The following is a 68528-nucleotide window of genomic DNA, read 5'->3' on the forward strand; positions in this document are numbered from 1 at the left end:
CGTTCAGAAGGCCAGTTCCACTTGTAGCACAGCCCCCAGGGGAGCTGGTCCAGGATCAGTACCGACCCTTGGGAAGGGACCACACGCGGGGAGCTCTTCCACAAAACTTAACCACATGAAACGTTTCACAAAACTTGGAGTTTCCCATTCAAAGCAGGACAATAGCTTTTCCCTTGGGGCAGCAGAAAGGAGATGAGGCCACCTGAGAAACATTCGGGGTCCTGATTAGAGAGAGGTTTGGGGTTTGCAGGTTCTAAGGTGATGACAGGTCAGACCTGGTACCCAAAAAAATACCGTCACGGCAGGAAGTGAGTTCTCCTAAGTCAGGACACTTGACACCTGGAATTTCTGAGAAAAGTTAGAACTGTATTATACAAAAAGAAGAAGTGACCTCTGGACACCTGGATTTGTGGCCCCTGCGGCCGGGAGGGAGCTCGTCCTCGGCAGAGCGCTCCTCGCACCTGCACACGGAAGGCCTCCCGCGTTGTGTGAGCGCAGAGAGGCCCCTCTAAGGAACCGCATGCAGGAATGTCTTTTTTCTAGGATCCCAGTGAGCGCCCAGCATCCAGTCCAATCCCAAGGTGACAGTGGGGACCTGGATGTCAGCCCCCTGGGAAGGGAAGTGGGCAGATTGGGACTTCCCTTGTTTGTTTCTCATTTGGACACGTGCTGAACCGGAGCCCCCTGGACTCAGGGTGTCTGGCGCTCGGTCACAGCCGCCCGCCGAGGGGAGGGGTGCGAGGGGAGGGGGCAGGTGGGGACAGGTTGGGGACAGGGTGCGGCTGTTTGAAGCGGAGCACCCCCCCCCCCCCCCGCCCCACGAGGGTACAGGCAGGGCGCTGGGAAGCACAGAGCAGCTGGAACCGGCGATGACAGACGGGAGGCAGGAGCGCCCAGACCTGTGATCACAGCCCCCGCCTGGGGCAGCACCCAGGTGCCGTGGCGCACGGAGGCAGGGCGTGCAAAGGCAGCCTCCAGAGACAGCCCTGGAAAATCCCCAGAAACGCCGCGATCTGACGCCACAGCGGGCTTGTTTGGCTGAGCACGAACAAAAGGCCCAGGGCCTGCCAGCGTTCCATCAGCCGCCCTGGCGCTGGCCGCAGAGAGCCGGTCCCGCCTCAGCCTTCGGGCCGAGACGGGGCTCTTCCCCGACTTGAAAGAGAACCGTACGAATCGGGGACGTCACACACGATTGTGGCAGGATTTGCCTGACAAAGGTGCACACATCGTGCTCTGAGCCTGGCTTTTCAAAGAATCCACCAGTCATTAGCTGTGGATCTCTGTCCTCACGCCTTCAGCCTCACGTTGTTGATAGTACACCAGGTAGGTGACTGTTCACTCGTCCCCGAGGGATTCATGTTGTACAAGTGCAAACACCACTGGTGTCCCAGGGCCCACCCATCCCCTGCATCTCTGCGGTGCTGTCCCAGGGCCCACCCGTCCCCCGTGTCCCTGTGGTGCTATCCTAGGGTCCACCCATCCTCTGTACCCCTGAGGTGCTGTCCCAGGGCCTGCCCATCCCCCCGCGTCCCTGCAGTGATGTCCCAGGGCCCACCCATCCCCTGTGTCCCTGCAATGATGTCCCAGGGCCCATCTGTCCCTCGCATCCCTGCAGTGATGTCCCGGGGCCCACCCATCCCCTGCGTCCCTGCAATGTTGTCCCAGGGCCCATCTGTCCCTCGCATCCCTGCAGTGATGTCCCAGGGCCCACCCATCCCCTTCGTCCCTGCAGTGATGTCCCAGGGCCCACCTGTCCCCCGCGTCCCTGCAGTGATGTCCCAGAGCCCGCCCATCCCCTGTGTCCCTGCAGTGATGTCCCAGGGCCTGCCCATCCCTCGCGTCCCCCACACCCCTTCAGTGACACCCCTCAGCTCCACGCCTGCCGTGGGGGGAGGCTATTCTGTTCATCATGACCTCTCATGCCGGCCGAGCTCAGTGGACGCTGGCCGGTCCTCCCCCAACTAAGGGGATCATGAGGAGGCCCAGTGAGGAAGACTGTCCCCGTGCCTGGAGAAGCGCCCTGGCCCAGACATCCCCCTCACATTACCAGCTGCCTCTGCATCATCAAACCCACATAGAAAGAGGGACACAGCGCCCGCAGTATGGGGTCTGAGCCCCTGACAGCAGAAGGGGCCTCTCTCTTCTTGCGAGACCCTGGCTGCATCAGCTCTACTTCCCATCCATGCTGCTCAGGGCTCAACCCTGAGACACGTGGAGTCACAGTTGGCTGGGCCCAGGGCAAGGCAGAGGCTTAGAAGATCAGGGTCTGGCTAGGCAAGTGTGACGTCACTGGGCGGGCCATCGGGAAGAGCACCCATGCACGCTGCCCTTCCCAGGCAGGACTTCTGCTTCCCTGGAGCCCTGGCTCTATGCTGAAGGCACTTCACGTGATTAGGCCAGGCTCACCCCAATGACTCAGGATACTCTCCTTTATTCAGCAACTTAACTGTGGAGTTTAGTCCTGTCTACACAGTACCTGGATGAGTGTTTGAGCCAATAACCAGGACATGGGCTCCAGGCAGACACAGGCCGCTCCACCCCACTGTCTGGAACTGAACGTGAATGGCCAGAAGCTCCAGGGAGGAAAGCATGCCACATGCTTCACTAAATTAACAACAAAACCGAGGCTCCATCTGCTTCCTTCACCTCAGAGGCATGGTCAACCGGGCTCTACCTGCCAGCCGTGGGGACAGGTCAGTGCAGGGGCCATAGGTTCATGACCACAGGACAGACCACAGGATGACAGCCCATACCGCCGTGGAGAAGCAGGTCTCCTTCTTGCCCAGCGTGCACACGGCCTACAGACCAGGCCAACGCAGCATCACGTGAGCTTTGTGCCTTGGAAACAAAATACAGACGCGGAGCTTTTGCTGTGAGTGAGAAGCTCTCCCGTTTCTCCAGCGCACACGGCAGCCCCTTGGTCCCCAGCAGTTGGCGTCATGCGCCTGAGGAACCCAGGATGTGGTTTCTCCAGAGCCGTGAGGGCCACGAGCCCAGGGGCCTGTTTGCACCCTCACAGGCTGCACACTGAACCAGCAACCAGTTCACCTCCCAGCTGCCGGAGCCGTCCCTGTAGCCGCCTGCTCCCTGCTGTTTGTTCCAGCCCTGGGTCTAGGAGGATGGATTTCCCACCGTGGGCCCTCGCCCGGCAAGGAGGGAAGGGACACATTCCAGAGAAGGGACACAAGGGCAAGACTCACAGCAATGACCAAGGGAAGGTACAGCCCCTGAGCTATGATGAGCAACATGCATGGGGTGGCTTGGAGCTGGGGAACAGGCCTGGCCCTCAGGTCCTGGGGGCTCAGGAATGGAGCGACCCGAGTGACCTGCACACCCATTCCCCGGGTGGAGGGGTCAGGGGCTGACCCCTCGGAGGTGCGGAGAGCACCCCCACCCCACCGCCAGAAGTACCGAGGGTCCCGGCGCACCCTGGGGCTCAGTGGGAACAGCAGCCACTGCCCCCACAGAATCCTAAACTTGGCCCCATGTGACTGACTGTAGGGTCTGAACAGAAGCCACCTGCCTCGTTTACAATGCTTAATAGGAAATGAAACTAAGAAGTGATCTTAAACCAGTAAAACTCTCACCTGCTGAGAAGACCTGACCGTCTGCGTGGGGGCCAGTGAGCCCCAGACAGGACGGGTGACAGCCGGGCTCTGGGAGGCTCACGGGCACACCTGGCAAAGGAGCTGCCTCGGCAGGAAAGATGAAACTGGAAGTAGGACGAAGGGGTGAGGAGAGCTGTAAGCAAGGAAGCCGTCAGGTGAACGATAGTGGCCTGCAGGGAAACCGCGGCCCTGGACGGACCCAGCTCAGTGGGCAGCGCGATGAGGGCGCCAGACCAGAGCCACAGCTCCGAGGACGCTGGCCAGCTTCAGCCAACTCCCAGCGAAGTCTGGCATTAACCCAAAACCAGGAAGAGAAGGGGAAAAAGGGGGACGTGTATTCACGTAAGAGAGACAGGAAAACGCAGGAGCAGAGCAGGAAGGCCACGCAAACAGGCAGTGAGGTACAGCACGGTCTGTGAGGCGGCCAAGCCTGCGCTCCTTGGGACACGTCCCGCGACAGCAGCAAAGCAAGCGCACCACATCGGACGTGATTGAGACGCAAAGCTTGAGGTCACCTAGATGCAGCTGAAGAACAGGGACACGTAGCCACAGAAGGACAGAGGGAAAGTACCCCAGAAGCACGGGCCCCACAAGGGTTTGCAGGGCGCGCGGAGAATCCCAGGACCGCAGAGCGGGAAGACAGCCTGATCCAACGGTGACAGGAGACGCACTCAGTAAAACGTGTTCGGCATCATCAGTCATCAGGAAAATGCAAATGAGTCCACTGGGCAATCTTACAAATTGTTGTAGAAATGAGAGACGGTGCCACCACATCGGGCCGTACCGTCTAGAAGCCTCTTAAAATTAGGCGCGCTCACCATCTCCCCCAGCCAACCTGCTCCCAGCTACTCGTGTGGAGTGGACGCAGGCATCCCAGGGAGTCCTGGCCACAAATGCTCATAGCATTTTACTCACCCAAAGCCAAGGTCTGGCAATGCCCTGGGAGCCCCTCGGTGGCAGAATGGAGACACCAGGCAGCGAGCTCATGCGGCAGTGACTGGGGCTTGTGCCTGCGGCCGGCGGGGACACGGACCAGCCTCATAGAAGCCCCCCCGGGCACCTGCACCAGGAACCACCACATGTCATGCTCTGGATGAGGCTTTTTGTCCAGTCAACAGAAAAAAAGTGCTGATGGCAAACAGAGAGGCTGTGTCTGGGGTCCCAGGGACTTGCCGGCCGGGGAGCCCTCCAACCTCTCAGGGGTTTGTGTCTCCCCATTTCCTGGGGATCCACGTTTGTCAAAAGTGAGAGGGGGTTAGCTGAGTTTTGGATGTTTTACCTACACTTGTAAATGTTCATAACACGGACCTCTATATAAAAGAAGCTGTCACAGCACAGAGCTCTAGGTGAGGGAGCCTCGGACTCGTGGGGAGGACATGTCCTCGCGTCTCTGCCCACCCAGATGTGCGTCAGAGACCAGCCAGATGCGAGAACGTGTCGTAAAGCAGGTGCAGGAAGGAGCAGGGAGGGACCCCAGGAAGCAGACCTACATGCATTTAGGATGAAATCATAAAACTCTCTCAATGTCTCATATTTTTAACTTTCATAAACATGTTGATAAAGTAAATGTGAAAAAATAATTAATTAAACGGTGGCTTGTGGACCGAACGTATCAGCCAACCAGACAGAGGGGAGCGGGCGCCTCTGCCGGCTGACAGGTCACAGCCGTCACCTCCTGCGGAGGCTCCTTGCAGACAGCCTGCCCCTGGGGTACAAGGGGAAAGGGCTGCCAGGGGCGCGGGGAGCGTTTCGGGAGATGGCCTGGCGGGGTGGCCTCCGTTGGGGTTCAGATCCTCCCAGGTCCCCTTGAGGTCCTGCTTCAACCATGTGCCAGTGCAAGACCGCCCAAGCCCAGAGGCACACCCCAGGCCACACCCCCACCCCAGGGCAGTGTCACAGACTCCAGGAGACCAGCCTCTCTGTGAGTCTGTGCACGAGGATCCGTGCACACATGGCTCAGCCTTCACGAGGCCGTGAGGCCTCAGCTTTCCACACCACGAGCCTATCAGGCCCACCATTTGTTCTCCAGGCCAGTTAGACCCAGGGGCTGGTGCCAAGCTCCCACCATCGGGCCATATGGACGTCTGCCAACGGGCTCTGGGCCCTTCCAGCCCCGGGTGTGAGTGCATGCTGTGGGGACCCCACCCCTGGGCCCCATCCTGCTCCTGCTATGGAACGCCATGCAAACAGTCCTTCCAGACGCCGCACTTTGAGAAGGGACAGCACACCTTCGGGGGAGAGGCCGCCCCGTGTGTCAGAGGTGGAAACACTCGCTGCGGTGCTCCTGTGGCAGCACGAGGAGCAGGACGTGTCTTTTCCGGCTGCCGCTCGTGGTCAGGGCTCCTCCTGGCACAGAGCTGACGGCAGCAGCCAGGTTCCTGGACACGTGATGAGACCAGAGGGAGAGAGGACGATGCCACAAATAAACGAATAACAATGCTCCATTCTCGAGCTGAACTCAGAGGCAGTCTAAGCCGGCACCTTCTGGGCTCACGACTCAAACCATCCCCCTTGTGTGTCCCCTGGCTGCACAGAACCCTATGAGCACTGACCCCAGAGAAGTGTCAGCCCACAGTGCCAGCCGTTAGGGACAGGCCTGGGGGTGAAAGTCTGCGGGGCATGCTGTCGGGCCCTTTGCTGAGGCCCTAGGAACATTTCCAGACATGCGTGTGAAGACCGCAGGGCCTCCTACGACTCTGCCCCCCACCCCGGGCCCTTCCAGCCTGAGGGAAGGGCTGCTGAGGATCTCTGAGCCTTGTCCACAGCCTGGGAGTGGTCCTAGGGGGTCCTAGGGGGCCTGTCCTGTGCAAACACAATAGATCATAGTCCCGTAGTCCGATACACGGGAAGCCCACAGGGTTTAAGGAGCAGGTGGCCGAGATGGTACAAACAGTCTCTGACACCCGCCAGCCTTTCACAGGCCTGTAAAGCACACAGAGAAGCCTTCTGTTCTGGAAACATTTGCCGTTGCACATGGAGCAGGAGGGATGCCCCAGAGGGCAGAGCCAGGAGCCCCGGGAGCAGGGGCCCCGAACAGAGTCACCGACAGCATGTGCTTCGCTGCACGGCGCAGCTGCTGGGGGCCGGCGGCTTCGGCTGTCATCCTTCATCCCCTTGCAAGCAGGCCCATCCTCTGTAGTTCTGCGTGTCTGGTCCCCTCGCTGAGGACGGGGTGGGCGAGCAGGATGTGAGCCACACCCAGGATCGGGGGGCCGCCACCCCACGCAAAGACGGAGGCTTTCGCTTGCTCGCTGCTCCTCAGAACCATGAATCGTCACAGAACTTGGCATCTCCAGAGCCTACTTTTATTATCATTTACCTTGAAAGCAAGTGTCCTTTTTCTGGTCAGAATATGTGCGGCAGCAGGAGGTAGGCTGGCAGCCGCTCCCTGACTCGGGGCTGCGCCCGCTCCTCCAAAAAAAGTCGCTTCCCAACTGGGGTCAGGATTCCTTGTGCCTGTGGCGGTGCCGCCCAGTGGGCAGTGGGCTCGCCATCCTTAAACACCGAGTTCTGACGTCCACCCGGCGTCCGTGTCCTCACCCTCCCTGGCCCAGCAACCTCAGTGTCCGGGACTGAGGAGCGAGGAGCGAGGGGTCTGGAAGCCCGCCCGCCACGGCAGCCCCTGCTAAGTCCCGTAACAGAGGGTCTGCAGCACCTCAACAGGTGGGCACGTGAGCACCGGGACGTTCTTGGCCGAGCTCAGCGTCCACGTGATCAACATCCCCCTTCCTGTCCCCGCAGCCGCGGCTCCGGAACCCACCTCAACAGCAGAAAGTTCATGTTTGGCACCTGCAACACCTGCCACGGTCCACGCGGCAAGGACACGGACCTGCGGCGCGTCCGGGCTGCCACGCTGTGAGACATGCGCGTCCTCGAGGCAACGCCTGCAACTCAGACACGCTGAGAGGCGCCTCTTCAAACATCAGCTGATGTAAATTCTGAAAGACGGCATTCTGCTCAGTAAATTACCACTTAATATGTCGGAAAAGCATGCCGGATGAGAGAGAGATGTATTTATTGAATGGCACAGACATTCGGGGATAAAGCAAAGATATTCCCCATGTGGCTTAGGCCATAAATGTGGAACCCACAAACATACAATCACTCGGAAAATAATATTGCAGATTTCAAATTTCTCTGACTTGGACTCGTAGGACTTAAAAATTCAAAAAAATACCTTCAGCCTTCATTCCTTTAAACGGCCGAAGTTCTAAAATCCCAGTTGATTAGAGCTGTATTCTCCGTAAACAACAGTTCTGAGAAATTGAAAGATATATTTTCTGTGAGGCTCGTGTATTCATTTCACTGTACAACATAACCCAGGAGATTTGAGGCATTTAAAAGAAATTTTCTGCTTTCTCTCCTTGCCATTGATCTGTCACAGCACGGAAACGCTGCTGTCCCTTCCGACTGCTGACACTGGGGCCTCCTGGCCTCCCTGGGCTGCAGGCCAAGAGGTCAGTCTGTGGGTGGGGGGTCGGTGGGGCGAGCGGCCCCCGTCCTCCCCGCAGGGCAGGTGCACGGCAGGGATGGGAATCCAACAGGCAGGCATCCCTTCTGCTGTCCCCACAGCTAGTCCCCTGTGTCCACCTCGAGGCCTCTAGACAGGACAGGTGGGCACGAGGCTCCCGGCAAACCATCAGGAGACCCGGTGTTGCCATGGAGACCTCAGCTCCCGTATCTACAGCAGAACCCCAGGGTGGCACAAGCCCCTTGGCGGGTCTGACAGTGGTCTAGGACCCTTGGCGCCATCCCGAAACACCCCGCACCTGCACCCAGTGCTCGGGATGGAGGGGACGACCTTCCGGGCCACGGGGCATTGAGGCCAGGCAGGAGGGATGGAGACACCAACCACAAACCAGAAGCAAGCACCCCCCGGGCAAGGGGAGAGTGGAATGCAGGTATGGATGAGGGACAGGGCGGCCAGCCCGGCAGTGAAGGTGGCGCCACGCATGTGGTGGGCAGTGGGAGAAGCTCAGATCCCGCGGCAAGGAGACGCAGCCTATGAGGACCCGGCGGAGACGCCCAGGCGCATAGACAAAGCCATGTGGCAGCAGCACCCGATGGCTGCGAGGCCCAGTCCCAGGCACTGGGAGACAGGGAATTCTCTGCAGGCCGATGTGACACCTGGGCGTCCTCAGGTGGGAGTGGCATGTTGGCGTCACAGGCTTCAGCGGTCACGCCAACTACAGCCAGGCCCGGGGCACACAGAGCGGACGCAGGGAACGGGACACAGGGCAGGAGGTGACCCCCGGGGGACTGGGGCCGCAGGGGTGTGGCTGGGGGCTTGTTGGCTGGCTGGGGACAGTGGGGAGAGAGCCCCCGAGTTCCTGCCCTTCGGTTGGCTTTGAGCGGGAAGCGGAGGCCCATCTCTGAAAGGACACTCGGCAAGCATCTGAGCAGGTGAGTGTCTGAGCAGCGGGCAGACGGGGACGAACCCCAAGCACCAGCCCCTGGGAAGGGCTCGACGATCCCGTGGGGAGACAGACATAAGCAGTGCTCCCATAAAGATCCCTGGCTTTGTGGGCCTCTGTGTGCTGAGTGTGGGCTCCGGGATTTGAGAACCACCCCCAGGTCCAAGACCAAGGTTTCGGGAATGACAGGGGAGGAGCCCCCCGGGCTAGCGGCATTCTGTGGACAGGGCCCCTGGTTTCTCTGTGGGATGTTTGTCCAACCGGGAGCCCTGCAGGAATCCCAGGACAGGCTAAACCTGGGAAGCTCTCGCTTTTCCCAAAAGGTGGTGACACTTAAGGGTGATGGAATGAGGGCTGAACCTTCTGGAAGTTTCCACCCCCCCCTTGTGGTATAACCCATTCCCCTGCAACCCCTGAATGCTGCCCTTCGAGGCTTCTGGAAGGGGCTCAGTGAGCCCTTGCCACCTAATTGCATGGCGCCAGCAAGGCCTCTTGAAGCGCAGGGTCCATGCTCCCAACCAGGCCACGTGGGAGGCCACGGAGGCCACTGGTACTCAAGAGCTGGTCAGCACAAGAAGCTCCTCCCGAAGCAGCCTGGTCATCGTGCACCCCACGGCACAGTGCTCCCCAGTCTTCCCTCATGGAGGACAGCAAGCAGAGAAGCAGGGATGGCCCTGCTCATCTCGTGGGGCACACATCCACCAACGTGGGGCACCGTCACGGGCGGATAAGAACTTAAGGGATTGTTTCCAGGTTGCGAGGAGGACCCTTTCTCTCCTTCTTGGTCTAAGTATCCAGCACTCCCAACCACAGAGGCCTGTAAATCCCACACAGGGACATTATTCGTTGGACAGGTCTCAGCAGTAACCGGGCCCTGGGACAGTTCCCCAGCTCCAGAACCCGATGCCACAGTGCTGGCTCTTCAATTATGCATCAACCTCAGCAGGAAAAAAACCAGTGCAGCCTGCTTGGAAGAGACCATCTCTCCCCCGAGCTCCTCCCCAAACATCCCTCTAGGTGGACGGGAAAAAAAAAAAAAAGATACTCGAATGCTGGGAATTACAATCTTTTTATATTAAATGAGTTTATGTTGAGGGAAATTAATGCCATTAAAACCCGAATCAAAGGGTGGTGGCTGGCTGGTTCCTCACCATGGTTCAGGCGCACCGTTGTTTCCAGAAGCTTATCAGGCCCAGGCTTTGGGAGCCAGGGACCACATGCCCGACGCTCAGCCCTTCCCTTGATGCTCAAAGGACCTCAAAAGCAGAAAACTTGTTTCTCTGATTCCACAAATTACACCATAAACCCTCAAGCCTGCGGAGCCTCAACAAGCCTGGTCTCCACTGACGGTGCCCATGTCCACACCCACAGCACAGCGTCAGACGCTTCGGGGGTGGAGGCCACACTGAGTGGCCAAGAAAAGCAGAGGGTAGGTGGAGAGACTCAGAAAGCAAGGGGCCGCACGTGCATGCTGTTGACTCGGCCTGAGACCTGGGGTTCGGTGTCGGTCTGCCCCACACTCGTTCCTGCTTCCACAAAGGTCTGGGTGCGCCATGCCGTCCAGCCCCCATCTGATGCCTTTGCTTTGAAGCATGGACAGATTCAGGCTGAGTGGAGATGGGGTGGAGACATGGCCTCCTTCCGCCTGGACCTCCACCTCCCCTGCACAGGCAACAGCTCTCCATGGGGACGCAGGAGGAAATGGGGATTTTGGAAGAGCAACCGTCAGTCTTCAGGGACAGGACCCTCCCTCAGGATGTCTTGGGAGGGAAGGGGAGAGACTAAGACACTAAGTAAATCATCAAGTTTAAGGGACATATCACCACATATGCATTCCTTGTGGAAATAACTTGGTGGTAAGGATGGAGAAGACGTGCAGGCCGACCTGCTCCACGCAGGCTCCAGCAGTGACTTCACTAAGACTGTTTTGCTTCTCCACAGACTTAACACCTTGTTTGCAAAGATAAGAAGGACGTTAAGAACTTTTTGGGCCCAGAGTCTACAGCCACGCTCGTGCTAGAAACCAGTGCAGACCTGTGCGTCTTACCCTTGGTGCTTTAGCAAGACTTTAATGCCAAAGACCCCCAAACATGTGGCTTGGCCATCTCTAGTATGTGCATAAGGGAGGGGACATCTCCCAAAGCCCCACGGCCACTGTCGGCTTCCTCCACAAGCTGGATGCCCCACATGGCCCGGCTGTGCCAGGACGGCAGGGGCCCCATGACTGGACCCTGAACGTCTTGTCCTCAGTGAGACAGAGGCTGCAGTGGCCCGTCCTCCACCAGCCCTTCCTGACGCGGTCTTCGGTGCCCCTGGGTGCAAAGGACAGTGCCCCCGACACCTCTTAAGAACAGGGTGTTACCCAAGTGACAAAAGGGTGACAACAGGGAGAGCTGGGGACCTCACTCCAGACCCCTGGGCAGGCAGGGACGCCTGGGGGCCGACAGTTGCTAAAGGTAGTATGTGGGTGTCTGGGAGGAGGGCAGCCTGACCGAGGACCGGGTGGACAGGACCTCAGTCACCAGCTCAGCAGGACTCCTGCTGCAAGTGGGCTGGTGGCCCAAGAACAGGCTGAGCTCAAGGAAGGCTTCGGGGAGCTGGGCCCTGGATAGGGTGCACTCCGAGCCAGCGTGTGTCCTGCCAAGACCTACACTCTGTTGAGTTATTCGGATATCCCATCTGCCTGGTCACATGACACCTACGGACACTTTTGGAGGGCTTAGTTGAGACTCTTGGCTGCAATAATCTGTATTTCATGATCTAAATCTCTGCCTTCATTCCAAGCTTTCTCAACATCATGGGCTATTTGATGGCACCACAGGCTGGCGTGCTCCAGGCCATCTGCTCTCCAGAGGTCCAGAGGCAGAACCAGGCTGGGGTTGTGCACAGTCTCAGTTACCCACAGCTTGTCAGGGCACATTCTGACTTAAGAGAAAGAGACAGCCAGGTTACAAAGCAAAGCCAGGATGGCCCTTCTCCATGTCCAAAATCACTCAAAAAATCCCAGTCAAATCTCTAACATTCTCACTAAAAGAACAATGGCAAAAATGTCAGAACATGGTCACATTAACATCAGCCAGTGCCTGCCCTTACGCTTCTTATTCATGAATTTATCCAATCAGTCAGAAATATCTATGGCATGCCTACCATGTGCCAGGCCCCGAGCAAGGCCATGGGCAGGGGGTCAGTCCTGCCCTGTGGGATCCTGTGTGACAGGCATCAGGACAGCTGGCACAGAGCTCGGTGCCATGGAGCAGGCGCCACACAGACTCCTCTCTTGATTTTTAGAGCAAGGTAAAGCCATCTAGTAATTAGGATGAGTCAAGAAGAGGTAGGAGCAAATCAAAGTGGTACAGCTCTTCTATTTCCACACACACTCAGCTCAGGTGGCTTCCCTCAGTCACGCTGGGAAACACCTTCATATCAGCAAACACGCAGAAAGTAATGCTCCAGGGGGTGGAAATGAACCAGAAGCCCTTGCCCTAAATTCCCAGGCAGAAAAAAAAACCTTCAAACTCACTTAAGTTCTTTACAAAGAAGACCTAATTCATGCTGCATCTCCACATGGGCCAGAGGGAAAGGCGTCACTCACTGGCCTCTGCACACAGGAGGCAGGAGGCCCCCGAGGAAGGGGAGGTGAGCATGTCTCAGAGGCCCTGGCAGCCGGCCTGGGACCCACACCCCGAGGGAGCAAACCCGGCATAGGCAGTAGACAGGGAGCCCCTGTTCCCCCGAGTGGAAGGAGGAGCGTTCTGATGCCTGGATGGTCAAGCCACCTCCGTGCCACCTACTGAACTCCCAGCGGCTCCAGAGAGGAAACCTGGAAGTGCAGTGGCTGGAAACGAGCCCACAGTAATTGCCGTGGGTCTGCTGAGATTCTGCTAACTGCTTCCAGGAAGGGAAGAGCATCCCCGAGTAGCAGCGGCAGGTCCTCCAGAGGGCCACAGCCCAGCCAGAGCCCATTCGGACAGAAGTAACACGATTTTATCACCTTGAGTTACAGATCCAGGTGCGCTAATGGAAGACCATGTGGATCCCAAGTGCCCCTAGGTGGGGACTTTCCTGGCTGCTTTTGTCTGCTCTTCTCAGGGAAAGGTCTTTCTTTGGATACAACTTTGGTCTTTTCTCTTTAAAAAAAAAAAAATAAATAACCATATGTTCCAGCTGATTGTTGCTTCATTTTCTAGACACCATGCATTGCCACCTGTGCTGGCTTGTCACCTAAGTGGAGTAATGGGTACAGATACAGCAACCCACTGAACTCCCATAAAATAAATACTTAAGAATGCTAGCAGACAATCAAAGAGGCTCTGAAGGCCCTCCTGTAAGATTCATCTTTTCTTTATGAATTTTGAGGTTTCTTATCGTGATATACATACAAAATTTTTGAACCCATGAGGATAGTGTGAAAACACATCAATAGAGACTCCAGGGCCCCCTCAGTCGTAATAGACAAAAATTGGAAACAAACCATATATCCATCTTCCAGTGAATCTGTACACAAAATGTAGCATAGGCATCATGGAATCCTACTGGTAATAATAAGGAACAAACCACTGTTTCGTGCCACATGTAGACAAACCTCAAAAACATGCTAAAAAAAAAAACTAAAACAGTATGCTGAAAATGCCAGGCCTATAAGAGCATATACTGAATTATTTCATTTATGTAAAAGTTCTAGAAAAGGGAAAAAATAACTACAAGAAGAAAATTATAGAAGCAGACCAGTAGTTACCTGACATGGGGCTGGCGTTGAGGTTGGGGGGCTGTTACACTACTTGATGTGTTTGGACATCTGGAAACATTATTACTAGGTATTTGACAGAGGATGAGAATGTGTGGAAAATGTAGTACTAGCTTCATAGAAGATCATGTCATGAAAACAATCATGCAAATATTAACTCCAGGAAAAATGCAAAGTCACATGGCAAAGGAAAAATAATCACAGGACATAACTTGACTTAGCAGTAAATAAAAATGATTTATCCCAAACTAGTGGGTAAGTGTGTTAGGAAGTCAGGGAGAGAACGTCTGGGTGGCTCAGTCCATGAAGCATCTGCCTTCAGCTCAGGTCATGATCCTGGGGTTCAGAGGATGAGCCCCCTGTCAGGCTCCCTGCTCAGTGAGGAAGCTGCTTCTCCATCTCTCTCTGCTGTTCCCCCTGCTTGTGCTCTCTCGTACTCTGCCAAATAAATAGGTAAAATCTTTTTTTTTATTTTTATTTATTTATTTATGATAGTCACACAGAGAGAGAGAGAGAGAGAGAGAGAGGCAGAGACACAGGCAGAGGGAGAAGCAGGCTCCATGCACCGGGAGCCCAACGTGGGACTCGATCCCGGGTCTCCAGGATCGCGCCCTGGGCCAAAGGCAGGCGCCAAACCTCTGCGCCACCCAGGGATCCCAAAATCTTTTTTTTTAAATGAAAGGACATGAGCAAAATACATCATTACAATCTACTTCCTCCACCATTTTGAAAGTAACACTTTAATGCCAAAAAAGTCAGAAGAACAAAAATTAAATACTCATTTAATTTTTTCAAGGAAAGGGATGCCTGGGTGGCTCAGTGGGTTAGATGGCTGACCCTTGATTCCAGCTCAGGTCACAATCTCAGGATCCCAGAGGATTCTCTCTCTTGAGGATTCTCTCTCTCTCTCTCCCTCTGCCCCTCCCTCCACTCACACCTTCACTCTTTTTCTTTCTGTGTCTCTCAAATAAATGAATCTTTTAAAAAATTAGTTCAGGGATCCCTGGGTGGCGCAGCGGCTTGGCGCCTGCCTTTGGCCCAGGGCGCGATCCTGGAGACCCGGGATTGAATCCCACATCGGGCTCCCAGTGCATGGAGCCTGCTTCTCCCTCTGCCTGTGTCTCTGCCTCTCTCTCTCTGTGTGACTATCATAAATAAATAAAAACTTTTAAAAAAATAAATAAATAAATAAAAATAAAAATTAGTCCAAAGAAATACTTTCTTTCTTAATTGTATCATTTTATTGCAGATGAATGAAAATTTCCTCGTGGCCTAGTCGTCATCTAGGATCAGCACCATCATCAAAGAAAGTGGACAAGCAGATGGAAGAGGACATTGCTAAGTTAGGCTTTCAGCAAAGGCCCTTTCTACCTTTCTCTCTCTTTCCCTGCCTCTCACCTGGAATGCAGATGTGATGGTTGAAGCATCAGCCGCCACAGTAAGACTATGAAGCAAACTTAGGATGGCAGTCAATGAGGTAGAGCAGAGGGTTAGAAGGAGCCCTGGTCCCTGAGGAGGTTGAAGCTTCCGTGACTGCACAGGCTGCTCTCCTCCAGCCCCTTTGAGAAGAGGGAAAGTTCTGTTCTACTGTATTCAAGCTGCTGTCATTCCCAGTGTCTGTTATTAGCAACCAAGCTCAATTCTTAGAGGATACAGCTTTGCCGACCCCTCTTTCTATTCTTGCTTAGAGGCCACCTACCTTTCCCTGGGTGTATTCCAAAAATGAATCTATGCCTTCAGCAAAGACTATGTCCACAGCGAGGAGCTGGGCCAGGAGCTAAAAGCTAGGCCTCACTAGTCTCTCCTCCTCAGATCGTCTCACTCGGGACTTTTCCTGAATATCAATCCACAAACCTCTTCTCAGCAGTTCCCAGGCTCCATCCCAACAGGCCAGGGCTGCCCAATTCAACTCACATTCAGAACAGCAGGAGACTGGGCTACAGTGTAGCTACAGCGGCCTCCACCTGGACCCAGGAGATGGGAGTATCTGAGGGCACTTTCTGGATGGCTCTCAGAAGCAACAATGCACCGAAATATCTTCTGGCTGTGACTCTGGTGAGCCCAACATTCCCATCTCTGCGGACGTGACAGCTCCCCTGGCTGGCCCGAGCTCTCGGGCACAAGGGTGATGCTCACAGTGGGCCCAATAGTAGCCCCCAAAGGACGCATCCATGTCTTCATCCCCAGGCCTTACCTGGGAAAACAGAGCTTGCATATGTAAGCTAGTTAGGGACTTGAGGCAAGAGCTGCTCAGGACCACCTGGGTGAGCCCTAAATAATGACACGTGTCTGTACAAGAGACACAGAGGAGACGTGCAGACAAGCACTGGCGAGAAGCCATGTGAAGGTATAGGCAGAGACCGGAGGACAGGGCCACTAGCCCAGAGGCCCTGGAGCCTCCAGCAGTAGAAGAGGCAGGAAGGACTGTCCCCCAGAACATGTGTGGCTCCAGGAACATGAGTACCGATTCCTGTTGTCACAAGCCCCCAGTCTGTGACATTTCTTATGGCCACAGAAGGCTAATGCACCCTTTCCCTCATGCTCATCCCTGTACTGCCAGGGCCCAGGGACCCCACATGCTGCCTGAGGCTCCCTCCTTGCCTCGGACCCTGTTAGTTACAGGTTTGCTCCTGTGTCTGCAGCCCCAGAGGTGAAGCCGGGGCTGGCGGCCTCAGCTGGGGGCTCAGCCCCTCCAAGAGAACAAGGACAGACCATCCACCACCAGGCACCGCCGTTAGGGGAACCCCAGCCCAGGGCCTTGCTCCCCATGTGACGCCCCCTCCCCTGAGCCCCCTGCCCTGGGCGTCCTGGGGGGCAGCCCTCGCTGAGCCGGTCTCCCTAAGTAGTCCTGTTTGATGCCCTTTCCCCAAACAGAGATGCCCGCCAGGCTAACGTTTCTATGGTTCATTATTTTTCTCATGAAAAGTAATGAGTTTTAAAAGAGTTCACCTTCTGGAGATGAAGATCTGGCTGGAGGACCATTAACGCTGCCGACCCCAAGCCCCAGGTGCACGGAGATCTTTAGAAAGGTCGCGTCTCCCTCACTGGGAACAGGTCCTGGGGGAAGCAAGGGGCGCTCTGATATTTTCCCGAAACACATGCTCAGATAAGATGTGGGAACAATAGAAAAAGTCCTTTAAAATAGTGTTTTTTTAATTGAACACATGAGATCTCAGGGATTTTATTTAGAGACTTTTCAAACATGTGGTGGGTAACAGGCCACCACCTGTTTTTGTGGATGAGGTTTTGGGAGCGCACGACCCGCCCAGGCACTTGGTGTTGCAGGGCTGCTTGGCTGTGATGTGGAGCTGGATGAGTGAGACGGTGGCGGCCGTCGCGGGCAGGAGGGTGTCCCTTTGGGTGGCCGCTCGCGGGGAAAGGCTGCTGATCCTGCAGCAGGGTGGGAAGGGCCAGGTAGTGCGCTCGGGGCACCGCCTGCCGGAGGGGATGGTGGCAGCTGGGGATGGTGGCAGCCGGCGCTAATGCGTCGTAACAGACACCTTGTTAACCTCATCTCTGAGTGCCCTGACTACAGTCGTTTTTAGCTGCCTCTTTCATCTTTTCTGTGTTTTCCAAACTTTCTACAAGGAGCATTATAACTTATCAAAAGACACTATTTTATGAGAGCTGTCGTGTTGTTGAGCCAGCCCAGCCAGCACCATCTCTTCCCTCAGAGAGAGCAGGTAACAGAGGGAGAGGTGGACGCAGGATAATAGAGATGGATGTGCTCCCGCCAGCCCAGGACCCCAGTGAGAAAGGGTCGGGAGTGTAAGGCATGGCCCTGACATGTGTGCAAGGCCCTCTGAATGTCTTGTGTTCCCACCCCTCACGGGGCACGAAGCCACCCACCTGCCCCTCTCTGCACATGTGGGGACTGAGGCCTGCAGGGCTGGAGTTTTCTGACTTGCTCCAGGGCTGATCCTGCAGGGATGAGGGAGCCCGGGCGCATGGCCTCCATTGGGGAACAGGTCATAGGAGGGCTGGCCAGTGCGGTAACACTGCAGGGAGACACACAGGTGAGGAGGCTCTGTCCCAGGCTGCCAGTCACCCTTGTCTGGCCGTGGGTGTGCATACACACGTGGAAGGACATCCTTCCCTCCTCAGAGCAGTGACGGGCCCATTGCAGAGGAGTGACCCAGAGCGTGCACCCAAGGAGAACCTGCAGGGGACACAGGGCAGGATCTGTTCCCTGGCGGCCCAGAGGTCACCGTGTCGGTCCTGTGTGGCCTCCCGGGAGTCCGTTACTTCTCGCTCCTGCCAGCCTCCCCTTCTCAGGAAAAGGACACCTTTTTCTCAAAGTCAGCCAAGGTTCCTCGAGGATGAAATGAAAATATTTGCATTTATTTCAGAAAAATACAAGAGAATGTTGGTGAGGCAGTTAGGCTGGTTAAAATCTAGAGTTCAGCGGAGTGGCTCCTCTCTGGCCATGGGCCCGTCTGTCCACTGAGTGTGGAGCCAGATCGCTGTGGAGCATCCCCTGTCCAGCCACCGAGGAGCCTCCGGCTCTTCCTTTCCATCCAGACATGAAGCGCACAGAATGCAAACTGTGCTGCGGTCAGAGAGCCATGTCAGCCCCAGCCCCTCATAGGTGGGCGTGCAGGCCCCTCAGCATCCTGCATGGTGGGGAGCTGGCCATGCTGTCACTACCACCTTCGGGAGACATCTGAACCAGAATGTGTTACCTGTCCTCACTGTGTGTGGCCAAGTTTGCCATAGACCCCAGACGTGTCAGGACTGCAGACAGCAGCTCACAGCTTCACAGCTAGGCCCCCAGGCAACAGTGACCCCCCTCCCTCTGGGTGGTGCAGGACAGGGACTGCCTTCCCTCCAGGTGGTGCAGGACAGGGAGCTCCTTCTCTCCGGGTGGTGCAGGACAGGGAGCTCCTTCCCTCCAGGTGGTGCAGGACAGGGAGCTCTGTCTAGTCTTCCTCAGCCCTAGGACATCTAGCGTCAAGTGGGCAGTGGCCCATCCTCGAAGAGGCTGTCCCCAGACAAGGGACAGGCCCACGTTGTGCACAGAGTAAGTGCTCCCTTGGGCTCCTCCCCCCTCTCACTCCTGCATGACCACAGCCCTTCCTGGACGGCGGGCCAATGGTGGAGACATCCCAACCACCCACACCCTTGGGGCCCAGGAGCTTCATTCAGCACGAGGGAGCCGCATACAGTCAGCGTGGTGACAGCTCACAACTGAGCTCGGGAAGTGGACAGACTTCTGGAAGGATCCAGGACTCAGGGCCTGGGGGTGTGGGGCTCCCTTCAGGGTGCAGCCTGTGATGGCTACATGTGTAGGAGGCTGAGAGCAGACTTCCCTCTCTGGGAAAGGTGACACTGCCCACTTGGGCTGGGCTCCCTTGGACACCCCAACCAGCCACCCTCCTCATGGATGCTGAATGTCTCCACCCCCACCTTCCAATTTCTTCCCCTCTGAACCCTCAGTCACCTCCAGCTCCCTGCTCTGCTCCAGGACGCACCAGCCACAGAGCAGGACTTGCATCGACAGCTCCAGTTCCAGCCGCATGGTCCTGTTGTCCAACCCATGCCCACAAGGCCTTGCTCTCACTCACACACTCCAGTCCAGTCCCTATGGAGCAGCCCTGGCATGTGGGACCCCTCGGTGCCCTGAACCTCTGGGCCATCAGGGGCATGCAGGATGAGCTGCCTCCCTCAGGAGACGCACTGCAAAGGGGAGTGCTGGAGGCCCACCCAGAATCTGCCTCCAGCAGCGGTCCCCACACCCAGCAAACTCTCCCGAGAGTGGCCAGTGAGCACCTGCAGTGCTGGGTGAGCTCACATGATGGGTAGGGTCCCCTGGGACGCCAGGGCAGGTGTCAGCGGGGGTGGGAGGCCACTCCCAATATTCCCAGCAGGAAGGGAGTCCTGGAATTCCCAGGGCGGAGCAGGGCCCAGCTGAGGCCACACTGGCATCAGGGACCCCACACGCCACCCCAAGTCTCCTCACCCTCTGGGCTGAGCAGGGGGCTGAGCTCCAAGTGTCTGGGTGTCAGGTGGGGTACTACCCACTCAGCTGTGGAGGTCACTCCCCTGACACCCCGACCCGACCAGGGACCAGAAGTGGCCAAAGTTTCAGGAAGGGCTGACTCGCTGGGACGCTGTTCCCTTCTGAAGCTGTGTGACCAAACACCACAAGCCACGTGTTCCCCGCTCTGCACGGCTGCTTGGGCCCCGGACAGCTCAGGGTGTCGGCAATCCAGACCCGTGCTGCTGTGGCTGGCTTCTGAGATACTGGCCCCTTGGGGGTCTCGGAGTTCCCAGCTGAGCCACTGCTGACCCCCATCCCGGTCTGGACACAAGCACAGAGAAGAGCCATGTCCCCCCGGCAGCGTGCCTGTTAAGGCACCGTGTTGGCCACGGTGTCCCCATCTCAGGCAGGTGACACGAGCCTCCCACTTCTGTGTAAGGGAAGCCCTGACGTGGACAGAAGACCCCTCCCGCGACTGCGAGGGGCTGCTGGCTGCCCCACCGCACCCAGCCCTCCTGGCCACAGAGCCCCGCAGAGCCCGGCGGCGGCGGACCGGGTGCCAGGCCTGCGTGCGGTGGGCGGTGCGCAGCCCGCAGCTGCTGGAATCTCTGAGGTGAGCAGCACATCGCTACGTCCCACACGTTGTTTTCCTTGATTAAAAACTGATTTTCTGCTCTGCTCTCAGAATTGGTTTTCATTGCCTTTGGAGGAATAGAAGGGGGAGGGATAAAAAATCTACTGTAAATAATCTTCCTTGGGAAAGAGATGGAAGAAAAGAAAACCTAATTTGTCTGATTTTCTTTTTTATAAAATAAGCTCATACTTAATGAAAACAGTTTATGCTGTGCATATATCATCTTTATGTTCGGAGTAACCGTGGAGAAATCTCTGCTTTAAAGCATCCCCGGAACGCGCACGGCGGGGAAATGAGCCCAGCACGTCTGCGGTGTGGAAGCCGGGGCACGGGGCTGACTAATCTGTCCCCACCGTAACCCCCGGCACGGGGAGCACGGCCTGCACCGCGCCCGCCAGGATTTAATATTCTGTTGGATAATTGAAACACTTGGGATTAAACTAAATGCACTTTTAGAATCACAGATCTCCTGTTTACTGTAAATCCTTTTTCTTGAAGGAAACTAACAATTTAATAACACGTCTCCAGGCTCTACTCAAATGGGTCGTCTGAAAGATGAGATAAAAAAAAAAAAAAAAAAAAAAATAAGAAAACAGAGCAGACAGAGGCAAGACCTCCTCTCAGGAGCTAGCAGACCCCCAAGCGCCTGCGGCCAGTGGGGCTGTGCTCTGAGCGGTCAGGGGCGCCCTTGTCCCTCTTTGCCCATCCAAACAAAGGGGGGGCCTCTGCCCCCTGGGCCCCCTCACTGGACGGGGCTCCAAATGTGGAGAGTCACCTGGACCCCGCCACTCCCCCGAAGGCGCTTGTCCTCTGAGATGGTGGAAGGGGCTCTGTGGGTGGGAAGCAAAGAGGAAGGTGCCTCCCCCTTCACCCCCGAGGCAGCAGAGCTTGAGTCAGGGGGACTGAAGGACAGACCTGCCCACGGCTTCCCTGCTCGCTCACTCTAGCTTTTCCCACCTTCCTGCAGAAGACAGCTTATCTAGACGGTGCCCTTGGACCCATTGCATGGGACATGGAAACTGAGATGTGGCAAGGAGTGTCCGTCCCAGGGGGGCAAAGTCGGGACTGGACCCCCACCACGGCCACACGGAACCCCCCAGCTCCTGCTTCGTGATCTCCTGAGATGGCACTCGACAGGGCAACCTCAGGGCAGGGGCAGGCATCCAGGCCATGCCACGTCCGGCCAGTGCCCTCCTCCCGGAGCCCACAGGTTACCCGGGGCTGACCGCACTGTCCTGGGGAGGAGACCCCAGGGTGCCACGTCCGGCCTGGCTCATCACCCCTGCCTCCCCAGCCTCTGTCCCCAACAGGGACCTTGGAGGCACCATGGGGCAAGGCAGCTGAGTCAGGGAGAGGGCTCGGTGCTGAGCCTCTAGGAGCTGCAAGGCCCTGGGGCCAACCCTGGGAGCAGACTGGTTGGGGGATGTGCTGCCTGCACCCGGCCTGCGCCCAGACCAGGCCAGACATTGCAAGAGGCTTCCAGCATCCCCCCATCCTTCACCCACTTCCGGGGGGAAGAGACGGTCTAGAGGTCCCATGTGGTACACTGTGAGCAGCGCCACCACATCTACTACATCCCACAGACGGCACACTCACTGCCTGACTTCAAACCTGGAGAGGTGCTCACAGCGGGAGGAGGACGGCTCCCCGGGACGGGGGACGGGGGACGGTGTGTGCCAACGGCTGTGCGGGCTCCACCTGCTGGCTGCCCACGCAGCCCCTGGCCCAACGGCAGGCCGTAGAGGAGCCAGCAGAGGGGAACGGGCTCTCACATCCAGGGGCCTGGTTATTACCCGCATTTGATGAAGGAGAAGCCAAGGCTCTCATCATCTGTGGAGCATGGCCCGGAGGAAGTGTGCCCGTAATACCCACTGAATGACTCAAGCAGCTTCACACAAAGCCACACTCAGAACCGTCCACGGTCAAGAGATCCCAGGTGTGTGCGCATGTCCGTGCCTCACTGGTGGACAAAGCACTGGCCCACAGTAGCTAGCAGGCTGTCCAGGAGAGCTTGGCTCCCAGAGAGAGGTGGGCTGGATTTCAGCTGGGCCACGGGGAACACGCACACAGTGGCCGGTGCCCCCAGCAGGAGAGGGAAGCCCCACATACATGCACGGTTCCGGGACTTTCTTACATCACTGGGCTGCAGCTCCATTAGGGAAAACTGATCCGTGCCAAGCCGTGCCAAGCCAGCCTCTGCTTCTTTGCAGGGTCGAGGGAGCACTATGGGGTTTGCTCACCATCTATTACTGGGGTGTGTGCAGCCCTCCGTCCTGTGCAATGGGAGCTGTGTGTGTGGAATGAGAATCAGCAAAGTTCACGGCCGCACATGTGTTCTGTGGAGCCCCAGCCGCAGCCCTCGGGCCACTATTTGGGCGCGTGCTGACATTTGAGCGTGTAAGTGTGCAAGCAGATACATTCGTGTGTGAACACAGGAGTCGGGGTAGAAGAATGAGGCAGGGGGTCAGGCAGGAAGGAAAGAGAGCCCACAGGGGGCGTGTGTGTGTGTGTGCGCGTGCACGCAGGAAGCTGGACGTGGCACCTGCCCCCTCCTCTTCCCACGTTGGCAGGACCCACAAGACCAGCCCCTCTGTGCCTCCTGGCATTTTCTGGATCAGCGTCTGGGACATGCCAAAGCTGACCTCGGGCCATGTGTTCTCTGGGACGTCTGGCTTGTATTTTGCTGATTTCTTCCTCTTCTGTTACTTTCTTCACATTTATTGTCCTTTCCTCCATCTAAACTCTGAGAGAAGACATGATGGAGTTTCGCCTCTAAAATACAGCTGTCTAATGCTACAGACCCCCATCAGGGACGGCTGCAGCTGCTTCCAGCAGGTTCCAACGTGTTCCACACATGGGAAAACATTGTGCTCCTCTCTACTCCCTACCACTCTCCTTGCACCTCGTGACTTTGAGGCACTTCATCAGATATGTGCTACTTCTCCAGCTTTGTGTCCCTAGTGGCTGCCCTGGCCCAGACGCTGTGCACCCCTGACCCACCGCCGTGCACCCAGGACCCACCACCATGCACCCCTGACCCACTGCCATGCACTCAGGACCCACTGCTGTGCACCCCTGACCCACCACCGTGCACCCTAACCTGCCGCCATGCACACAGGACCCACCGCCATGTACCCTCGACCCACCACTGTGCACCTCTGACCCGCTGCCGTGCACCCAGGACCTGCTGCACACCGCAGTCTGCTGGAACGGATGTCGTGGCACTGCATGCACCACGTGGTTGGTCCTTCCCTTTGAGGTCTATGCGTATACATCACATATTTTATATCTGTTTATGTTCCAGAACTCAGAATACATTTTAAAATTATTTTTATTTATTCAACAGATTCCTAAGGAAATTGGAAGAAAGGTATGAATGTTCCGTTCCCTCCCAGATCACTCAGCCTCCCTCGTAGGAGGACCTGGTGGCAAGAATTCATTTAGCTTTTGTTTATCTACAAAGTCTTTTTATTTAACCTTCATGGGTGTGCAATATTCTCTGTGACTATGGAATATTCTAGTAGAAAACCCATTATTTTTTCCTGCAATATTCTCTGTGACTATGGAATATTCTAGTAGAAAACCCATTATTTTTTCCTAATTTCCATGGTTCCTGATGAAACATCAGCAGTCGCTCACGTTGCTGTTCTTTCTGTTTGGAGGGACTCGTACTTTGTGATCTGCCCATTTGCTGGTTTTCTTCATTTTTTCCTGCTTGAGGCTCACTGACCCTTTTGGAACCATATGGTTGACTCTCTTATCAAATCTGGGGAAAATTCTAAGCAATATCTTTGAATATTTCTTCTCTTTGCTGCCCCTTTTCCCTCTGGGACTCCAAAGTACATGCAAAATAGACAATTTGTCAGACAGAAGGTATTTTAGACTTCATGGGCCATGTGTTCCGTGTTACAACTACTCATCTCCACCCTGCAGCTCGAAGGCAGAGGTAGATGGTACGTAAAGGAGTGTGCATGGCCGTACTCCAACAAAACTTTATTTACAAAAGCATCTGCTGCTTTGTGCAATCTTCCCACGTGTGCATCTGGGCCTCAGAAATGGGCCCTGCCTTGGGGTGCCGGCCCATCGGGTCTGGGCTGTGAATCACCCTGAGGTCTACACCGCACTGGCACTAGCCAGGCCCATGGGGAGAGAGCCTGCAGCCCTCCCCTGAGGACAGCCTGTGTGCAGCCACAGAGTAGGCCTTCAGCACTGGCCACCCCCACAGGTCACTCACGAAGGGGAGTCGGGGCTTACTGGGTCACAGACACACATGAAGCACAAAGCCCGGCCCCTGTTTATAGGAGAACCTCAACAAATTGCAGCAGTTTACTCCATTTCATTAATTCACTTAGAAATAATGTGTTCCTCCCCCACTATATTCTGGACAGTGTTGTGCACAAAACAGACCGAATCTCCGTCCCCATGGTGCCCACATGGGCCACATGCAAGAGGGGAGCTTGCAGATGATAATCGATGTTGGCAGAGCCCTGCCCAGATAGGTTGGTCATCTCTTCTGTGTGGTACTGGGCATATATCTTGTCTATACACCTGGACCCAACAGCAAGGGAAGCTGCAGAATGTGGCTTTGATGCTGAACTGTGGGGTCCTGACACTCTACTTTCTCACCACCTAGGGATTCCCTTCAGTTTGACTTCCTGTATCCATCATCTCATCTGCACAATGGGTGAATATCCTCCAAGAGTCGCTTCTGTGCCTGGATGACACCTTCCCTGAGCCCTCACCCAAAAAAGGTGGAATATAGGACAAAGGTTGGCTCTGAGGGCCATGGGCCCTGGAGCCAGAGTGGGCCTGGGAAGAGCCAAGGACAAGGAAGGATGCCACTCTGAGGCCATCTTCAAGCCTGTCGCTAGCAGGGCACCTCTTGCATGAGCTCATACTGTTCACAAGGCAGGGCCAGAGGAACAGAGTGTGTGCAAACCAACTCCTGCCTCATCTGTCAAAAATCTTCTCCAGGTGGGGGTGCAGGAGGATTCCACAGTCCAGTGTGCAACAATGTGCAAATGACAAGCTGACTCCCATGAGCTAAATGCCACCATCCGGTAGTTAGGTGGTCCCTGAGCAGGGCAGGAAGGACTGCCCAGGACAAGGGCTAGTGGGCCGCACCAGCCCGAGGTTGCTTGTCCCAACCATTTCCAGCCTCCACGGTGGCCAGGAGTCCATGGGCCGGGCACAGAAGTGTCCCAACAAATGCCTGAGCACCAAATGACGGCAGGGGCTTGGAAGCCGTCAGTGACTGTTGCATCAGCGTTACAGTCGGGAACACAACTTGGGAAAAGTATTTCTTTTCTTTTTTTAGATTTTATTTATTTATTCATGAGAACACACGGAGAGAGAGAGAGAGAGAGAGCCAGAGACACAGGCAGAAGGAGAAGCAGGCTCCATGCAGGGAGCCTGACGTGGGATTCGATTCCGAGTCTCCAGGATCACACCCTGGGCTGAAGGCGGTTCTAAACCACTGAGCCACCCGGGCTACCCAGGAAAAGTATTTCCATTAAACTAGATGACTGACCTCACAGGCTGGTTTCTAGCTTTGCCACTGAAGCTCGTTTATCATTTTTGGAGAAAAGAAACGTGGATGGGCAAAGGCGGGGCTTCCAGAACTGTAACCAGAAAGTGAGCAAAGGGCTTTAAGTTTTACTGAATGGTTGACGGGCACTGGGTGTTATTCTGTATGATAGTAAATTGAACACCAATAAAAAAATAAATTAAAAAAAAAAAAAAAGGAAATATCAGAAGGGGAGACAGAACATGAAGACTCCTAACTCTGGGAAACGAACTAGGGGTGGTGGAAGGGGAGGAGGGCGGGGGGTGGGGGTGAATGGGTGACAGGCACTTAGGGGGGCACTTGACAGGATGAGCACTGGGTGTTATTCTGTATGTTGGTAAATTGAACACCAATAAAAAATAAATTTATTATAAAAAAAAAAAAAAAAAAGTTTTACTGAACTTGCCTCCTACTGGCCAGATCCAGTCAGAGGACCACGCTGGCGCAGTAATGCCCTTCTACCCAAGCCCCACTCCAGAGCCTCGGCTTCCCAGCCAGTGATGCACACTGAGCCAGCGGGCACTCGCATGTCTCTGCTAATGGAAGCATGCACATGCTCCGTCTGCCCCGGGCTCACCCTCGAGTGCCCTCAGCTCTCCTCGAGGTGCAGCTCACCGGTGTCGTAAGGTCTAGCACCACACAGTTCTGGTTGGGGCTGACGGTAACCGGCCTCCCCAACCCTTGTGCACAACCGTGCACTGTCTACCTAACCCGCCCTGTGCTTTCCACCAGCCTACATAGCCAGCTATCAGAAGGCAATCAACAACATCTAGAAACAAAATTGAATCTAGGAACTAAACCTAATTATCTAATTGTCATAATTATTTTAACCCATTCTTGACTCCCTTGGTTTAGTGGCGATGATCAAGCCCTGCCCAAGGATGCCAGAGGCTCTCCTCCGTGTAAGGCTGGAGGCTTCGCCGGCTAAGGGGATACATTGAGCCACCAAAATCTACGCTGAGGAAGAAAGCTTGGGAGCATGGTCGTGGGAGACGGCACTTAGGACTCTTGGTGCCAAGCAACAGAAAGCCTAGACTGGAACTGGCTTCACTCCAGGTGGACTCGTCACCACCAACGACAGGAAGTCCACAGGCAGGTGGCGCCCAGCCTGTGTCCCACTTCCCCGCCTCCCCACGGATCCACCTGTGGGTCCTCTTTCCAGAGGTCACTTCCAGATACTGCATGTCTGGTGGAAACAGAGGTCATTTCTTTCCATTTCTTTTTATCACAAAGAAATCTTTGCAGAATGCTGAGCTGACTTCTTGCATGTCGTAGTGGCCAGCACTGCTCACGTGCACGTGCCCGGGGCTGCCCGCGGTCCTTCCCCTGACTGCACGCCCTGTGCCTGAGGGTGGGCCAGAGCCGGTGACTCACAGAATGCAGCCAACGTGATAGTTTGTCACCTGTGAGGTTAGGCTGCATGGCACTGTCTTGCTCACAGTCTATTTTCACAACAGGAACCGAGCCCTGTCGTCCAGAATTCCTCAAGGGACTAAATTCTGACCCCAGCCATGGAAGTGACCTCGGGAGCAGATCTCTCCCCCCTGGCTCCTTCCAATGACACCACAGCGCTGGCTGCTGGCTTGCAGCCCCACAGGAGACCCCGAAGCCTGGGCTGCACGCAAGCTTCACCCAGACCCACAGCCCACTGGAAGGCTGAGATAATGACCAGGGCTCATTTTAAGCCACTAAGTCTTGAGACAATTTGTTCGGGCAATTGTTAACTAATGCCACGTTTGGGTCATCACAGGACCGGGAGGCTGAGCTGGTGACCGGCTCAGGATGGGTCCCTGGAGCCACAGACACAGTCACCAGGGGGGACTGGCAGGGAGAGGGAACCTGTGGGGTGAGTGTCTCCATTCTTCTCTCAGACACACCTGCTGAGAGCCTGCTTCCCTTTAGGACTGAGGCTGGGTCCTACGTGAGTGTCACAGGCCCCCCGGGATGCTGTGCATCTAGGCCCAGGTGGTGGTGGTGGTGGTGTGGACCATGGCCGTGGCCTCTTGGCCAGCAGGACTGTGGTCTGTCTCACACCCGGCCCCGAGCGGAGATGTGACTGGATGCAGGGCCAGTGACAGCGGGCCGTGATCAGGGGACTTTCCCACAATGTGATTCTGGTCCTCGGCCAGACCTCCTTGAATTCTCAGAAATGGGCCAATGGACTGAACCATGGGAAAGTGGTTGAGTGAGTTCAACTCTGTTTTCATGTCAACTTGCTGGCAGACACTACTGAAGAATATTTTTCCAGTGAGGTGCTTATGAAAAACATTTCTGAGTACCATAAAATCAATTGAGTTTATAAGAGAAAGCTATTGTTCCAGGAAACCTCACTAGAAAATCAGAACAGAGACACAAGAAATAAGCAAAAGCAAGAAAAGCCAGACCAACAAAGGACTCTTTCAGCCCCGACTTTGCAGCGGGTTTGTGCCAGCCCGGGCCGCGCAGGGACGCGCTCCTGGCGCACGTGGACTGCACGGTTGGGGTGGCCTGCACCAACCGTGCTCCCTCTCACTCCAACGGCTGTTTCTGGTGACGTGTCACTGGGAGGTAGGATCGTAATGTGATGGGAGAGGGGTCTTCCAGAAATGATGAGTGAAGGGGAGCCCTGCTCGCTGCCTCTCCCGGCAGCCTCTTTGCCAACAGCCTCCTTCCGCCACAACAGCTGGACCCCCGGGGGTTGCTTGCTGGGAACGAGCTCCTGGTCAGAGACATCCTGGGGAAGCTGGCCGCCCAGGGACCGAGGCAGGAGGACCGAGGCATCGCAGGAGGCAGGTGAGGCCACTCTAATACCCATGTTCCTCAAGACCGTCCCCTTCGTGTCACTTCGCAGGGCACAGGAGCCCGCTGACCGCCCAGGCCACCTGCCTCGACCACAGCAAAACAGCCGACGGACCCAGGGAAACGAAGCGCAATGCTTGTTCACCATGCTCCTGAGCTGAGCTCTGCAGCATTGTGTGCTGCCGTTTTCATGAAAATTGCACCTTCCTTGGGAGTTCTGAGCACAAAATGTTACCCCTTGATATAAAGTAACGTTTCTTTTTATGAGGCAAAACGTCATTTCTAGAATAAATAAAATGTGGAAAATATGAAATGTGTAAGGCAAGCAAAAGCGCGCCCTTGGTCATGGTCAGGAGTAGACCGTCCAGCTGGGCTGCGGCCCCTCGTGGAGAAGCCAGGCAGCCCGCGGTGGGTCGCACGTCCCTGCGAGGACAGACAGACATCAAGGGGACTGGCTGTGCCCCGTGGACACCTCCCGTGTCCTTCTTAAACATGGGGTGACACAGTGTCGGGGGCCGTGGCCTATAAATACCACCAGCCTCTAGAAGCAGCCAGGTTTGCGGGAAAGCCGGACAGGGAATGGAAATGTGCAGACGAGCCTGGAACACCTTATCGCACCAGGAAAGTACCGAGCTACCCAGGTTGGCAGGGCCATGTCAGAGGGACGGGGGGAGGAGGCTCCCAGCAGCTCCCAGCAGCTCCCAGTGGGTCTTATTTAAGCCCCAGGAAGGATGATAATGGCTCAAAACACAGGAACCATGTCAAATCCCAGGGGCAATGTGGAGTCTCAAAACCATAGCCCTTAGTGCCCCCTCTGGAGGGTTCTGAGAATCCACTCACGTGCCCTCGGCCTCTCTTGCCACGTAACTGACAGTGCCAGGGCACATGGCCCTGAGAAGTGTCCCAGCTCCCAGATGAGCGACGATGACAGAGCTCAAACCACGGCTCCCCGAGCCCGCCTGAGCAGCGGCGTCAGCAGCACAGCGGAGAGGACGCAATGCCTCGCGGACACGCACACCTTCCAGCAGTCCCGCTGCTCGGGCCCCAGATGCAGCTGCCAGGGCATCTGACACACGGGGACGAAGGTGCGGGCGAACCAGCTCGGCGGAGGCGCCTTCAGCAAAGCAGGAACCCCGCAAACTCTTCAGGACAAAAGCCCCGTTTCCTCTCCAACGACAAAAAAAAAAAAAAAAAAAAAAATCAGACAGAGGATAAAGGGTAGAGCTGACCCGAAAGATGAACCAAGACAAGAGTCCCGCTGCCATCCGGCCTCGCCCACCACGCCCCGGGACAGCCCGTCCTCTCTCCCGGCAGCTGCTGGAGAGCCCCTGCCCCTCAGCGGCCGGTCCCTGGAAGGAGCCCCCGCATGCAGCAGCGGGTCTGGAGTGGCTGGGCTCCTACGTCACCCCCCTGGGAGTCAGACTCCACGGGCTCAGAGGGCAGGGTCGTGGCTGCACCTCCGCAGCCACGCCTGCCCGCCGAGCCTCCCTGCCTCTGACGCTGCTGAGGCTCCGTCCGTCACGGGAGGCACCGGAGCCGGAAGAGCGCAGGTGAGTCTGTGGACTGCCGTGCCCAGCGGCCCAGCGCACACCACCTGCCAGGTCGCCCGTGCCACCACGGCCCCAGAAGACGGCAATCCCGGGTTGGGAGAGGCAACACCATAGCAACACCAGACCTAGAAAAGTGGATCACAGGCAAACACAGGAAAGTGCTTCAGAGGCGCGAGGCCAGGAAGAGGCGCGTTGATTGTCTGCTGCGCCCGCGCCGGGAGGACCGGCGGCCTGCACAGCTGCCCAGAACCTGCACACGCAAACCAGCTTCTGGGATTCACAGGAAAACACTGAAAAAACACAGGCTTGCTGTTTCTGGGTTTCCTATGAAAACACTGCCTCCCGTGAGTGCCTGCTGTTCTCCATGGAGTGTTTGGCTACAGACGGAGGCGGACATCCCACGCCCCCATGTGCTCTTCTGTCTTGTGGTGGCTGCAAAGAGAAATGTGGGCAAAAAGCACATTTTCAAACCACCAGCTCAATGTGTTTGGGAACTTTTAGTCTGCAGAAAATTTCTCAGCACTCACGATCTTTCAGGGCACTCAGCCTATTCCCCAGGTCCCGAAAACCCCACTAAGAATTTTTTTTTTTAAATTCTTTATTTATTTATGATAGTCACACACAGAGAGAGAGAGAGAGAGGGGCAGAGACACAGGCAGAGGGAGAAGCAGGCTCCATACACTGGGAGCCCGACGTGGGATTCGATCCCGGGTCTCCAGGATCGCGCCCTGGGCCAAAGGCAGGCACCAAACCGCTGCGCCACCCAGGGATCCCCCCACTAAGAATTAAGGAGAAAATCAGCAACCTTCCCTCAATGTTGTGGGAGACGCTCACCTAAACTGTGAAGGTGAGAAGACTCAAAATGAGATCCCATCTCTTCCAACTGGTGGCCGGCATGGACAGTCAGAGGCTCCTGGTGTTTGAGGGGCTTCCATTCTGCCTAGACGACCACCCCTCCCACCCCCATCACAAGACCACCAACAGCCAGCACAGTCATGGGGGTCAGTGGGGGAGTCGGGGGAGATGGACACCCCACACCCCAGGCTTCGAGCCTGCTGCCCCAGGGGGCCAGGACCCCAGAGAATCTGAACCTGTCACAGCATACTAGGTAGTCTGGAGAGCACAGCCTCTGGTGACTTCATGTCTAGTGTTCTCCTGTACCAGCACGTCCCACAGCAAAGATATCAGACAGCCTCTTGCCCCGGGTAGCAGGAAGGCCCTGAGGAGGATCTGAGCTGTGCCAGTTGGCTCAGATGGGGGTCCCCTGGACGCAGTACCAGCCTTGACAGTCATCCCGAGAAGAAAGGTGAGTGTAATGCTGAGCTTTCCTTGGACTGCGGAGCAGAGCTATCCATTCATGTTACCCAGGCTCAAGGAATAATGTCACACACAGGAGCCCCTTTCACATACCATGAAATAGAACAAGTCCTCAGACAAAGGGTTCTCAAATATGGTGCCTAAGTCTTTTGGGGAGTTGGAATAGAAAGATTACACAAACCCTGGGATAGTGTTTGGGTTTGGGCAGTTGGGAGCTTCTGGCATCTCATGAGGAAGCAGCTGGCCCCCACAGGCCTGCAGACACCTTCCCTCCGAGGGAAGACAGCAGGTTGTCAGGATGCCAGGCTGTGAGGCTGCGTCTCTGGAGGAGCAGGTGTGCATCCTTGAGGCAAGAACCCCAAACTTCGAACAAGGCCTAGCCCACCTGCCATGGTTCTGGGTGTGCACACTATGTGCCCAGGAAACCCACCGCTCACGCACATGCCCATGCCAGCAGTGTGTACTGGGTGGGCTAGATGACAGCCGCCATGGAAGTCTGCGGGATGCGAAGACCACCAGGGTTTGGGGAAAGGCCAGGAAGGAAGTGCATAGAGAAGGAGACATCATTTCCAGAAGGTCTGATGTTATAACCATTTAACCTTAGAAAAGATGAAGAAATGTGCTTAGAAGACCTAACGATGTACTATGTTCGGTCACTTTTACAAATGTTTTGTTCTGCTCCTAGATTCCCACCACCAATCCTCCATGAAGTCTAATGTACAGAAAACTGCAGGCAGGGATGCCTGGGTGGCTCGGCAGTTGAATGTCTGCCTTTAGCTCGGGTCATGATCCCAGGGTCCTGGGATTGAGTCCCAGATTGGGCTCCCCGCAGGGAGCCTGTTTCTTCCTCTGCCTATGTCTCTGCTTCTCTCTGTGTGTTTTTTGTGAATAAATAAATAAAATCTTAAACACACACACACACACACACACACACACACAGGCAGTGTGAGTGATAGTGGGAGATGCGCCCCCAAACCACAACTCATCTCCCAGCAAACCGTCCTCCTGCCCGGGCCCCGACTTACTTGTGTTCCCCAGGGCATGGCCAGACCCCTGTACTGTCTCTGCTCCCTCCCTGTCCAGGCCCCCACCCTTAGGCAACTGCAAAGCCCACCAAGGACCTGGCTCATCCCTTCACCCATCAGCTCCATCTGCTGTGCCCAAGACCAAGCACCTGCCATTCCCTGGTGCAGGCCAAGCTGCCATCAACTAATGAGCAAGTGGAAGGCAGCTTGAACACACACGAGTCCTCTCTCCTACCAGATATCAAAGACTATGGTGGTCTAGGCAGGCAGCAGTGCCAAGCTCAAGACACGGCTTCTGAAACCCGAGTGACAAATTCTTACCCCTTCCCAGCAAAGGTTGGGGGGACAGAAGTAGAATCAGAGGGCAAACAGTTTCCTCTTAAATCAATCATATGGAAGCCACGTGCACCATCCTCCCACAGCCCAGTGGCAGAAGCTTTGTTCATGGTCCATGCATAGCTGAAGGGAGGCTGGCAGTGTGGTAGCGGTGGCCTGTCACTGGGAGGGTGAGGCGACAATGGCAGACCTGCCCCTGCTGCCCCGCTGGAGTCAGCTTCTGCCTCCGACGTCAGCAGGGATGCCAGGCAGCCATTTGCTAATGCATTGTGGGTAATGCGAACATTCCCAATGCCACGGACATGTGACAGGAGTAACACATTTACAGGGCAGAGCCCGTTGTTTTATAAGGATAGGCTTTCATTATTGAGGAGCTATCGTCAAAGAATGTAAGACTCTGTTTCAAATCTATCCCATAAAGTTAATATTTTAATCATTAAATAAGTACAAATAGTAATTATTATTTAAATATTTTAATTAATTCTTAAAATTAGACAAAATACACCATACATATTTTGATGAGTGATGCATATTATTTAATGAATAACAATGGACAAAGTGTCTACCTCTGCAGAGGAAAAAGAAAAAATGCTGATCCCTACCTCACACCATATGATAAACAAACTTCAAAAGGGGCCTGGATGGGAAGATTGAAACTGAAAGATAAAGGAGTGATGGGAACACAGCCATAAATCATACACAGAGACGTAAATGACTGTGTCAAAACAATTTACTTCCATTTAGTCAAAAGTACAATTGATAATATTAAATATCATTATTTGGCACTGATTATTAAAAATAGATAAAATAATAATACATATTACTGAACATTATTATTTACTATTAATATTATAATATTAAATATTCTTATCTCCCTAAACTACAAGAAACAGGTTTTGATTTTTTAGGGCCACACTAGAACATCTCTGGTTCTCTGGTTTTGGACTGCTACCTTAAAACTTCAACACGCAATTGCATCATTATTTTTCTGTACATTCTACAGACCTGTCACATCAGTGCTCCCTCCACCACAGTCCTGGTGATCCATGTAACCGGTGGTCAGTGCAGTAGCTGGCAAGTCCCCCAGACACCCTTGTCCAAACAGCCAGTGGCTACAGCATGCCGACACCTAGGCAGTCCTACAGAGAGCCTACAGGGCAGAGAAGTAGGGCCAGTGGCTGCTAGAAACGTTCACAAATAGGAAGTATTCATGTGGAAGTTAAGAAACATTCTTGAAAACATTATTTTCTCCTGCCCACGCAGCAATAACGGACACATCACCTTCCACTTCAGCCTTTAGTGGCACTGTGTATTTTGCCCATATACTGTATTTTCCCTTTAAGACAGTATTTCTTTCTAGTTGCTTTCTCTGTGTTTAAAATTATATCGTGGGGATCCCTGGGTGGCTCAGCAGTTTGGCACCTGCCTTTGGCCCAGGGCATGACCCTGGAGTCCCAGGATCAAGTCCCACATCAGGCTTCCTGCATGGAGCCTGCTTCTCCTCTCTGTGTCTCTGCCTCTCTCTCTCTCTCTCTGTCTCTCATGAATAAATAAATTCTTTTAAAAAATTATATCGTAATGTATAATTACATAGTGACATACAGTCATAATTTGGAATCATATAATGTACAGCATAATCACACGATCATAAATAATTATAATGTCATGAATAACTGTAGGAGTCAGATAGGACAGGTTGTGCTGCTATAACAAACAATCCCAACATCCAGTGGCTTGAACCATGGCCGATTCTCACTCTCACAGTGGGTCCGCCTCGGGCAGCAGGCTGTCTCATCCATGGAGCCCGGCTGAGCCCCTGTCATCTCGGGTGCTGCCCTCTGCCACAGCAGGTGGATGTGCCAGCCAGAGACAGTCACAAGGTCCAGTGCCTCCCTGGCAGCAGGCAAAGGAGCTTGTGTGCAGCATAAAGACACCCCCCCGCCCCGGCCCCGTGCTGGCTGTGAGGAAGGACTCATTGCAACCCTTGACCAGAGGCAAAATGGAGCAGGCTGTGAACCAGAAACATCAGAGCAATCACGCTGGGAAGAGTCCACCACGCCTCCTATGACTGTACGAGCCTTTGGTAAAACCTTGGGAGAGCCAAAGTTCAGAGAATGTGGTCACCACGGGGCTGCCGCTGCTCAGCCAGTTCATCAGCCACCACCCAGGGAGGTCCGCAAAAGGGCCCAATGTTCTGGAGGCCGGCAAAAGTGCAGCCAGCCAGACGGAAGGACCACACAGTGAGAGCAGGTCATCGGCCCCCAGAAGTTAGGGCTGGAAACAGTATAGCATGGTGAGTCCACGGAAACGTGGTGGTGCAGATACCCAAGGCGGGTATTCAGTGGCGCCTATAGTTTGCTCCTTCAGTGATGCCTTCACTCGTGCTGTTGACTGTCCCATCTGCCCCTCTCTGAGGACAGTATGCTCCAGCAGGGCTGATGGGTTTCTTCCCTCCGTGTGCTGGCACACCCCGAAACCTGCCGCAGGGGGCTGGGACATGGGAGATGCTCCATCAGGGCCCCTACACGAACAGTTGTGGCCTTCCAGGTGCAAGAACCCTCCCAATGGCGCCTCCGTACTCTGCTGTTCTTCTATGAAGAACGCCGCGCACACGTCCTCATCAACTCCACATTCACCAAGCCCCTACTGTGTGTTTACTGTGCACCTACCACGTACAAAACAACCTGCCTGAAGCATTCATTCTAGTGCAGGAGGGGAGGGAATAAGGACAAAGAAATGAAGTAATGATACAATGTGCCCGATGGTGATAAAACACAGGAGGGAGACAGGAGAGGACTGGCTCTCACGTACTCCCCTCAGCTGCCCCGGGGCCGGGGTGACCGAGAGGCCTCGTGCAGTTAGGGATGAGGGTGCCATGTGATCCTTCCTGATGGACACACGACACACGGGAGGTGCTCTTGGTCTGGGGGCAGGGGTTCCCCCTTCTGTGGACCTGACAGTGCTGATGAGGCAGTGGGGGGTGGGTGGGGGTCAATATGAAGAAATAAACCCAGGTGAACATGCAGCAGCCCAGGCTCCTGTGCTGTGGGTTGAATGCACACATTGCAGCTTCAACCCCAATACCCCAGAGTGTGCCCTTGTTTGGAAACAGGGTCATCACAGGAGTAACTGGGTAAGGATGTGCTGGAGAGAGAGTGAGCCCTAACCCCAGACAACCGTGTGCCTCTTAGAGGGGGGACCAATACACACACAGGGAGAGCGCCAGGCGAGCATGATGGGTCCAGACCCCAGGTGGCCAGCAGCCACCCAAGGCCAGAGCGAGGCTGGAGTAGGGCCTGCCTCATGCCTCCGGGGCACCAGTCCCGCCAAGGGCTTGGTCTTGGGCGTCTCCCCGCCAGACCCCAGAGAGACACCCACTTTGTGGCACTTTGTGATGCAGCCCAGGAACATGGACACACCTCCTCCACTTGGGTCTCCGAGCCCTGCATGTTGGCGGTCAGCCCCGCGGAGGAGAAGGTGCCGTGTCCCGCTGAGCATCAGGGATCACAGTTCCTTACAGGAGCTTTTGTGTCACGGGCAATAAGAGCGTCTCTTTCTGCCATATTTAAGCAGAAAATGAAAAGGTTGCTAAATGTAGAAGTAATTTTGACTGAGTCATTGATCTGGATACTTTTAAAGTAAAACAGTAAGTATTTCTGTCACACTTTGAAGTCGAGTTCTGTGGTCCCCTCTCCTCCCCGAGGGTTATTTTATAGCCATTAAGAATGTGTTCCTTTTATCTGGGGCCTTCAATTAATTGAATTTCAAAAATACTCTGAAATGGTTTTTTTTATATAAAAATCAGCTAAGTCCTGGAGGACATTCCTGTATGATTTACCGCCACAATAATTAAAAGCCTGTGCTTTACACCGGTCACCGTTGGAGCGCCGCCAGCTGCACGGAGGTTTACGGCACCATCTGTAAGGCCCCCAGGGTCGGGAGGACACTGCTCAGGGTGGCAGCATGCACTCCCGAATCCCCTTCAAGGGGACACAGCAGCGTTCGCAAGGCAGCGAAAGGTACAGCAATTCGGCGCCTCACTTACAGACCAGCCAACGTGGGCACAGGGTCCCTGCGTTCGTGAGTTCTATGTGAGGGCACTGCGGTCACAGCCCACACACACCTCCGACCCGGGGTGGAGAGGTCATCATGCCAAATCTCGGAGGGCAGCTCAGGCCGAGAGCAGCACCTGGGAGGGCAGGGGGGTCACAGTGCACTCGGCTCATGAAGGACCAGGACAGCCGCCAACCCCGCTGCACCTGCACCCACACCTCTGCCTCTCTTCTCTGCTAATGGCTCTCGTCAACGTCCACATGTGACCGTAGCGTTTGTGTGTGACTTCTAGGGAGCAGTGCACGTGAACGAGGCAGTCCAGAAGCATACCCCGCTCCTTTCCTGCTGCGAGCTCTGGCAGGATGCCCCGTGAGGCTCCGTTGGGGGGCCCCCCACCTGTTGTTAAGTGTTTCTGAAATCCCTGACCCAAGGATGAGCTCCTGCCCCTGGAGCCCTCAACCCTCCTTTTTCCATTCTCTAGACCCTCCTTCCTGCCCCTCTGTTGGGACCTTCATGTGCAAACTCCAGGCCATGACGTCCACCACTACTGGCTCTATGATGTGAAGTTCCATCCTCGGGTTTGGATGCATTCCCTAGCCCGGCGTTGGTGATTCCAGCCTGCAGTGGGCAAATGTCTCAAGTTTAACCATACAGACTACAGACACTGTTTGAATGAACAGCCTCTCACTTTTAAGAGAAGAAACCTCCCTGCAGTGTGCGGGTATGTTTCAGCATTACAAACAGGACATGGCATTTCTGACACAAGGAGAAAAAAACCCTTCCCAACTCCTGCACCCCTGGCCTCCTTCCAAGCTCATGAGGGGTGGGGTGAGCAGGAGAGGAAAACGTGACACAGGAGGCACGGCCGTCAGTCCACACGAGATCACTCTGAGCTGCAACCACTTGTACCTCTGATCGACGGCCAGGGTCACATTGCTGTCCTGAACCCAGGCACCCCTCGGCTCTGAAAAAGAAGTCACTCTGATTTTCTGCTTTAGATATTTTTGTTGGACCCCTACCCCCTCTTCCTGCAGCCCCAGGTGAGAAACAGGTCTCATTCAAAGATGAGAGATACGGCTGGCTCTCCCCTCAACACTCTTAGACCTGGGCCCCAGACACTGCTTTGCTGCGAAGTCAGGCCAAGGAGGCCCAGAAGGCCAGGCCTTTCCAAAGACAAGGGCATCTGTGGGACACGGTGCCCAGTGGTACCAAGAGGTCCTTCTGGGGCCTTGCTCCCAGGGGCCCCCGGACCTCAGCAGGAGCCTCTGGGCCCTCCTGGGTCCCCAGGAAGGTGGGACAGGCTGTGGATCCCCCACCGATGGCAGGCAGCAGGCAGCAATTGGGCCAGCACAGCCTTCTCCACCACCAGATGCCTCTGCATGTTGCTGCAACGTCCAGGCAAGGGGGGGATGCAGCAGCAGGGCCAAGCCCTGGGGGCACGGAGACTTCTGTTTCAGATTGCATAGGGCAGCTCTGCCAGCAGCAAAAACAAAAGACGGATTGAGAGACAATGGATCTGTAAGGGAAGCAAGCCCTGACCAAAGGTGGGGCGCAGTGGTGGGCACAGCTGGCAGCCTCGTCACTGTGCAGAGTGCGCGCCAGGGCTCGCCCTCAGCCAGCCCCTGGAGCCGTGTGGTCCCTCAGAGGTGGCCACAGCTGCAGACTGGCTTTCTGGATTGATCACTCACCCTGATGCCAAAGAGGGATGCTCCCTGGGGCATTTCCCTCGTTTCCTCAGAGCACCTACCCAGGAGGCTCCCTGAGGGTGGCAGTGGAGCCAGGGGCCGAGGAGCAGAGGATGGCCACCGAGGCTTCTGGTCGGTTGGCCAAGGACCTGGGCAAGGTCAGGCCTGGCAGTGGCCAAATAATGCGACACTGATGACAGGCTCTCAGGGAGTGCAGTGAAAGGAGAAGCTGCGTCCCAGGGAAGGGCGGTGGATCCCCTACCTTCCAGGGTAGTGCTGTCTCCAGGGCACGCATGCTGCCGTCCGGGCTCTGGGCCCCCGGAGGACGCAGCGCCTCTTGGGCAGCCAGTCGCCCTCCGCTCCTCTTGGGCCTTGATGCTTCTCACCCGTGCGCTGCCGCTGCTGTTGTTAAAAGGCCCTGGTGAATGCAGAACCAGTCTATCTCCAAATCGAGGCTGTAGACACAAACATGCCTTGCTTATCTGCAGCTATGAAAAGAATCCGAGTCCCAGGTGAGCCCAGCAGGGAGGGATTGGCATGCTTGCCCCAGGGCCCTGCCAAGACCTTCCTGTGGCCGGGAGAGGGAGGAAGACACTGAGGGCAGGGCAGGGACAGAGGGCAGCCCCCTCCCCACACGGCCCATTGGGTCCTTCTTCCACTTCCTTCTGGCTGCCCTGAGAATGTTTCCCGACCTCCCTACACAGAGGGCTCCCCTCCCACATCCCCCTCCATTCAACCCAGGTACATGGAAGGGCACACGGATGTTGCACATCTGAATGGAGCCTGTAGGCCCATAGCCACAGGAAGCCCACCTTCATGTTTTCAGAGCAACCCCAGGACCAGAGCTGTGTCCTTCCCAGAGACCAGCAGAAGCTCTGGACTCAGCTCAGGGCCAGGAAGCCGGGGACTGCTGGCTCTCCTCTTTCTGCTCTGCAGAGGACACGGAAGTGTGCCAGAGGACTGGAGACAAACACCAACCCCCTACCCCCTCACCCCTCTACCCCTGAACCCCCACCCCTGCGCTGCTGGGGCAGCAAGGACATGTGCAGGCCTTCCCGCTGCTACAGAGAGCTTTCAAGAAAAAGAAGGCGGTGGGGGGGTGGATGGTAATAACTTTTTTAGACATTATCCAATCAACACATCTTCAATGTCACTACAAGGCCACAGATTGTGAAGAGAACTTCATGGTTCTGAACGGATGGGGGAGGGGGTCAGGGCCAGAAGTGCCCCCCTGAGGGACCTGGGACTTGCCTACCCAGGATGACTTCCATCCTGGACTCAGGTTGCAGAAGCCACAGGCTATTCAGGGGGAGGTGTGTCCCCAGGCCAGAGGCCCAGCCCAGGACCGCTCTGGACTGCCCTGAGAAAGCTCCCAGGTCAGGCCCCCACCGGGGGAAGGTCACAGGCCTGCTGGCCCCCAAGCACTTTCTGTTACCTGGGAACACCCACCTCCAGCCACCCAAGCCCTAGCACCCTCACCAAGTCAACCGCTGCTGCCCAAGCAGCTGGAGCGGGCAGGGGCCGCGGACGGTAGCCAGTGAAGCAGCCTCCCTTAGGGTGAAGGGGCCATACGGATGGGGGGGGGCGCAGTGCGGGCCAGAGAGCCGAGGGCGGGAGCCTGGCGGCCTAGCCTCCTGCCCAGCCGCCCTCAGCCAGCTGTCCGGAGCGGGGGACACCACGGCCAGGGGGGCTCAGGAGACCTGGGGCCGGCGGCTTCCTCTGGCCCAAGCCGCCAGGGTTCGGCCAGATGAGGGCTGCGTGCCTTCCCGCGGCCTTGCTGCGGCTGGGCTGCCTCCCCCGCGCAGGGCGCCCCCGCCCCCGCCCCCGCCGCCGCCCCCGCCCCCGCCCCAGGCCGCCCCTCGGCGCGGCTCAGGCGCCCCACGCACCCCGCGCGCGGGCCAGGCGGAGGGAAAGTTGGCAAGCGCGCGGCGCCCGCGGGGGAAAGCGTTAATGGGCGGCCGGGTGGGAGCAGAGCGCTCGCTCGCCCACGTCACGCCGGTGCGGGCTCGGCTGACGACCGCGGCGCCTGGGGACGCCGGCGCGCTCCGCTCGCCAGGTGCTCCGCCTGGAAATGTCTCCATTAGTTGTCGCCGGCTCCCCGCCGGAGCGCGCGCGCCGAGCGGCCGCGCAGAGCCCTCGCGGGCGGCCGGTAGTGGCCGGGCGCCACCGCAGGTAGGCGAGGTCCCCGCGCCCGCCCCCGCCCCGGGGCTCCGAGACCCCTCCCCCCTCCCGGGGAGGCGGAGGCTCGGCGCGGCCGCCGAGGGGCGCGGGCGGCGGCGACTGCGGCGACTCCCCGGTGCGTCCCGGGCTGCGCGCTGCTCCCCGCGGCCCCGGCGCCCCAGCGGCGCGGGCGGGCGCGTCCCCAGCGCAGGTAGGGAGTGGGCTCGGCCGCACAAACTTTGCCAGGATCGCTCCGCGCCGGAGGGCACAAAGTTTGCTGCCAGCCGCTGGGGTCTCCCGAGGCCGGGGCGTTCGCCGCAAGTTGCGGAGATGGGGTGTGGGGGCGGCGCGGGGCGCGGGGGCCGACGCGGGGCAGCCGGGCCTGATCCCGGACGCCCCGGCTGCGCGCCTTTCCCGCTCCGGCAGCGCCCTGCGGGCGAGCGGCGGGGGCGCAGCGGGAGAGCTGGAGCGAGCCGACCTGGGATGGAGGCGTTTCGGGAGCAGGATTCAACGCGCTGGCCTGCAGCTCGCCAGCCTGACTTCGCCGAGACCCGGAGCACCGGCCCCGAAGGAGTGACCTGCCGACCTCGGGGCTGGCTGGCGAGCGGCGCGCCGCGGATATCCAGAGCGCCTTTCGGCCCCACACCCCGCCCCGGGTGTCCGCGAGCGGTGGGCGGGCACAGGCGCCCCGAGGGCTGGCCCCATGCCTCGGCGGCGGCGGCGGCGGCGAGGCCCTAGCCTGGCCTGCGCGCTCTAGCCTCCGCCCTCTGCCTGGGGTCAACTTGGCTGGGCTGGAGAGAGCCCCTGGCGGCTCTCGTGCGGAGAACCAGGTGGCCCCGGGGGTCGACTGGGGGAACCGACCGGGGGCGCCTGGCCCCAGCCGGTCTCGGGGGGCGGGGGAAGAATGTCAGGGCGCGGCCTGTCTCCCAGAGGCCTCTCCTCGGCCTACAGCACCTTTGGGCAAAAAGGGCGACCCACAGGCCTCTCACATTCGGCGCTAACCATCCTCAGCCCCCTCGCCCTGGGCTCCTTTAGTACTCAACAGGCCAGTGGGGGCACTTAACGGAAGCTGAGCTGCTGCCCTGTCCGTGGGAAGCCTCTCCTGGGTGTATTTAGAACCGAGGGTCCCTCAAGGGACGTGAGGTCAGTACGCCCGTGTATGCAGGCGCGTTGAGCTGGTGATACCGGAGATGCTGACACTCCTGCTGTATCCTCTCTTGGAGAGAAACCCGGTGCTCAGCTCAAGGCTCAGCCTTTCAGGAAAGGGCACTCGAATATTATTCTGGTGTCTTCTACAGGGCCAAGATAACCCGAAAGTATCCCGGTTCCAGGAGGCCTGCCTCAGCCAGGGTGCAGGCTGTCAGCGAGATTTCCCGGGTGTGCTCCAGATTGGAGACAGGCCTGACTAACCCCGAATCCGGGATTAGATAGCAGGGCCTGGGTGATCGGTGGCAAGGTCGCTAGGCTCCTCCGGCAGCAGAGCCTCCCCAAGCAGGGTAGCCATACAGGCCGCCCTGTCGCAGGCCTGGGGCGGCACGAAGTGGAGGACCAGTGTGCAATGGCCTTGGGAAGTCTCCGGTGAGCTTGATTTCTGGATTAGAAGGAAAGGTTCCCCGGGAGAACCGGGCTAGGCAGGTGGGGACTGAGAGCGTCTATTGAGGCACTCAGGCTGAAAAGGAAAACCTGGCAGTGATGGTCAAAAGAAGCCCCTGCCACCCCTCCCCTAGGGGCCCCCGCGGCCGGGCTGTGCCCAAAGGTGGGCACCTCTGCTCAGAAGATAAACGATGATGTGTGTGTTCAGGGGGCGCCGTTCCCCTCCAGCTGTGGCCCGGGTAAGGAACCGGCCTGGGCGCGCTGCTCTGCGAACTAGAGCCTCGGGCCCTGGGACCTGGGCGCTGGCTGTCGTCCCCCGCGGCCCGGGTGCTCACAGTCGCCGGAGGTTGGACCCTGGGAAGTGGGCGAGGAAAAGATGCAGAATGCACCTTCTATCCTGATTACTGCTCCCTGGGCCCTGGGCCACCCTGGGCTCCTGCCCCTCCCTCGCCCGGGCCTCATTACCGGGAGAGAGCGAGCTGTTTGTAAACAATAAATAATGGAAAGTAGGAGGATGTTCAGAAAAGCCTCAGCAGTAGCGGGAAAGCTGGAAGGAGTTGGGAGGAGGGGGTGGGGGAGGGGCGGAGCAGAGGAGGAAGAAGGAGAGAGATGGAGAGATTCATTTCTGCCCAGAAGCCCCGGTGGCTAGTTTCTTATTATTTACAGGAGGTGATATTAGCAATTCAGGTGAGAAAGAAATAAACACGGCTGCCACGAGATCAATACAGAATTCAGAAACAATTATTAATGTCATTTGACTCGTGTTCTTTATATATCTCTCCCGGCTACAGACGCTTAAACTGTCTGAATAATTTGCATGGAGCGGCTATTCATTATTTCCGATGATTTTCCTTCGCAAGCAGCTCGGACGTGGCCGGCTGTGGTTCAACGCGATCGGAGAGCTCGTATTTTCATCTGTAAATTAAAGCAATTACGCAGCAGATATCTTATGATGCGTACTGTGGTCTCCAGATAGTCATCAATCACCTTCAACCGAGCTGTCAGAGCGGGCAGATTTCGTTTCTGGGAGGCAGGTTTGCAGCTGGGGAGAGGGCGAGAACGTCATCATTAATTAGAGGGTGACCCTGGGGCGATTCACAGGTCTGAACCCAGGAATCTTTCCGAGCAAGTCTGCACAGCGCCGCCGCGCACAGTTCCCCTCCCGGCGGCGCGGGAGGCCGAGCGGGGCGAGCGCGCGGCAGGGGCGAGCCCGGGTCCCCGCAGGGCGGCGGCACAAAAGGCGGGGAGCGAGTTCGGGGTGCCCAGGCGCCCCTCCGCCGCCTGCGCGCTCGCCTCCGTTGGGGATTCGGGCAAGGTCCCAGGACCCGGACTGAATGGGGAAGTCCCGGGGTGGGCACTCGGCCGGCTCCCCAGACTGCTCCGTGCGCCCCGGGCGCTGAGCTACGCGACACGGGCGGGGAAGGGCGTCCCGGCGCTCCCTCCCCGGCACCTAACCCTGAGGGTCGCCCGGAGCAGCCAGCGTAGCGGGAGGGGCCCCGGAGCGGAGGCGGGAAACCTGCTCTTCCGAGCGCGCGGGGACGTCTGGCAGTCCCGGGTTTAGCCGCGAGGGGCAGGGGAGGCCGAGGGAGGGCGGCCCGCGCTAGGGGGTGGAAGAGGAAAGGGAGGGTCGCTCGCCGCGTCCGGAGGTGGGACGGAGGAGGGGGCGTTCCCCGGGGACGCGGTGGCGGAGAGTCGCCAAGTCCCGCCGCACTTGGGCCACCGAGCCCCGGCGTGGATGGCTCCGGGAAGGGCCTCGGGACCCACACACCCGAGGGCCTCCTGACCTCCGGACGCGGACACTTGCAGCCGCTTTGGGTCCTGGAGCTCCGCCCCGGAGTTGGGCTCGAACTGGCGGGCGGCGGCGCGGCCCCGGAGCCGAACAATAGTGCGAGCGGCGCGCCGGCCGCGGAGCTGCCTCCCTGCACCCGGGGCGGCGCGCGGAGGCCGGGCGGTGGCCGGGCGGTGGCCGCCTGCGCCAGCACCAGCGCGGGGCTAATTTTAACTGTTGATTACATCTTCAGCGGAGACTCGCTCGTGTGTCCCTTCACATGTCTCATTTGTAATTGAGACTAATGATTACAGTGGGGCGGGAAGGAGCAGGTGCTCATTAATTAATTTCTAATTAAAAGTGCTTCCCGTTCTCGGTGACTAAGGAGAAGCAGCCTTCGTCGGGGCGGTAGTGAGTCCACGGATGGAATTCGTTGGTTAGAGCCCGCTGCCCCTGCGCCCCGCGCGGCGCCCCGGCCGTCCCCGTCCCCGGCCCGTCCCCGTCCCCGCCCCGCGCGGCCGCCAGTGACCCGCGCGTCTGCGGCCCGGCCCGGTGCGCGGCGTGGGCTGACGTCAGCGCCTCCGCCGCTTAAAGCCACGCACATCTGACTTGACGGGTTCGCGCAACTCGGTTTTTTTTTTTCCTTTTTTGCAAAATATGTATTTGTGTCGCCGCTGCGAGGCCGGTTGGTCCCAGAGCCCCCTCGAGGCTCGGGAATGTGAAGCCAACAGGCTCGCTGCGGCCGCCGCCGCTCACTTCCCTACCGGGTTAGAAAAGTTTGCGGGGCGTGTGGATGAAGTAACCGGCTCTTCTGCTTCGCCCTCCCAGCGCCTAGGAGCCGGCGGCCCCGGAGCAGTGGCCGCGCCGCGCCGCGCCGCCCCCCGCGGCGCAGGACCTCGCCGGCCCCGCCCGCCGGCCCCGGGCCGCGCGCGCCATGTCCTACCCGCAGTTTGGATACCCGTATTCCTCCGCACCCCAGGTAAGGGGCCTTGCGCGGTGCGGGGGCGCGGCGGGACACGCGGGCGGGCGGGCGGTGCGGCCCCGCGGCGTTGCTGCCCCGGAGCCGGGCCTGTGCCGCGCGCTCCTCCCTCGCACCCAGCCCGGCGGAGCGCAGGGGCGCTGAGACGGTCTGACGTGCGGGGGCCCCATTTCTCCCGCTTTGCTTGACCCCCACTCCCACCCGCACCCGCACCCCACCCCGGGTCCGTGGCTTCGCCCCAGAGGAGCCCAGGGACTCAAGACAGACGTGACACAGGAGGGCGTGCGCGGCCTGGGAACCCCCCACACAGGGACGGACCCCCGGGGGGGGTGCACTCGGGGCCTGGACGGGCGGGGCCCAAGAGGCTGGAGGAAGCAGCCCGGCAGAGCCGACTCCCGGCGGGAAGGAGCGCGCGCGCCGCGGGCAACGGGGCGCCCTCCTGGGCCGGGAGCAGGGCAGGTGGAGGCCTAGAGCCCCAGCCTCGCGCGCGCGCCCGCCCTTCCTCGCGGCCCGTCTCCCCTCCAGTTCCTGATGACCACCAACTCCCTGAGCACGTGCTGCGAGTCGGGTGGCCGCACGCTGGCCGAGTCGGGGCCCGCCGCGTCGGCCCAGGCGCCCGTCTACTGCCCGGTCTACGAGAGCCGGCTGCTGGCCACCGCGCGCCACGAGCTCAACTCTGCCGCGGCGCTGGGCGTGTATGGGGGCCCCTACGGGGGCTCGCAGGGCTACGGCAACTACGTGACCTACGGCTCCGAGGCGTCCGCCTTCTACTCGCTGGTAAGGGGAGGGGGAGGATCTGAGACCTTCCCGCCACGCCACGCCACGCCCCTGCCCCGGATTTGCCAAGCCCACTCCCTGAACTCTGGAGTCAGGGGCGCCGGTGCCCTGGACCCCAGGTTGTAGGGGTGGGAAAAGCACCCTTCGCTGCTGCTTCACCTGTACACCTCCTCGCCTGGCTGCTCAGAACCCCGCCAGGCCCCCGGGCGGGGAACCCCCCAAGCCTGACCACAGCACCATGGCCCAGGGCAGCCCCTGCTCCCCATCTCCACAACCCCTATCCTCACTCCTCTGGGTCTCTCTCTCCCTCTCCTCCCAACCCCCACCACTCAACCCCTTTCGGACCTCCCTTTTGCTCCACCTCTCCCTCTCCCAGCCATCCGCTCACCCTCATCTCCTGTGCTGCCGTCCCAGCCCCCTACCCTCTTCTCTGCCCCTTTATTCCTCTAATCTCATTCTCACCCCTCCTCCCCATTCCCCTACCCCAACGCTCCCTGGGCCCTAGAGAGAGTCGGGACGGTCGGGGTGGCTGGTGAGGCTGCCCAGGGTCTGTGCCCAGCGTTCAGGAGCAGAGGGATGTGGGGGAGGGGGCGGGGTCGAGCTGGGTCGCCTCCAGGAAGCTTCGACCCCAGGCTCCTGGGATCCTACAGAACGGCTTCGACTCCAAGGATGGGCCTGGATCTGCGCATGCGGGCCTGGCGCCTGCCGCGGCCGCTGCCTACTACCCCTACGAGCCGGCGCTGGGCCAGTATCCCTACGACAGGTGAGGGACAGAAGTCCTCGCATGCCCTGCATGGGCCGCAGGGCTCCATCAGCCGTCAGAATCACCCACACACACCAGCCCCACCAGCTCCACACCCCCTAGAAAAAGTTGGGAGGTAGAAGGAGGGGCATTTTTCTGGTCCAGCTCCCGATGACCTTGGGTTAGTCCAGCCCCACTTCCTAGGCAAGCCATGCTCCACAGGGGTTAAGGTGCGTCCCCACCACCCCCACCCCCAGCCCACTGTCTGGACTCCCAAAGCCCTTGCTGTGATGTGGTTTCCCTGAGCAGACAGGTCTTATTGCCCAGGCTTCGGACACCTGCCCCAACCCAAGATGTGCAGCCCATGTGGGTGTGTGGGAGCCCCATCCACCTTCCCCCTGTGGTGAGAACTGGAAGGGGGAGTCCAGTGGGACCCACTCAAAGACAGCATGGCCCACCTTGGGGAGAGGAGGGAACAATTAGGAACTAACTGCAGAAAGTTCACCATAGGCTATCTGGGCATTTTCTTTCTGTGGGCACTAATGACCGCTTCTGCCCATGGGTGTTATACAGTTGGTCTCACGCTTCTACGATGTGCTTTCCTGGTCTGGGGATCAGAAGGGTAGGAGAGACACCTCATAAAGGAACCCAAAGGAGTAGATGTCTAGGTAGTGACAATGACAGAGACCTGGCCAGGTTTTGAGCCCCCACTCCACTCCTGACCACTCTGGCTGGGAAAGAGCCAGGCTCCCTTTAAGTTTAATCAAACATAAGCATCTTCACTTTCTGGGGCCCCAGAAAGCAGTGCATGGGCAGTGGCGAAGGGCGGGGCCTGGGTCCCGCCCAGGTCTTACCCCATGATGAGGCCTGAAAGCCTGCACGGGCCTTGCTCTGGCCGCTGGCACCACAAGGGCCTCGGCCGGCGACCCATTGCCCAGCCTGTCCCCAGGTACGGGACCATGGACAGCGGGACGCGGCGGAAGAATGCCACGCGCGAGACCACCAGCACGCTCAAGGCCTGGTTGCAGGAGCACCGCAAGAACCCCTACCCCACCAAGGGCGAGAAGATCATGCTGGCCATCATCACCAAGATGACCCTCACGCAGGTGTCCACCTGGTTCGCCAATGCGCGCCGGCGCCTCAAGAAAGAAAATAAGATGACATGGCCGCCAAGGAACAAATGTGCAGACGAGAAGCGACCCTATGCAGAGGGCGAGGAGGAAGAAGGGGTGGAGGAGGAAACCAGGGAGGAGCCCCTCAAGAGCACCAAGAACGAAGGTGGGTGGGAGTTGGCGATGCCAGGGCTGGGCACGGAGGTCGGGACTCCCTATGCCTTCTTTGGGGTGCTAAGACCTCTAAAGACACTGAATCTGGGGTAGTTAAAGCAAACTGTGAGGGTTTGGGCAGCAAATGAATGAGGTGGCCCTGAGAGGCCCTGAGCCCAGGGGGCCTGCAGTTGGAACTGGGAGCAGGCTTCAAGAAGCCCAAAAGGGGCATCTACAACCTGAGACACGCCCACCCTGAATCTGAGGAGGGACTCCCTGAGTCTCCCGTGTACCCTCCGGGGGGATAGAGAGCATCTGGAGCAGGTGGGAGGTACAAGGAAGGGCTGTGGTGCTTTTCCTAGCTCCAGGGTCTGCCCCATAACCAGGGGCACAGAGCTAGGAAGGACCAGTGGGGTTCTGCTACACACATTCCTCTCTTCCTGCACTGGCCCCTCCCTCTATCCTGTGCAGAGTCCCTGGGCAAAGAGGAGAAGGATCTAGAGCTCACCGACTTGGAGGACTTCGACCCGCTGGAGGGGGAGCCCCATGAGTGCGAGCTGAAGCCGCCCTTCCAGCCCCTGGAAGGCGGTCTGGAGCGCATCCCTGCGGCGCCCGACGGTCCGAGCGCCCCGGGGAAGGAGGCCTCGGGCACCCTGCGGATGCCCCTGGCCGCCGGTGGCGGGACCGCCCTGGACCAAGACATGGAGAGAGCCAGGAGCTGCCTCCGGACCACAGCGGCTGGGCCAGAGCAGCAGCCCGGTGCAGGGGGCGGCTCACAGGCTTGTGAGGCCAAGCTGGGCTTTGCACAGGCTGGGGCCCCGGCGGGCCTGGAGGCCAAGCCGCGCATCTGGTCCCTGGCACACACTGCTACCGCGGCCGCCACTGCCCTGAGCCAGACTGAGTTTCCATCCTGCATGCTCAAGCGTCAAGGCGCTGCGGCCCCTGCGGCCACTTCCTTGGCTCCTGCTTCATCCTCGCCTGCGGCCCCAGCCCCTACTGGTGCCCTGGACAGGCACCAGGACTCCCCGGTAACCAGTCTCAGAAACTGGGTGGATGGGGTCTTTCACGACCCCATTCTCAGGCACAGCACTTTGAACCAGGCCTGGGCCACCGCCAAGGGCGCCCTCCTGGACCCAGGGCCGCTGGGACGCTCGCTGGGGGCAGGCGCCAACGTGTTGACGACACCCTTGGCGCGCACTTTCCCTCCTGCTGCACCCCATGATGCACCGGCCTCAGGTGCAGCCAAGGAGCTGCTGGCCCTCCCGAAGGCCGGAGGCAAGCCCTTCTGCGCCTAACTGGCCCCTGCCCCTGAGCAGAGGAGGAGGAGCCCATGCTGGGGCTGCAGGCCTGTGGGTCGCAGACTTTTTCTACCAAGTTTCCAAAGCAGGACGAGAGCGTGGCAAAGTTCAGGCAGCCAACCCACTGTAGAGGGAGGAGCTGAACTCGGCCTCTCCAGGCTACACGCCAGCCGCCTGAGCTGTCTTGCCAGGTCCACCGACCCCACCTGGACATGCACTAGTTCAGGCCATTTCCAAACTCCGAGACCCATCGGGATAGGGCTGCTCACAGGCAGAAGGGAGCCACCCTAAGCATAAAGTTTACGTCTGAAAGTTTACATGGAGAAGACATTTCCGTTCTGAGGCTTTGTTTTGCTGTCTCCTTTCGGGTTCGAGGCATGCCAGCGTTCCTCCCGGAAGACTCCTCAGCCTGGGGACCTGATCTCATCTTCCGCACATTTGCCAACAGCACTCCACCTCGTTCACACTATTGCACACTCTTAACTCGATAAAATTATGTTTTTTTTAAAAAATGTATGTTCACACCAATAATTGCCTGCTTCAGAGGCTAATATAACAAAACCAATAAACCGAGTGATGGTGTTTGCATTGCAACATGAACACGTTTCCAGCCCAGGATTGGAGGTCTCTGCGGGAGGAAAGGTGCTAATCCCCAAGGGAGTGAGCGGGAGCAGGGTCCTTGGCCCAGAGTCCCGCGGAAGTTGGTGCAGAGCCCCAGATGCTCTATAAAGTTGTTTTTCAAAAGAAGAGTTACAGTATATTCCAGGTTGTTGAACTCGAGTGGAATTGGATGAGAGGCTGGGGACTGTTAAACTCTCCCCCATTATACCAAACTCCAAATTTTGAGAAAATGGGAGTTCCTCTTGCTAGATTAGAATAACTTTTAAACTTTCTGAATTCCCAGGCACTGTGTTGAGGGGAGAGCGAGGAGGGAGGCCATCCGTGCCCTGAGGCCCTTCTTCGGCGACCTCCCTCCAAGGACCCGCAGCCGCGCGCGACCCGAGCGTCCGCCCAGTGCCCTAGGCCGCGCCTGGAAGGGGGGGGGGGTGGGCGGGAAGCGCTTAGGATGCCGCAGGGATGGGGCGGGGCTGGGAGTCTAGGCCTGGGGTGGGGGCCGGGGAGGGAGGGTGGCCGGCGGCTTGCCCCGCCTCGCCCAGTTCCAGCGCGCTCCAAACCCCTGCGCTTGCTGCTAAACCCCGGCCCCCCAGCCCCACCCCTCGGAGCGGAGCCCGCGGACGGCCGGCATCTCCGAGGTGCAGGAAGGTCGCAGTTCCCAGGCTTCTGAGGACTCCCGCGGGCGCCTGGCCCCAAGCACGGGGCCCACTCGGACTCGCCCCCGCCTGCAAGCGCTCGTCCTGAGGCCCCACTGGGCCTCCTTACAGCCCCGGGTGTCCCGAGGGAGGACGGGCCGCCTACGCCAAGGACCTGCAAGGGGGCAGCGGCGGGGGCAGCGCGGCTGGAGCGCGGGTCGTCTCGCGGACGGGCGGGCGGCCTTCGAGGGACGCGCGAGGCGGGGCCTGGACTGGAGCCCTGTGGGGTTTGGCCCCGGGGCGAGGCTCCGGGCAGGCCGGGGGCGCTGTCAACGGGCCTGATGCGGGGGAGGGTGGTCGTTGGGACGAGGTGGCACCGGCAGAGGGAAGCGCAGCGCAGCCGGAGGCAGCTCCCGGGTGTGCGCCGGGCACCCCTGAGTGCTGGGCCCCGACCCTGCGGGCGGGACCGCGGACCCCAGCCCTGGAGCGACCCGGGCAGGCAGTCCGGGCCCCGGGAGGCCCCGCCCCAGGCGCCCAGCCCCGGGCCCGGCCGGACCGCGCGGTAATTGGATTGTATCCGCCCGCGCGCTGTCACCGTATTGACTTTCGCTCTCTTGGATGATATTATCGAGATTCGGAGGCTCGCCGCTGATGTGCCTGTCAAAAGGCTGCGGCGGGAGCCCCCGGCCTGGCGAGCGAGCATCAGCCAAGATAATTTGAAGTGAAATTTTCATTTTGACAGTAAACCCCTCAATTTCTAAAGGCTCCGCGCTCCGAGAGCTCGCTGGCAGGGGGAGGCTTTGCAGAAAGCCCACGTCTTACACTGAAAAGGGCAAAAGAACTCGAATTAGTTGTAATAGATAAAAGGGCAAAAATAAAGAGTCAAGGGTACTTGACAGTAATAGCGAAAGTGGAGTCTCGCGGGAGACGCGTCGCGGCCGCGGCCGGGGCGCCAGGAATTTTAATGCGGCCCGAGGGCGGCCGCTCGGCGCCCCCAGCCCAGCCCCAGACAAAGCCAGGCGTTTCCTGCAAAAGTCAGGCTTCGAGGAGGCAGGCATCGCGGCGGGGTGGGGCCGCGCCTGGGCCCCCGGCTGCGGGCGGCCTCTGGGTCTGGACCCCTGCTCCCCAGGTCAGCTCAGGCCCCCGAGGCCTCTGGCTGCTGCCCAAGCCCGCTGCCCTGGGGACCTCACGCTCTGGGCAAGGCCTGTGCCCGCAGACCTGCCCTGCCCAAGCCCTCAGATCTTGGTGCACTGACCATGAGAGATTTATTCGGTTAATCTGCAAAATTGTGCAAAATAAAGACATCAGGTGGATGGGCGGGGGGTGGGGGGAGATAGGATTCAGCCACACAGCAAGGCTGTAACCTCGACCTCCTCCTTCCCTTTGGGGGAGGAATAAACTCTGGAAGGTTTGCAGTGGGCACCCTTACCCACCCTCAGGCCTGTGTCCCCTCAGGGAGGCTGGCCACCGGGCACCTGCAAGGAGTAAGTTGGGACCAGACCTGGATTTCAAGAGTTGATGCTTCGGGGAAAGGTCGCAGTCGGGGGCAGGGGCCCCATCTCCCTCCCTGGGAGGCTGTCAGGGAAGGAGCTGGAGGCGCAGAGGAGCGCTGGGGACCGCGCTCTCAGCCATTCAGGCGTGGCCAATTCAAACACACCGAGGAAGGGATGCTAAATTAACGGCGCTCTTTACATAGAGCCCAAATAAAACTGTAATCAGCGGCGCGTTACTTTTCATTAAGCGAGTCTGACAGCAGCATATCCAGACCCGACAGGGGAACAGGCGCGGGAAATATACGGCGCTCCCGGCCGGCCCAGTCTGAGATAATTCCTTAAGCTCCATTAACAACTCTTAGCCGCGGGAAATGGGCTCCCGGTAAACGTCTCCAAATCTAAAAGCTTTATCGACCCTCCATCCGCCGCTGATGCCTCCATTTCTTTGTTTTTTCTTCCCTTCCTTCCCCTTTTTTTTTTAAACTTAAGGGAGAGACATCCAACAAGGTAATAGAGTTTGACACGACACCTTCTTAACTAGAGAGAGAGGCAGAGAAGCCAGCCCTTAAATGATATTTAAAAGGCAACCAATTAAGATTTAAAGTGGTGGTCTCCTGAGATTATGCATGCGATTTATGCCACCCGGCTTTCCCTGGGCAGGCCTGCCTGCCGGGCTGCAGACAGCCGGCCTCCTGTTCTGCCTCTCCCTCCTCCCTCCTCTCTCTCTCTCTCTCTCTGCCCCCCCCCCCCCCCACACACACACCTAGAACAAGAGAAGAGCGAGAAGCAAGATCTTTAATGCTCCAGTCCTTTCTGGTGGGAGGACTCTTGGGGTCTCCTGGTTCCCAAAACAGATAACAGCAGATTAATGGAAACTGAGGCTGGCCCCTCCTGCAGACTCGTCACTGGCTACATGGTGTTCCTGGAGTCTGGTGCCCAGACACAGCTCCTCTAGTGGAGTGTGGGTGCCCAGGCTGCAGGATCACCGTGGGCAGGCCTCCAGTGAAGGGATGGCCCAGGCCAGGGTGGGGAGAGGGGAGGTACAGTAGGCAGCAGAGGAGCTGCTGTGAACTGCCTCCTTTGAGCTGGTACACTGAGGGCAGGAGTACCCACCCCTCCGCAAAGTGTGCCAGGGTGCCGGGGAGATGCAGTCTTCCTAGGGCAGCTCCATGAAAGCGCTTCGTCTGGGTCAGCTGTCATGTCCTCCCTCACAGTGACGCTGGCCAGAGCACCTGTTCCAGCGGTGCCACAATGTGGGAGAAACCGGAAAGCCCCTCAGCCAGGGTCACACCCTGGGAAGGCAGGGAAGCCCAGGGAAGTAACGCCATGACCCTTTCCGCTGGCCCTGTCTCAGGTCCTGTTGGAAGGAGCCGGAACAGTGGGGCCAATGGAGTAAGAGAAGGCAGGGGGAAGGGGGAAAGGGAGGGAGAACTGCCTTCCATCAGCTTTATGAAGAAATGATTGTGGAAAAATTGCTTTTTCCCTGGAGGACTCTGGCTCTGGAGTGAAGACTATCTGAAGTGTCGGGACCAGGCACACGTGCACCTGGCTGAGCCCTGAGCGGGTGGTGCCCCCATTGTGCTGTCAGGGAGGGAGGGTGGGCACCTCGAAGGTCCTCAGGCATCCCCAAGCCCACAGTAGATGGGAATGGCACAGCTCCCCTCGCAAGCCAGGGACCAGGGAAGACCCAGCGCCCACCCCCCAGCACCACCAGAGCTTGCAGTCACTTCTAAAAATGTCTAAACACCAAGGGTGGAATTCAGAAGCCAAAAGCTCCCCCCAGTAAAAAAGCCTTGATGTCCTGAACTGAACCCAAAATGTAAGAAGGTACTGAAGGCCCGAAGCGGGAATTAGACCAGGATGAGGGGCTTTTCAGGCTTTGCGGGACCCCTGACCCCAGTGGGGTGGCTGATGCTACATTCCCAGCATCCCCTGGTAATTCAGTTTTGTCACAGTGGCGTGGTCTTTCCAGGGATGGGGCTCCTGGAAAAGGAGCTGAGTTTCTGCAGGATCACCTGATGTCCCCCTCCCTGCAGGTGATGATGTAGCCTAGACTGAGCAGAGCTGCCCTGTGGTCCTGGGACTCTATCAATCTCACAGGAGGTAACAGTGATGGCAGTAGTACTTGGGGGGGGGTGGTCGCCGGGGGGTGCACGGGCCGAGTATGCCACACCTCTGCTTCTCAAGGCACCGCGTTATTCTAAATGCATAATCCATATGTTCTTCATATGAAGCCGGTGAACGGAGCTGATGGACTCGTGTGCACACTATTTGTGCGAACCCCATTCCCGCTGGGCCAGGGCTTGCAGAGGCTGTGCTGGGCACAAGAGGTGCTCAGTGTCTGCCTGCCCAGCTCCCAGGGATGCACAGCAGGCTGGGCCAGGAGAGGCTGGGGAGAGCAGGAGGGGCCCGTGCCAGGCCCTAGAAGCTGCTCCGGCAGGTTAGGCATCCAGTGTCCACCTTTGCCGCGTTCTGCTGAAATGATGCCCCCCTGGCCTGGTGGGCAGGGGTACCGCCAGCTGTCCTGGGCTCCGGTCTTTGAGAGCACCTAAGATCTTGACAGACGGAGTAGGAGGAGGGAGGACATTCACCGGGGAGGGAGGGGCCGGTCCAGAGGCCAGGGCACCAGAAGGGGTAGTGCTCCTTTTAGCCAGAGAAAGGGAGGGGAGGGGAGGGGAGGGGAGGGGAGGGCAGAGGAGGAGAGAGCAGGGGAGAGGGAGGGGAGAGGGAGGGAGAGACGGGGGGGGGGGGGGGCAGCCCCATTAGTGCTTGGGAAGCCCAGGTGGGATAACAGGCAGGGGTAGCTTCGGATCACCTGCTGCAGCCCCTGGGGGCAGGACATCCCATGGTCCCCAGGACAGGGCTGGGACACCGTGGCTGGATGTCAGTAGGTGCAGGCTGGGTTGCTCACCCAAATTTGTCAGGTTCACCTGACATGGGGTGACCGGCAATGGGAGGAGAGTCTCCAATAACCCCATAGAATACAGGCTGCAGGAATACAGCCCAGGCCAGGGGGAAAAGTGGTTTTCACGTGACGCTGTGACGTCTGCTAGTGACCCATCTGGGTGTCACAGGGAGGAATCTTGTGTCAGGAAGACTCAGAGAGAAGCTAACATTTCTGGGAAGAGGAAAACGGGAGCAGAAACAGTGGGTGGCACAGGGTAGACTCCACTCGGCTGCCCACCCAGCAACAGAGCACAGCCGCAGCCTCTCCGCCACCCCCTAAGTGGTGTGGACCCCCCGCACCTCACGGCGCACCTGCCCCGAGGGGCCTGCAGGCTCCGAGCTTCTGGGCTTGCCTGAGGCTGAAGGACCTAGCATGGGGCCTGGCTTATGCACAGCCCGTGGCAGCCATGGCCCCCCCAGTGCAGGGGCAGGGTGGGGAGAAGTGCAAGCCAGCAGGGGTGGGGGGAGAGGGAAAGTGCCCTTGGCTGAGGAGCTGGTGCTGCAGGCACTTGTCTAGGAGGGGACCCAGCAAGTCCACCTGCCCCAGGAGGGGTGAGGGGACAAAGCCAGGGAGCAGAGGGGAGGGGGAGGTTGCAGAGCAGGGCCCTGAGTCAGGGGACAGGGGTAAGGCAGCTGCAGCCTGTCCCTCAGGAGCTATGGGCCCCGGGGCACAGCCAAGGGTGGACCTGCCCAGACCAGCCTCCCTGCGCCCACACAGCGGCACACTAGGCGTGGGGTCCAGGGTGGAAGGGACACCCCCAGCCCCACTGGTCCCAGGACCTCTGCCCCGACACACCAGCCTGGGTTCTAACAGGTGCTGGGCCACCCGGGCCCTCAGAGACTGACCACATGTTCACAGGGGCCCCACCAGCAGGGGCCTGTCCCATCACACAGTGACTCAGACTCATAATCAGTCTGCAAATGGGACCTTAATTAATGAATTTAATGATAGAGACTCTCTTTTCATGGAACATTAGTCCAAGTTCGAGTAATCAGCCTGAACACAAACTCCAGCTTTGCCACAGCACTCGCCTGGGGCAAGAGCATAATTTATGTCAGGCAAGTAGGTGGGCATGCCACTCCTGTGACGGGGGCTCACGGCACCTCAGGCGTCCCATCAGACCCTTCTGTGGCAGGTGCACACACCTTGTCATGGGCACCTCTCCGGGTCCTCAGAGTCCACTGCGGGTGGCGGTGGGCTCCCCTCTGCTTCTGCTGGCCTGCAGGTACCTACTGGACACTCTTTGGTCCAGAAGGATAAGATGAATCCTGCCTGTGCAGGCCCCATCCTTGTGAACATGTGGCCCTGAAGGGATGTGGGGCCTGTGGTCTAGGGTCACCCCTGGCCCTCCCCACCTGGCACTCGTGTAGTGAAAAGCAGTCCTGTGCGTGGAGGGCTGCGTGAGCCCACTCTTGGCTGCCGCGGTGTTCCAGGCACAGAGGTGGGGGCCGCAGCAAGGACCCTGTGCGCCAGGTCAGCGGGGGACAAGACTGTCCTGCATGTGCAGCAGTCCCCGGGGGAGGATGGGAGCTGCAGGTGCCATGCTCTGGGCCCCAGGCAAGGGGACTCAGGAAGGCAACGGCCCTGGCGGGAAGGGGTGGCTACCAGGCTGTCCCGTCCTTCCCTCCTGCTCTCAGGGGAGCTCGCCTCTGTCTGTGGAGCCAGCTGCATGCTGGAGGCCGGGCTGCTGGAAGCGCCCGGAGAGAAGTGGTGAGGGTGGTGGAGCCCAGGGACACTGCTGAGGCCAGGTGGGACCCAGGAGCCTGCAGGCTCGGGAACCGACGCAGATCTGGCTTCTAACAGGGCGCTGCAGGGGTGAGGCACACAAGGACACATTCGTGGCTCACGCTCCTTTTCCACCTGCTCCATGTTTTCAGAAACACACTGGCCTAGAATGTTCCGCTGCAGGAGGACACAGCAGCCCCATGGCAGGACACAGGTGCTGGGACTGGGCCGATGCAGGCCACCATGCAGGCAGGGCCTCAGGTGTGAGCCGCATGGGAGCAGGGCACGTCCCCCTACAAGGGGACCCACAGCCCTGGGGTGAAGTGGCCAGTGACACTGCTCGGGCATCCCTGCGACCCCAGGACCGCTACTTCCCCGGAGCCTGGTCCCTTGCACACTTACCTCGATTTCCTAAGGGCAGCTTCCCCCACCCCTGCCTGCGGAGCAGCTGACTGCAGGCAGATTATTAGCCCTTCAGACTCCTCACCTACCTGCGCCGTGGTGTGGCCGGGGCGGGGGTGGGGGGTGTCTGAGAGCGATTCTCCCTCTCCCTCTGCTCTTCCTCCCCCTGCCCTGCCCCTGCCCCCCTCTGCTCTTCCCCCTTGCTCCTCCTCCCTCTGCTCCTCCCCCTGCTCCTCCTCCCCCTGCTCCTCCTCCCTCTGCTCCTCCCCTTTCTCCTCCTTCTTCCTTTCTTCTCCCCTGCTCCTCTTCCCCCTGCTCCTGCCCTGCTCCTCCTCCTTCCCTGCTTCTCCCCTGCTCCTCTTCCCCCTGCTCCTCCCCTGCTCCTTCTCCTCCCCTGCCTCCCCTCTGCTCCTCCCCGGCTCCTCCTCCCCCTGCCCCTCCCTCTGCTCCTCCCCCTGCTCCTTCTCCTTCCCTGCCCCTCCCCTTGCTCCTCTTCCTCCACATCCCTCTCCTTGCTCCTCCACACCCTGCTCCTCCCCTGCCCCTCCCCCTGCTCTTCCTCCTGCCCCTCCCCTGCTCCCCTGCTCTCTCTATCTAAAATAAATAAATCTTTTTAAAAATAAATAAGTGAAAATAAATTAAAGCAACATGCCATTTAAATACAAGGGATGCACTAGACACAGGACAAGCGGTGCCATGGGCCTGTCCTGGGTGGTTCCTTGAAAATCACCTTCAGGATTTTCATCACAGGTTTGCTTTCATTTTACACGTTTGCCTGGCTTCTCACTCCCTCCAGAAAATAAGAGGAGACAGCGGCCCTGAAGCGTGTGGGGCCCTCGTGGGCCCACTGAGCCCCCCTGCGCCGCTGAGTGACCACTGCCTCCCCCAGCACATGGGGCAGGACTCTGGGGTGCAGTCCCATCTGGGTTGTTGGAGCGCTTAGGACAGTATGTCCTTGCCAGACACGGGCCCGGGCCTGGGCTGGTGTGGCCAGGCTCCTTCACCGCCACCTGCCCTCTGCCCTGCGCAGGGCCCCTGGTGGGTGTGCCGTCCAGAGCGGCTCATGAGAGGTCGAGGAATCAGAAACTAGGACTCCTCGATGTCCGGGAGGGAGAGGGAGAGAACCAGGAGGCTGTGGGTCGCCCAGATGAGCCAAGACCGCAGTGGCGGGCGAGCATGTGGCACTCGGGGCTCTCCTTCTCTCTCAGCAACCGCAGGCTGACGCCCCAGGGAGTTTCCTTCCAGAAGACGCTCACCCCACCTTCCCCACAACCTGCATCCTCCTAATAATCATCACAGCACCGTCTCCACTGAGCAAGACTCATGTGCAGATGTGGTTCCAGGGATGGAACCTCAGGATAGAAATCTAGATGGAGTTTGCTGATCAGGTGAGATCCGGAGGCGTGAACGGTCTGCAGCGCACAGCCGCAGCTATCACTTGGGGTTACCCTGATGCTTTGATGACCAAGCGGCCCCCACGAACCAGGGCAGAAAACTTGCAGAGCCAGGGCCTGGGACGGAGAACCCCAGGGCTACGAATCCCTCCCCGGGCCTCTGCAGGACAGACAGCCATGCTGCCTGAAGGAAGCCCTTCTCCCCAGCAGCCCAAGGGTCAGTGCCTGGAAACCAGTCTCTCGGCCTGGGCTGCCTCAGGGTGCCCAGCAATGCCCCTGGAGCCCTGGCCCTGCGGGGTCTGGGCTGGCAAAGGGGCAGCCTTGGAAGAAGGCGGGGCAGAGTCCGGGAAGGGGAGGCCACTGACCCCCGGCTCTTCTGGGCACCTCTCACTCCCAACCCCTGTCCACCGGCTCCTTGTCTGCAGCACCTGTGCCCCTGCGGCCTCTCATTGCTTTGGTACTGGAAACCCACCTAAAATCTCCGGGGCCCAGGGGTCAAGTACAAACTGTGACCCAAGGGGACAGACCCCCGCACACAAGAAGACCTGCAGGATTGCACACTGTTTATGGACAGAGACATGGGGGATTTGTAGGGCGGTGACCCTAAGGGCCGCAGGCCAGGCTGCCCAGGGGGGACAGCTGCCCCGACGCTGGCTCTGCCTTTGTGGCATTGGTTCGGGCAGTGAGAGCGGCTGGCAGTGTTCACGGAGCTGATGGAAATGCGGACATCGCGGTTGCCTACATTAAATGGGATCTGAAGGAAGGACGCCAAAGCTTAGGGAGATAGGACTGTGGCAGGGGGTGGATTTATGTGCCCACCTGGTCAGGCCTGTTTCCCACCAGAGCCCAGAGAACATCCCTTCCCCCGCCCTGAGACAGCCTCCCTTCCCACTTCCCATGGGCACAGCAGTGGCCGGGGCGGTGCTGGCAGAGCCAGAGCGTGGCCCAGGCCCCTGGGGAAAGGCGCTCTGGGCCTGCAGGGCCACCCGCCAGGGCCTACCTCCGGCACGAGAGCTGGTGTGGACCCGCTCACAAACACGGCCCGTGATCCTGGTGTTCCTGGGACCCCAGCAGACGGCCGACTCGAATCTCACTTGATTTGTATAATGAAGGGAACAACACCAAAAAGCCTGGAAATGAATAAAAACAATGTGAAACCACCTGCAAGTCTGATGGAGATTTGACCTGCGCCAGTTCAGAGGCCCGAGACTGCCTGTGTGGATGCGGCCACGCCACCAGAGCTGTGTACTGCCCGCCTCCTTCCTAACCTGCCCCAGAGGACCGACCATCCGGGGCCACTGGCCAGCACGGCCATACACCCTAGGACACACACCTGGGCCTCTTGGTGACTTCTGCATGGTAGCTCAGGAGGGCCACAGGGGCCCACGATCAGGATGGGAAGCAGGGGAAGCAGGTGCCAGGAGTCTGGGCTCAAAACCTTGGGAGTCGGGCGTGGTGACCTGGTGGGACAGCTAGACCCTGTCGGAATCAGTGAATCATCATGCACTCACCAGCTGGTCCCAGATGTGGTTTCTTTAGTGGGAAAAGGTCAGCCCATCCTTTCTTGCTGATGTGTGGCTCATGATCTGGGAGCCCAGTGGAGGCTGCTGCACATATGGCTTCACCCGGACAGAGCCACACTCTACTGAAGCCCTACTGTGTGCTCGGAAGGCCCTCGGCCACCATCGTGCCTGCGGGTGACACCCCTGGACACGCGGGCCACTGCACTGAGCTGACGGGTAGTCCTAATAGAAGGGAAGTGGTCACCGCTCCACTTCAGAGACAGGAATGCCTGGGATCTGGAATGTTCTCTGGGCTTTTCAGACTCTCCTTCCTGTGGCTAAAGAAAAGTCGTGGTCCACCTGGGGGAGAGGGGATTTTTTTTGGAAGAGGGTCTTTAAAGAGCTAATCAACTTAAAATGAGGTCACTAGCGTGGGCACCAATCCCATCTGTCCACTGTCAGGACGCAGGCGTGCAGGGAGGAGGTGGTGTCCATAGGCCAAGGAGGGAGGCTTTCAGGAGAAACCTGCCTGCCCACACCTGGATCTCCGACTCCCCGCCTCCAGGACATGAGAAAATAAGTGTCCACTGCTGGGGGTCCCTGGGTTTTGCTCCAGCAGCCTGAGGACACTGACAGGGATGCGTGTGGAAAAAGCCAGGCACCCCAAACACCAGCCGCGCCAAGGCCGACAGCCTGGTTCAAACCACTGGCTGCAACCTGGGCGCACAGACATTTCCTCTTAGGTGTTCTGTGGAGAGGTGTGTCCTCCCCCGGCAACGATTGTGCCAGGCTTCCCCCAGCGCAGTCCCTGGAACTTGGCAAATGCTCCCACTGGTCACAAGGTTGGCACACGTGTCTCTGAAGCTCCCGCATAAAGCAATACGCCCTAAGTTCGGGCCAGCAAAGACCTGGCATTTTACGAGACATTGATGGGCTTTTTGTTTTAGCTTTGATGGTTGGGTTAGGAGTTCGGGCCTTGACGTCGGCTGCAAGACTGGGTTCTGCAGCCTCATGAAGCCGCTGCCCCGGCCTCGTCCATGGCACCATGACCGTGGGATCCCTGGGGCTGCTCCAGCACAGAAAGACCCACAGCACCTGCTGTCTTTGTGAAGGTGACCCTTCCACAGCCCTGCATTCACCGCCGTCTGTGGCTCTTCGCATTGCCGGACTCAGGCAGGGTGTAGCCCTGTGTCCTGATGACCTCGTCTTTCCAGTTCTGCTCGAGCCGATCTGCACACGTGGGGGCTCACATGGGTGGCATCACCCAAGTCCACCGGACCCACCTGACTCCCATCTTTGTCGATATCCTTGTAAATGAAACAACAGGCAGATGACGGTATGGGAAGGCTGGAGGCACGTGCTCACCCGCCGCGAGCTGCCTTTGTTGTGAGGCTCAGATGCCACAATGACCATTCGTTCCCAGGTGCCATGTGCCAAGGCCACATCCCTCTGCACACCTGGGTCAGCGTCCCTCCAGGAGACTGTAAAGGTGGGGGCCGCTTTCTTTCTAAATTAGCTCAGGCACAGAATGATCCAGACGATTCCTGGACACTTGCCGTGAGACACCTGCAAGCCTGCAAACAGATCACGAGTCTGTGCTTATGGCCAGAGCCGTCTTTCTGAAGAGGAAGCCTGTCCTGTAAAGTGTCCAAAGGGCGCACACACAGAGCGCGGGTCCTCGATGAGGGTCCCAGTGGGCTCCCACGGCTCCTGGCTTCTCAGTTAGTGAGACCAAGCCCAGAGGGGCAGGCAAGCCTCTGCATCTCGCGGATATGCTGGGAAGGGGTCATGACGCGCTGGGCATGGTGCATCCAGTCATGGCGGCAGGAGGTGGCCCTGACCATGGACAGGAGATGGGGTGGCTGGGCAGCTCCTGGGTCAGGGCCAGCGGCCCCCCAGCTCCCATCCGGGCACCACCTCCCTGTGTCGTCCAGAGTGAAGCAGAGGCCGGCGGTCAGAGATCCACACCATCTCAGAGGGAGGGAGACAAAGGGTTCTACATGGAAGTGACTGGAAGGGAAGCCCTCCCCCACCCTGCACCCCGGCAGGAATAGCTTCTAATTAAGCGAAGAGTGGGCGCTGCTGGCTTTGCATGGTTTCTGCTGAGGCCAGTCCCCAGGGCAGACCCATTGCAGGGCCATTGGGGGACCCCCTCCTGGGCTGTGCGCCCCCGGGCCTCAGGACAGAGCACGGGAGCAGTGCACGGTGCCCCGTCCAGGGGGCAGTGGGGTCTCATCAGTAAGGCAGCCCCCCTTCCTCACTTCACCCTGCGCTGACAGCTCATCAGCTCTGCACAGGACAGATGGCCCCAGGTCATCCTGCAAAAGTCAAATTGTCCTTTGACCTTGCCCACATGACCTCCCCATTACTCTTTTGTGTCGGGGAGAAATAGCGCATAAATCGCCCTCCCCTCCCGCCCCGCTGTTTGGCTGCGTTTCTCTCAATTTCTAGCTGTGGGGGAAGCACCTGCACAGCTCGGGTTGTGACAAATGTCCAACAGTGAAGCACGCTGAGCCCCGTGTCCTTGGGGCAACTGCAGTCCCTCCGTCCACGCAGACTGCTCTGAGAGTTGCTGTAGACACTTCTACAGTGGGAAACCGCAGAGGAGTTGACGAAAAAATAAAAATCATAGGTGATGCCCTCCCTCGGCGCATACACAATCCCGATGAATTTTTCCCAGTTGTTCTCTGTATGCACGTCTTAGCAATTACTGCTCGAGTGACGGTGACAAGTCTTTTCAAGAAAACTGACTCTAGGAAAAAGCAGCTGCCAATGGATGCTTTGCCAGGGGCACAGCCCTCTAGACGCCCTTTGGAGATCTTTCCGGAGTCTGGTAAAGATAAAAGAAAGTTGGGGAATTTAAATTTGTAAGTAAGATGGGCGTGTCATAGGCTAGAGGAAGCAGTATTCGCCCACAGTGTCAACTGGCTGCTAGACGGAACAGCAGAATAAAGACTAAATGGTCACTATCAATAAAGTAGAATTCAGTTATTTAAAAAAAAAAAAAGAAAAGAATTGCTTTAATATAGGTAAATTTGGTATTGCTGCCTGTCTAATTAAAATACACTGAAATTAAAAAAAAAAAAAAAGATGGTGAGGCATTTCAGGCAGGGGCCGTCACGATCCCGGCCTCACCCCCCCACTCCCGGCTGAGGTCAGCAGAGCACCGCGGGTCTCCCTCCTCAGGAGTGCAGGCTGCTCCTGGGTGCTGGGGCCCGGCCGGCAGGGGCTGCTGGGGAGCGGACTCCGTCAGGCCAACACCTGGCCACCTGATAACACCTTCCAGCAGGTACCAAGCCACTTAGGCAGAGCCTCGAGCTGCTTCCAAGGACCCACTGCAGAGCCCATGGAGCCACCAGCACCCTCTCCAGGGCCCCACCAGCAGCAGCACGGCTCCCCCAGCCTGGTTTGTCACGGCATGGCAGCCTCTGTCCACCTGCCCCTCAGGCTCACCCAGGGACACTCTGACAACAGCTGTGCCCCATCTCAGCCCCTGTCCTGGGGGGTCACCCTGCTCCCTGCTGTCCTTAGGAGTCCTTGTCTGGGTGCCTCCCCGGGGTCGGTGCCCACAGCCCCTCAATAACTGCGTGGAGCAATCACACCTGAGTGCTCAGGTGTTCTGGACAGAGGTGGACCCCACGAGCAAGGGTCCTGGGTCTGGGCCACTTCCTCCACCCAGGCAGGCTTGTCTGCATGCAACCACCTGCACCCACAGGTAGGGGTGGGAGAGAGACCGAGGGGGTGGAAGGGTCGGGGGGAGAGCCCAGCTGATCAGTGAGCCTGTGGTGGGAATGTGAGGAGGAGGAAGGGAGGGGCAGAACCCATGCAAGAGTCCTAGAGCCAGGAGAGGGACCCCCTGGGGGTCAGGAGAGGGAACCCCTGGAGGTCAGGAGAAGGATGCTCCTGGAGGTCAGGAGAGGGACCCCCTGATGCAGGTGGTTGCCTCCATCCCCTGGCATGCAGGCAGCACAGGCAGGAGACCCCCTCGACCCTCAGCTGGAGGGAGGGTCCTGCCCTCGTGCAGAAGGACCAGCCTACGGTCTAGCACCTACCGCTTCCTGGAAGAGCCTTGGGCTGACCCCCAACTTCCATCCCTCTTCTGGATGAAATCAAATAGACACACCTCAGGGCTGCAGGCCCAGCAATCAGAGCCTGCATAGCGGGGAACCCGTGCTTTGCCATGGACACGTGGGATGGGTGTGAGAACAGGGACAGCACACCCACCAGCTGCCTGCTGGCCTAACCCCATATGTAACCAGAGTCCACGTGACAGGCAACTGGACAGGGCCCATCCAGGGTCCGTTCGTGCTCACATCTGTGTGGTCCTGGGCCAGGCAGCCCGAGAGCCAAGCCTGACCCCCAGGCACCCGTTTCCTCGAGCAGAGGTCCCAAGACAAGTAGGGCACAGAGCCAGGGCAGGGACCGCTGGGCCACTTGGCCACGCCCACAGCAAACTGGCTTCCGATGCCCGGTGACCCGGAAGCCCTGTGAGATGCATCTTGGGATTGGCCGCCAGGAGGAAAGGGGACAAGAGTCTATCCCTAAGGGGCTTGGTCAGGTGTCACTGCGCATGGAGGCAGCTGCTGTGTCACCTCCCTCCGGGCCCCTGGGACACTTATGTCAGGCTGCTGGCTGGCTGCCCTCAGGTGTCCATTCTGCTTAGGAATGCTTCCTGGCTGCACAGAGCTGCCTCCCCAAGGGGACGCACTCCTCCTGGACTCAGCCCACGTCCCCAGCCTGCCCTGTGTGGATGAAGCTCTGGGCTAAAGGGCCACCAGACCTCCGAGCTCCACAGGGCCACTCCTCTGTGGAGACCACACGGCCACTGGCTGTTCCCCTGGTGTCCCTCTCCCTTCCCTGGGGCCTGGAGCCTGGGAACCAGTCTTCGGCTGTCGGTGCTCGGGGTGCAAGAACAGGATGCCGACATGGGACCAGCTGCTGGCTGTGGACAGCCAGACCCTGTCCCTGCCTGGGACCCTGGACCAGCTTCAGGGCCGTCATCGAGCACTCCTGATGACCAGGTACCCACAGAAGGGTCAGGCACGAGGAACAGCAGGGCCGTATTAGGAATAGGGTGGCTGTGGCTATAGGCTTGTGATGCTTTGGACGCAGACAATGGACGGCTGGTGTGGCAAGTGCGGCTGGTGGTGCCCAGCCCCTGAAAGCAGAGGCCGATGCTGTCTGGCCTCACCCTTGATTCCATGGCCAGGTGACCACACTGGCCCCTCCCCCACGGGATGGGGCAGCAGCCCGGGGTAAAACCAGAGTGGTCACGTGCAGCGGCAGGAGTGCTGAGTGAGCCCGGGGCCCTGGGCGGCATGGGGTCCCTGACAGGTCCAGTGGGGCAGTGCCGGCTTCTGCCCACCGGCCCTAACTGTAACCCGGGAAGCAGAGACGGATGCCACCCCAGAGCAGCAGCTAATTCTGTCTCCCTCTCAACAAAATCCACAGAAATTCCCCCAACCCACGCACTTTCCCTCCCGCGCCAGCAGAAGACCAGGTGTGGCTGGCTCCCACGCACCTGCCTGCAAACTCTGTGGGGACGTCTGTGCTTGGCTAGGATTTCAGGCTGAGAGACCCTGAATGCTGTGAGCCCTGCCTGTTGGAATGTGTGGCCGGACGGGACAAGGAGCTGAAGGCCAGGGGACCCTGGTGGGATGGACACACACCCATGCAGGATGGATGCATCCTTGCTTTGTTTTGTTTTTTAATTAATCTAATGTAGGTGCATTGAGGTAGACATAAATAAGTTTATATTGCTTATTTAGAGCTAAAATGTTGTAACTAAAGTAATTTATTTTTCTTAATTGAAATACAGTCTACTGTGCGTGGAGACTACGTTCGTTTCAGGTGTGCGAGGTTCCGACTTGCCACGTCTGGCTGTTGTGCGGTGCTCCCCACACCCACAGGCGCCCGGTCTCAGCATCCCTGATGGTGCTCCCCTGCAGGCCTTCCTTCCCGAGACTTGCTCATCTGCGGCTGCAAGCCCGCACCTCCCGGCCCTCGCCCCGGCAACCGCCCGTTGGTTCTCTGTATTTTTGGGTCTGTGTCTGATATTTGTGCGTATATCATGTGTTTTTTAGATGCCACGTATGAGTGAGAGCACATGGTATCTGTCCTCTGACTTACCTCACCCAGCATCACAGCCTCTATCTAGCTCCATCCACGTCGTTGCACACGGTGAGATTTCATCCTTTCTGATGGCTGCGTAACATTCCGTCGTGTATAGACCACGTCTTTATTCATCACCTCTGATGGGCATCAGGGCTCCCTCCATAACTTGACTTTTTTTTTAAGATTTTATTTATTTATTCATGAGAAACAGAGAGAGAGAGAGAGAGAGAGAGAGGCAGAGACACAGGCAGGGGGAGAAGCAGGCTCCATACAGGAAGCCCGATGTGGGACTCAATCCCGGGTCTCCAGGATCACGCCCTGGGCTTAAGGCAGGCGCTAAACCACTGAGCCACCAGGGCTGCCCCTTGACTGCTATTAACAATGCTTCTGTAGCCATCAGAGTGTGTGTATCTTTTCAAGTTGGTGTTTTTATATTCTCAAGCATAAATACCTAGTCGTATGATTCCTGGGTCCTGGGCATAGCAAGGGCATGACCTAGGGCAGCTCTAGTTTTAACTTCTTGAGGCACCATGGCGGCAGCAGCCTGCACTCCCACCCCCAGTGCACAAGGGCGCCCCTTTCTCTGCATCTTCATCAACGCCTGTTATTGTCTTTTTGATCTCAGCCCTCCTGGCAGATGTGAGGTGGGATCTCACTGAGGTTCTGGTCTGCATTTTCCCGATGCCGAGGGATGTGGAACATCTTTTCATGTGTCTGTTGGCCATGGGGATGTCGTCTGTGGAGCCATGTCTCTTCAGGTCCTCTGCCAATATTTTAATTACATTAGTAGTAGTAGTAGTAGTAGTAGTAGTAGTAGTAGTAGTATATAAGTTCTTTTTATATTCTGGATATTAACCCTGTATCATATATATGATTTGCAAGTATCCTTTCCCGTTGACTACGTTGCTTTGTCGTTTTGTTGATGATTTCCTCTGTTGCACAAAAGCTTTCTACTTTGGTGCAGTTTATTTTTGCTGCTATTTCCCTGGGACAGATGCATCTCTGGGAAGGCCAAGATGGTTGGTCAGGTCTCCTCAGGGAAGCTAGGTTCTGCCCAGGAAGACCAGGGTCACCTGGAGGAGAGAGGAGCAGGTCTCACCAGGTCCAGGTAGCTTCACAGCCATCTTCCCAGGACAATACCCTGTCAGGGCCGGGCAGCTCCAAGAAAACTCTCAGAGACTTCCTAGGGCCACAGGACCTGTCCCCATGGGCTCTCCTCCCAGGGATCTACTCCCTTCCCCTCCTCAGGGCCCTGGGCGAGGCTGTCCCAAGTACCCCCACGGTGGCAGCAACAAGCCTGAGGACGAAGGTGTCCAGCCAGCTGGGAGAACCTGGCCTGGGCTGTGAGCCAGCGAGCCCACCGAGTCAACAACCTCCTTGTCGTCTGGCCATCCCTGGTGCCCTGGGCTACTCTGAGCAGTCCCCCAAGGGACCTCATCTGCAGAGGCCTTTCCACCCTGTCCCTGCAGTGGCCCGCAGCCACCTCCCTGGCCATCAAGCCCTGGATGGCTCACCTCGAAGTGTCCCTTCTGAGTTCCACAGCTCACTGTCCTGCCTGGGAATGCGCCCCTTCCTTCCTCACTAGTAAGGGGCCTGGCGGGGCTGTACCCCAATGCCCATGGACCTGCTGTCCTTCCTATGCCTGAGTCGCAGGAGCACCCTGGGTGCTGGTCCTTTCAGGAATCATATGGACCATGAGTGAGCACAGGGAGCTTCTTTTTGCCGGAAATGTCACGTGGAAGCCAGAGCTCTACTGTTTACCATCTTAGAGTGGGGAGCTCTTGTGCACCTCTGCTGGGGACCTTCAAAACAAATGCGAAGGCACAGCTGTGCAGCTGTCTCCTCAGCCCGTCTCCAACTGGAAAACCTCGCTACCCCAGAAGCCGTCTTCACAAAGACTCGTTTTCACATAAGGAAATAATGTTCATCAAAAGGGGTCCTTGCTGTCCACCCCCATCCGCCCCCTGGGCTGAGAAGCATCCTCGGCTCCCAGGACCGACCCCTGTGGCACCTGCGCTGGGCCTCACAGCCCTGCCCTCTACACATCCGGGCTGGAAGTAAAGTGAGGGCTCAGCTTCCCCATTTTCCTTGGTCTGGGGCAAGTCTGTGGTCCCCGCGATATTCCTAATTTAAACTTTATTATGTAATTACAGTGTGAAACATATTATTTTTCTCTTTATTTTTCCTCTCTTGGTTAACGGTAAATTTTATTGCATAAATAAATTACACGTGCCGTAATTCATGCCTCGCAGCCTACACACCAATTAAACCTGAAGTTGACACAGTGCAAGCACAATTACAGGTAATCTGCAAAGTGAAATAGCCATTTATTTGCTCTGCAATAATAGTCAGTGCCATTTAGTGACATGGTGGCTGTGAGTCCCGGGGTGGCAGGGCTCCCGTGGCGGTGATTTATGGGCTCTGTGACA

General features: G+C 58.0%; 1 protein-coding gene and 5 long non-coding RNA genes across 17 annotated transcripts; 4 read left to right on the forward strand and 2 right to left on the reverse strand.

Moving 5' to 3' along the window:
• Positions 1 to 4185: 4185 nt before the first annotated feature.
• LOC140622395 (uncharacterized) lies at positions 4186 to 8253 on the reverse strand. Its single transcript, XR_012022165.1, has 3 exons — positions 5837 to 8253; positions 4917 to 5094; positions 4186 to 4668 (listed from the first exon to the last, which is right to left on the reverse strand). It is a non-coding gene; the product is annotated as an uncharacterized lncRNA (long non-coding RNA).
• Positions 8254 to 8295: 42 nt separating this feature from the next.
• On the forward strand, positions 8296 to 20386 carry LOC140621963 (uncharacterized). 5 transcript variants are annotated; one of them, XR_012021709.1, is made up of 6 exons: positions 8296 to 8509; positions 15016 to 15821; positions 16641 to 16795; positions 18662 to 18786; positions 19203 to 19547; positions 19830 to 20386. It is a non-coding gene; the product is annotated as an uncharacterized lncRNA (long non-coding RNA). The 5 variants fall into 5 exon arrangements; XR_012021706.1 differs by adding an exon at positions 17355 to 17449 and having other exon boundaries at positions 15016 to 16773; positions 19830 to 20384; XR_012021708.1 differs by having other exon boundaries at positions 15016 to 16795; positions 19231 to 19547; positions 19830 to 20384.
• A 13278-nt stretch (positions 20387 to 33664) lies between these two features.
• LOC140621965 (uncharacterized) lies at positions 33665 to 40528 on the reverse strand. Of its 4 annotated transcripts, none has more exons than XR_012021712.1 (5): positions 40170 to 40528; positions 39503 to 39620; positions 38953 to 39145; positions 36372 to 37969; positions 33665 to 35442 (listed from the first exon to the last, which is right to left on the reverse strand). It is a non-coding gene; the product is annotated as an uncharacterized lncRNA (long non-coding RNA). The 4 variants fall into 4 exon arrangements; XR_012021710.1 differs by having other exon boundaries at positions 33665 to 36508; positions 36998 to 37969; positions 40170 to 40521; XR_012021711.1 differs by having other exon boundaries at positions 33665 to 37141; positions 37515 to 37969; positions 40170 to 40512.
• Positions 40529 to 40914: 386 nt separating this feature from the next.
• LOC140621967 (uncharacterized) lies at positions 40915 to 45072 on the forward strand. 3 transcript variants are annotated; one of them, XR_012021714.1, is made up of 4 exons: positions 40915 to 41061; positions 42149 to 42428; positions 43235 to 43477; positions 45040 to 45072. It is a non-coding gene; the product is annotated as an uncharacterized lncRNA (long non-coding RNA). The 3 variants fall into 3 exon arrangements; XR_012021716.1 differs by lacking the exons at positions 40915 to 41061; positions 45040 to 45072 and adding an exon at positions 41548 to 41680 and having other exon boundaries at positions 43235 to 43386; XR_012021715.1 differs by lacking the exons at positions 40915 to 41061; positions 45040 to 45072 and having other exon boundaries at positions 41694 to 42428; positions 43235 to 43386.
• A 27-nt stretch (positions 45073 to 45099) lies between these two features.
• IRX4 (iroquois homeobox 4) lies at positions 45100 to 49872 on the forward strand. 2 transcript variants are annotated; one of them, XM_072807386.1, is made up of 5 exons: positions 45100 to 45190; positions 45716 to 45967; positions 46600 to 46730; positions 47659 to 47987; positions 48446 to 49872. In XM_072807386.1, exons 1-5 carry the CDS (start codon positions 45146 to 45148, stop codon positions 49267 to 49269), a joined length of 1581 nt encoding a protein of 526 aa, XP_072663487.1. In that variant the 5' UTR covers positions 45100 to 45145; the 3' UTR covers positions 49270 to 49872. The 2 variants fall into 2 exon arrangements, with proteins under 2 accessions (XP_072663487.1, XP_072663488.1); XM_072807387.1 differs by having other exon boundaries at positions 46618 to 46730.
• A 3751-nt stretch (positions 49873 to 53623) lies between these two features.
• Positions 53624 to 60572, forward strand: LOC140621968 (uncharacterized). Of its 2 annotated transcripts, none has more exons than XR_012021717.1 (3): positions 53624 to 53842; positions 54052 to 54118; positions 58298 to 60572. It is a non-coding gene; the product is annotated as an uncharacterized lncRNA (long non-coding RNA). The 2 variants fall into 2 exon arrangements; XR_012021718.1 differs by having other exon boundaries at positions 53624 to 53834.
• Positions 60573 to 68528: the final 7956 nt, after the last annotated feature.

The sequence above is a fragment of the Canis lupus genome, chromosome 31 (assembly GCF_048164855.1).
Source record: "Canis lupus baileyi chromosome 31, mCanLup2.hap1, whole genome shotgun sequence".
Lineage (NCBI taxonomy): Eukaryota > Metazoa > Chordata > Mammalia > Carnivora > Canidae > Canis > Canis lupus.

Coding starts and splice junctions, on each gene's coding strand:
- IRX4 (XM_072807386.1), top strand. CDS start 45,146: ATGTCCTACCCGCAGTTTGGATACCCGTATTCCTCCGCACCCCAG. Junction 46,731..47,658: donor GGCCAGTATCCCTACGACAG/GTGAGGGACAGA, acceptor GCCTGTCCCCAG/GTACGGGACCATGGACAGCG. Junction 47,988..48,445: donor CAAGAGCACCAAGAACGAAG/GTGGGTGGGAGT, acceptor TATCCTGTGCAG/AGTCCCTGGGCAAAGAGGAG.